The sequence below is a fragment of the Saccopteryx leptura genome, chromosome 7 (genome assembly GCF_036850995.1).
Source record: "Saccopteryx leptura isolate mSacLep1 chromosome 7, mSacLep1_pri_phased_curated, whole genome shotgun sequence".
NCBI classification, from domain to species: Eukaryota; Metazoa; Chordata; class Mammalia; order Chiroptera; family Emballonuridae; genus Saccopteryx; species Saccopteryx leptura.
The window spans coordinates 105,391,591-105,462,882 of NC_089509.1; the positions used below are offsets into that span (position 1 = coordinate 105,391,591).

Here is a 71,292-nt window from a genome sequence, read left to right on the forward strand (position 1 = left end):
CTAAATCCGTATGCAGAACACATGTGTGTGTTTCTTTATGTGTGTGTTGATTTCTTTTCCTTACAAAACTTTAGTTGAAGGCATTGTACTTGATGTTATCTGATATGTTTTCTACATAAAGATCCTGGTGATAAAATATTTTCCCCCTAGTTTCTCCCCACTGAGCTTCCTCTCAGAGGCAATAAAAATTATACAACTCAACATGTTTACCTTTTTTCTTGGCTCCCAGAAATCTTATAACTAAATTTTATTGCCAACAGCAATAACCAATCTATTCGAAGTTTCTGGAAATTGTCCTTTAATTTTAAAAGTTTATTTAATTTCTTTTTGCTAATATAATCCACAGAACATCTCTCTCTCTCTCTTTTTTTTTTTTTTTTGGAATAGGCAGGACATAAATGATAAAACAAACATAAAAAGTTAATAAGCCAGCAGATGACAATTACCCTCAGCACTATGATAAATGACCATTTGGGGCAGAAAATAAGATATTAGTACTTCCAGTATTGAATCAGTAGATTTAATGATACTTCTTTTTTGGTGCAAGGATGATATTAGATGCTTGACTATCAATGGGATATTCTTTTATTCTCTGAGCTCCCATGTACTGAGAATGCAACCAGATGACAAAGATGCCAGCAGATGGACATGAAAGGGGTGGGGTACAAATCAAACTAGATAAAGCTCTGCCTTTAAGAGATGGTCCATTCATTACTTGGGAGACAGACAAGTAAATCGACAAATGGAGCAGTGTGGGAAACACTATGTCAGGAGTACACACAGGATGCAACATTTGTATGTGATTTTTTTTTAGTAGCTAAATAGATATACAACCCCTCTAGCCCAGCTCTCAAAGGCACAGTCTTTTATTTTGTCACACAGTTAATCTTTCTAAAAATTTTGCTTTCCCATTTTGTTTTCTTGATCAAGAAGTATAGTTTCAACTTTGCATTCTATAAGAAGAAATATGAATGGCCAAAAAACATATTAAGATAAAACACATACCAGTGCCTGAGCCCCACCTCTCAAAGGTTACCATTCAATTATCAGAGATGATACCTGGGTTTGGTATATTTTTCAACATCTCCCTTGTATTAATTAGTTTGTTATTATCTGTGGCTATACCACCTCTAAACTCTCAAGTAACCTATTCTACTCTCTGTGTTTCTCCTATATTTTCAACTCAATTTTCTTGGTACCCTCAACACCAGACACACCAGAATCTCAAACCCATTGATACTTAATATCACATTGGGACCTCCACCACCACTACGACACACACACACACCTTCAATTCCCTCCTTGCCTACCTTAGATTCCAGGGCCTGTTATTATAAATGGTCCTTTGTGCTCATGGTTTATTCCCTTGTCCCTGTCTTCCTCCTGCTCTGAGCCTAGAAAAACCCCAATCCTGACCCCACCCAACTCTTTTCCCATTCTGAAACTGCAGTACAATAGCTAAATCTTACTGGAGGAAAGTCCCAGCCACCATGTTGACTGGTGACTGGTCACACTTTGTATTATGATAGCAAATCTCAAGTGGACCCTCAGCTTTGGCAGGCAGACCTATATAGCTGATTCACTCTCCAGTCTCCTGTCTGGCTAGTTAACACTTTTTCCTCACTCCTCAAACCTCAAACTCCCTTCTGCATTATGCACTCTAAGTTGATGACTTAGCTTCTCATTTCACTGAGAAAATAACAATATTCAAAGAGAAGTTCTTCCCTTCTCTCCACCACCTTATACCCAGCTTGTCTCTGTACCCTTGAGCTCTGCCTTTCTTATTCTTTTTGTGTGTGTGTGTGTGTATGACAGAGACAGAGAGACAGAGAGAGGGACCGATAAGAAAAACAGGAAGGGAGAGAGATGAGAAGCATCAGTTCTTCATTGTGGCACCTTAGCTGTTCATTGATTGCTTTCTCATATGTACCTCGACCTGGGGGAACTACAGCAGAGTGAGTGACCCCTTGCTCAAGCCGGTGACCTTGGGCTCAAGCTGGTAAGCCTTGCCCAAACCAGATGAGCCCATGCTCAAGCCGGGGACCTTGGAGTTTCAAACCTGGGTCCTCTGAGTCCCAGCCCAACACTCTATCCACTGCACCACCACCTGATCAAGCTCTGCCTTTCTTCTTGTGGTGAATGAATGGTCTGGGCTCCATTTGAAGTAGAGTATTTGTTCTCTGAATCTCTTCCTACAATCTCACTCAAGAACTTTACTCTTTAACTTTCTCCTTTCTTTACAATTTGCATACAAATATGCTGCAATAATTTTATTTTACTTTTTTAAAAAAAACCTCCTTTAATTCCACATCTCTCTATTGCTTCAGAATCATTTCTCAGCTCTGCTATAAAAAAAAAGAACTTGCAAGTACTGTCTATCTTTCTCCATTGACCTAGCTCCCATTCTCTCTCAGAAGCACTCATATGAAGCTTCATCCCAACATTCTTCCTGATTTTCTCTCCACTGAAACTGTCAGGGTTACAAATGATTCCTGTGTCGGCAGATCTAATTGTCAATTTTCTGCCTGCATCTATTTTTAGCTTCTGAATAGTGTTTAACAAAGCTGACCATTCTTTGTTTGAAACATTTTCTTCTCCTAGCTTCTGGGAAACCAAAATTCCCATTTATTTTTTATATCAATGTCTGCTTTCTGTCTCCTTTGCTGGATCCTCCTGTCTTACAACACCTAAATTTTGGAATGTCCCAGACTTTAGACCTTCTTGTGTGTATGCTCTAGCTACACTTATTTCATGGGTATTTCATCTAATACCACGAAGTTGAATACCATCTACATGCCTCATGACTTCCCCATTTGTTTCTAGGCCACGCCTCTCTCCTGAACTCCGAATCCATCTGTAAGCAGCTTTCTGTGTTGCCTCTTGGCTAGAGAAGAGAAATCTCGAACCTAAACTCTTCAAAGCCAAATTGTGAGGTGTTTTCCCATAAATATGTTCTTCTCTAGTACTTTTCAACTTACTTTATGGCCAGCTCATTAGCCTAGAAGCCCAGGTAAAATCCATGGAGATGTCACTGACTCTCCTGCTCTCCAGCTAAACCATGAGAAAACTCCGCCCATCTAGTTTTGAAATGCATCCTAAATCTCCTACCAGCCAGGTTCATCTTTAAACCCCAGTCTGGTTCAAAACAGCCTTACTCCCCAATTAATGCCTAATCCTGAGCAGTAGAGGAATGAGATTGGAATCCATCCTGGCTTTGCCACTTCTGGGTGTTTGGACTAAGATGAGTTACATCATTCCTGAGTTCAACTCCCAGAATTTGAACATGTATATGTATAAGTATGTGTGTGTGTGTGTGTGTGTGTGTGTGTGTGTGTGTGTGTGTGTGTGTGTGTGTATGATGATAGATAGATAGATGATAGATAGATAGATAGATAGATAATAGATAGATAGATAGATAGATAGATAGATAGATAGATAGATAGATCTCAAATATGACTCTTCTGACCACATTTACCACTGTCACTCCCATTTAATGTACCACTATCTCTTGCCTGGATAATTGACAAAAGCTCTATATTTGTCTACCAGCTTCCTCTGGTCTACCGCTACCCCCATGTTCTGTTCTCCACCAACAGCCTGAATGACCCTTTACAAACATAGGTCATATAATGCCATGCCCCTGCTGATATCCCACGAGCTACCTCCCATCACACCTAGGATAATACCCAAAGATCGCATGATGGTCCACTTAGCTCTCCATGATCTTGGCCCTGCTTATTTTTTTTTTTTTAGGACACACAACCTTATTGAAAATAGCATCTTTCTTGGCTCACTACTTGGTTTTATTTTTCTCTATAACATCTGTCACCATCTAACACTATATTAAAATGTATGTAAATATTTATTGTTTATCTCTCCCCCAAGAATATAAATTCCATGAAGGCAAGGACTCCATCAATTTTGTTCACCATTACAGTGCCAATGCCAAGAGCACTGCACGGTACAGTCAATGCTCAATAACTATTTGATGAGTGAACAAATAAATAAACAAATTGCTAACACAGTTCCTGTGCTTGAAATGTGAATATTTTTAAATTGCACTTATTATTAACCATTTTTGTTCATTTCTTTCCTTTCCCTCAGGATTTACACTCCCAAGATCATGTTGATTTTATTTCCCAAAGATTCATATTTCCTTGCATGTCAATTATTGATAAGAATTCACAAGACCAATCTCATTATCTCTCCAATCTAAAGCTTGTGATCATTGCAACTGCTAATATTATCACATCACTTACTGGGTTTTTTTACCTATCATTTGACAACTGATTTTCATACATCAAATTCAGTCACAAACCACTGTGGCATTATTCTTTCAGTCTACATTCTGATATAATTCTAATTTTTTAAAGCAGAAAAGACAGAGAGAGAGAGACAGAGACATAGAGAGACAGAAAGGAAGAGAGAGAGATGAGAAGCATCAACTCATAGTTGCGGCTCTTTAGTAGTTCATTGACTGCTTTGTCATATTTGCCTTGATGGGGGGGGGGCGCCTCCAGCAGAACCAGTAACCCCTTACTCAAGGCAGAGACCTTGGGCTTCAAGACAGTAACCTTTGGGTTCAAGCCAGAGATCATGTGGTCATGTCTACAATTCCATACTCTAGCCAGTGACCCTATGCTCAAGCTGGTGAGCCTGTGCTCAATTTGTATGAGCCTGTGCTCAAGCCAGTGACTTTGGGGTTTCACACCTGGGTGCTCAGCCAAGTCAGGCTAAATTCTGATATAGTTCTTAACCACAAGCTCATGGCTCATGAAACAAATAAAATAGACCTGTAAAGTAATAGAAGTAAGGAGGGACAGAAAATGGAGACTATTTTGTGAAACTAAAAAGATCTTACCTTTTGCAAAAGCATGGATGGACCTGAAGATTATTATACTAAGTGAAATAAGCCAGTCAGAGAAAGGAAAAGAAAAAACATGTGATTTCACTTGTATGTGGAATCTAATGAACAAAATAAACTATTGGGTTGGGGAATAAGTTCGTAGCGTTTTTACCGAAGACTTTTATTTAAACAAAAAACAATAATTATATCAATAAGTTAATCAATTATATATTCGCCGTTGCTGTTTACAACCTCTTCCTACCTCTCGACCAATTTGTTGATGCCGTTCTGCCAAAAATCGCCTGGTCTGGTGTCAAAGAAGTTGTTGAGCCAGTTTTTAAGGACCTCTTTGTTATCGAAGGTAACACCCTTCATATGGTTTGACAGGGAGCGGAAAAGATGGTAATGGGTCAGTGCAAGGTCCGGAGAATACGGCGGATGCTGAAGGACCTCCCATTCGAGCTCTTGGAGTGCGGCTTTGACGACTTGTGCAACATGGGGCCTGGTGTTGTCGTGAAGGAGTATGGTTTGACCATGTCGATCAGGTCTTTTCAGTCGAATAGCCTCATTCACGCGGTGTAGCTGGGCAATGTAGAGCTCCTTGTTGACCATGGCATTATTTTCGAGCATTTCCCAGTTCTTCATCGAATTCAGAAGGCCTTCCGCTGCGGCACGTGTCATCGACGTCAAAGTCACCATTTTTGAACTTTGAAAACCATTTCCGTGCTGTAGACTCGCCTATGACACCTTCTCCATACATGTCTCAAATGTCCTGGGCTGCTTCGGCAGCTTTTTGACCTCGATAAAAAGCAAAGAAGAGCAGGTGTCGAAAATGTTGATTTTTGCCTCCTGGGTATTCCATTTCTAAGCCTCAAAACTAATAAAAAATTAAATAACTCAAAAATACAATTAACATAGTTTTGTAGAGCAGAAAGAGTTTTATCGAATGAATACTTACCCTTTGCCAAACAGCAAACAAATCATTGTAAAATAAAAGAAAATATAAAAACGCTACGAACTTATTCCCCAACCCAATGATAAAATAGAAACAGACTCGTAGATACAGAGAACAGAGTGACAGCTGTCAGAGGGGGTTGAAGAGCTGAAGGTGAAGGGATTAAACAAGAAAAGAACTATGGACACAGACAGCAGTGTAGGAATGGCAGGAAGGAAAGGGGTGGAGGGAGAAGGAAGAGGAGAGAGGGGAGATAGAGAGTGATGAAGGGAGACTTGACTTGGGGAGGTAAACACACAATACAATAATCAGATAATGTATTATAGAACTGTGCACCTGAAACCTGTCTAATTGCTAATCAATGTCATCCCAATACATTCAACACAATTATTTTTAAAAAAGAAAATATTATCCTACACAACATGCATTCTTGGATTAGATTTATAATGAAACCAGATTTCCCTCACTTATTTTCCAACATAAGACTCCCCTTTTCAACTTTTCCTACCACCTCTCTGCCTCTCGGGGGGGGGGGAGCCCTTTTGTGGGACAGAACCTATGTTTTAATAGCTATTGAGCTGTTTCTGCTAACGGACTTTAATGTGCATGGGGAGGTGAGGCAAGGACGCTGACGGTATTGGGCTGACCCCTCTGTCTCCTCGCTGAGGCATGTAGACAGTCACCATGGAGGGGACCAAGATGTGTTAAGGTTCATCACAGGCCTGTTGGGATCCCTTGTGCTGTGTCAGCGGAGCCCGTAACTGCTGAGCTGTCCTGAAATGGACACCTCCCCATGAGTGACCACACGATCGTTCGCAGTCCAGTCGTGGAAATACGATTTTCGGAGGCTCAATGCAGAGAACGGCTCAAAGAAATACACTATTTTATTCTGTCTTCCTGCTTCGTTCCAAAATGGTGACATGTAAGAAATTGATTGGTTGCATTTGGTGTAATTTTATAAATACAAAGGGCAAGACATTTATTAATTTTATTAATAATAATTTGACAGGAAATGCAGGGGATTAGCTCCTTCAAAACTGAATTGTGAAATGACTAATAAATTGTGCTGTCATTTCTTTCTCTAGCTGGTAATCCCTCATGTCAGGAATGATCTCATGATTAAACAGGTGTTTTAATAATAGACTGAAATTTGCTTTCCAATATATCCCTGAAATGTCTTTTTGAGGGGCTTACAGCTAAGACCCACATTATAACAACATCCTACTGCTGATGTAGAGGCCTGTCCTTGGGCACAAGAAGAGCAGGTGACAGACAACCAGGGGCTGGATCACAGGCATGCTGAGAGAGCTCTTCTTTCTGGTCCCCTCCCCCAGCAGACTTGGTAAAGCCTCAGACTTCTTGAGATTTCAATATTCAGAATTGATCCTTCGGTTTTGTACATTTAAAATACCCCTAACCTGATCATTTCTCTTCCTTGTGTGTGTTTGCGTGACTCTGTCTGTCTTTGTGCCTATGTGCCTGTGTGTGTGTGTATTTTGTGTGTGTATATGTGTGTATCTGCCCCTGTTCTAGAAGGACATTTTGATTGTGGGAAACCAGATGAGGAGGCCCCGAAGGCTTTGAAGTCTGTGCTTGTGTTGTGTAGGTGTGTGTTGTCTGTGTACGTGTGTGCATGCTGATGTGTCTGGGGGGTGCGAGTGTGTCTGTGTGTTTGTGATGTGTGTGTCTGCATATGGATGTGTGTGGTATATGAGTGTGTGTACGTGTATTTATATTTATGTGTATGCATATGTGTCTGTGTGTGTTTGTGTGCTGGCATGCCTGTGTCTATGGTGCATGAGTGTGTTTGTGTGTCTCTGTGGCTGTGAATGTGGGCACCTGTGTGTATGTGCATGTTGGTGTGTCTGTGTGTATATGTCTGTGTATCTGTATACGTGTGTATGTACATGTGTGTCCGTCAGTCCCTTTTCTGGGAGTTTCGGACACCGAATAAGGAGAACCTGAGACCCAAGAACCAAGATGTGGATGGGAAAGAGAGAGAGACTCTAAATAGGGCAAAGTTTCCGAAATAGGGAGTCGAGGGACTGGGTAGGGCTGCGCGCCAAACAGCTGCTCCCACGTTCAGATTTGGCCCATAATAGCCCTGACTGGGTCTTTCAGACTCTTTAAATGATCATTTCCTAAGTTCCTATTTTGACTATGATTGACCTTTGTTCCTAAGACAGTAAACACCAAGTGGAATAAACTAAAACGTGTTGTAAGGAGCGGCTGTGCCTGGATTCAGGAGGGCTCCCTGAAGTGGTTCCTTGGCGCTCACTGGCACTCTCTGAGAGTCCTGGAGGGCTCCCTGACATGGTGACTTGGGGCTCACTGGCACTCTCTGAGAGTCCCGGAGGTCTCCCTGAGTGGTGACTTGGTGCTCACTGGCACTCTCTGAGAGTCCCGGAGGTCTCCCTGAAGCAGTTACTTGGTGCTCACTGGCAGTCTCTGAGAGTCCCAGAGGTCTCCCTGAGCGGTGACTTGGTGCTCACTGGCACTCTTTGAGAGTCCCGGAGGGCTCCCTGACATGGTGACTTGGTGTTCACTGGCACTCTCTGAGAGTCCCGGAGGGCTCCCTGACGTGGTGACTTGGGGCTCACTGGCACTCTCTGAGAGTCCCGGAGGTCTCCCTGAGCGGTGACTTGGGGCTCACTGGCACTCTCTGAGAGTCCCGGAGGGCTCCCTGACGTGGTGACTTGGTGCTCACTGGCACTCTCTGAGAGTCCCAGAGGTCTCCCTGAAGCGGTTACTTGGTGCTCACTGGCACTCTCTGAGAGTCCCGGAGGTCTCCCTGAGCGGTGACTTGGGGCTCACTGGCACTCTCTGAGAGTCCCGGAGGTCTCCCTGAAGCAGTTACTTGGTGCTCAATGGCACTCTCTGAGAGTCCCGGAGGTCTCCCTGAGCGGTGACTTGGTGCTCACTGGCACTCTCTGAGAGTCCCGGAGGTCTCCCTGAAGCGGTGACTTGGTGCTCACTGTCACTCTCTGAGAGTCCCGGAGGTCTCCCTGACGTGGTGACTTGGGGCTCACTGGCACTCTCTGAGAGTCCCGAAGTCTCCCTGAGTGGTGACTTGGTGCTCACTGGCACTCTCTGAGAGTCCCGGAGGGCTCCCTGAGTGGTGACTTGGTGCTCACTGGCACTCTCTGAGAGTCCCGGAGGTCTCCCTGAGCGGTGACTTGGTGCTCACTGGCACTCTCTGAGAGTCCCGGAGGTCTCCCTGAAGCAGTTACTTGGTGCTCACTGGCACTCTCTGAGAGTCCCAGATGTCTCCCTGAGCGGTGACTTGGTGCTCACTGGCACTCTTTGAGAGTCCCGGAGGGCTCCCTGACGTGGTGACTTGGTGCTCACTGGCACTCTCTGAGAGTCCCGGAGGGCTCCCTGACGTGGTGACTTGGGGCTCACTGGCACTCTCTGAGAGTCCCGGAGGGCTCCCTGACGTGGTGACTTGGGGCTCACTGGCACTCTCTGAGAGTCCCGGAGGGCTCCCTGAGCGGTGACTTGGTGCTCACTGGCACTCTTTGAGAGTCCCGGAGGGCTCCCTGACATGGTGACTTGGTGCTCACTGGCACTCTCTGAGAGTCCCGGAGGTCTCCCTGAGTGGTGACTTGGTGCTCACTGGCACTCTCTGAGAGTCCCGGAGGTCTCCCTGAAGCAGTTACTTGGTGCTCACTGGCACTCTCTGAGAGTCCCGGAGGGCTCCCTGACGTGGTGACTTGGCGCTCACTGGCAGTCTCTGAGAGTCCGGAGGGCTCCCTGACGTGGTGACTTGGCGCTCACTGGCAGTCTCTGAGAGTCCCGGAGGGCTCCCTGACGTGGTGACCTGGCGCTCACTGGTGCTCTCTGAGAGTCCCGGAGGTCTCCCTGAAGCAGTTACTTGGTGCTCACTGGCACTCTCTGAGAGTCCCGGAGGTCTCCCTGAGCAGTGACATGGGGCTCACTGGCACTCTCTGAGAGTCCCGGAGGGCTCCCTGACGTGGTGACTTGGCGCTCACTGGCAGTCTCTGAGAGTCCCGGAGGGCTCCCTGACGTGGTGACTTGGTGCTCACTGGCACTGAGAGTCCCAGAGGTCTCCCTGCAGCGGTGGCTTGGTGCTCACTGGCACTCTCTGAGAGTCCCGGAGGGCTCCCTGACGCGGTGACCTGGCGCTCACTGGCACTCTCTGAGAGTCCCGGAGGTCTCCCTGAGCGGTGACTTGGTGCTCACTGGCACTCTCTGAGAGTCCCGGAGGTCTCCCTGAAGCGGTGACTTGGTGCTCACTGTCACTCTCTGAGAGTCCCGGAGGTCTCCCTGACGTGGTGACTTGGGGCTCACTGGCACTCTCTGAGAGTCCCGGAAGTCTCCCTGAGTGGTGACTTGGTGCTCACTGGCACTCTCTGAGAGTCCCGGAGGGCTCCCTGAGTGGTGACTTGGTGCTCACTGGCACTCTCTGAGAGTCCCGGAGGTCTCCCTGAGCGGTGACTTGGTGCTCACTGGCACTCTCTGAGAGTCCCGGAGGTCTCCCTGAAGCAGTTACTTGGTGCTCACTGGCACTCTCTGAGAGTCCCAGATGTCTCCCTGAGCGGTGACTTGGTGCTCACTGGCACTCTTTGAGAGTCCCGGAGGGCTCCCTGACGTGGTGACTTGGTGCTCACTGGCACTCTCTGAGAGTCCCGGAGGGCTCCCTGACGTGGTGACTTGGGGCTCACTGGCACTCTCTGAGAGTCCCGGAGGGCTCCCTGACGTGGTGACTTGGGGCTCACTGGCACTCTCTGAGAGTCCCGGAGGGCTCCCTGAGCGGTGACTTGGTGCTCACTGGCACTCTTTGAGAGTCCCGGAGGGCTCCCTGACATGGTGACTTGGTGCTCACTGGCACTCTCTGAGAGTCCCGGAGGTCTCCCTGAGTGGTGACTTGGTGCTCATTGGCACTCTCTGAGAGTCCCGGAGGTCTCCCTGAAGCAGTTACTTGGTGCTCACTGGCACTCTCTGAGAGTCCCGGAGGGCTCCCTGACGTGGTGACTTGGCGCTCACTGGCAGTCTCTGAGAGTCCCGGAGGGCTCCCTGACGTGGTGACTTGGCGCTCACTGGCAGTCTCTGAGAGTCCCGGAGGGCTCCCTGACGTGGTGACCTGGCGCTCACTGGTGCTCTCTGAGAGTCCCGGAGGTCTCCCTGAAGCAGTTACTTGGTGCTCACTGGCACTCTCTGAGAGTCCCGGAGGTCTCCCTGAGCAGTGACATGGGGCTCACTGGCACTCTCTGAGAGTCCCGGAGGGCTCCCTGACGTGGTGACTTGGCGCTCACTGGCAGTCTCTGAGAGTCCCGGAGGGCTCCCTGACGTGGTGACTTGGTGCTCACTGGCACTGAGAGTCCCAGAGGTCTCCCTGCAGCGGTGGCTTGGTGCTCACTGGCACTCTCTGAGAGTCCCGGAGGGCTCCCTGACGCGGTGACCTGGCGCTCACTGGCACTCTCTGAGAGTCCCGGAGGTCTCCCTGAGCGGTGACTTGGTGCTCACTGGCACTCTCTGAGAGTCCCGGAGGTCTCCCTGAAGCGGTGACTTGGTGCTCACTGTCACTCTCTGAGAGTCCCGGAGGTCTCCCTGACGTGGTGACTTGGGGCTCACTGGCACTCTCTGAGAGTCCCGGAAGTCTCCCTGAGTGGTGACTTGGTGCTCACTGGCACTCTCTGAGAGTCCCGGAGGGCTCCCTGAGTGGTGACTTGGTGCTCACTGGCACTCTCTGAGAGTCCCGGAGGTCTCCCTGAGCGGTGACTTGGTGCTCACTGGCACTCTCTGAGAGTCCCGGAGGTCTCCCTGAAGCAGTTACTTGGTGCTCACTGGCACTCTCTGAGAGTCCCAGATGTCTCCCTGAGCGGTGACTTGGTGCTCACTGGCACTCTTTGAGAGTCCCGGAGGGCTCCCTGACGTGGTGACTTGGTGCTCACTGGCACTCTCTGAGAGTCCCGGAGGGCTCCCTGACGTGGTGACTTGGGGCTCACTGGCACTCTCTGAGAGTCCCGGAGGGCTCCCTGACGTGGTGACTTGGGGCTCACTGGCACTCTCTGAGAGTCCCGGAGGGCTCCCTGAGCGGTGACTTGGTGCTCACTGGCACTCTTTGAGAGTCCCGGAGGGCTCCCTGACATGGTGACTTGGTGCTCAATGGCACTCTCTGAGAGTCCCGGAGGTCTCCCTGAGTGGTGACTTGGTGCTCACTGGCACTCTCTGAGAGTCCCGGAGGTCTCCCTGAAGCAGTTACTTGGTGCTCACTGGCACTCTCTGAGAGTCCCGGAGGGCTCCCTGACGTGGTGACTTGGCGCTCACTGGCAGTCTCTGAGAGTCCCGGAGGGCTCCCTGACGTGGTGACCTGGCGCTCACTGGTGCTCTCTCAGAGTCCCGGAGGTCTCCCTGAAGCAGTTACTTGGTGCTCACTGGCACTCTCTGAGAGTCCCGGAGGTCTCCCTGAGCAGTGACATGGGGCTCACTGGCACTCTCTGAGAGTCCCGGAGGGCTCCCTGACGTGGTGACTTGGCGCTCACTGGCAGTCTCTGAGAGTCCCGGAGGGCTCCCTGACGTGGTGACTTGGTGCTCACTGGCACTGAGAGTCCCAGAGGTCTCCCTGCAGCGGTGGCTTGGTGCTCACTGGCACTCTCTGAGAGTCCCGGAGGGCTCCCTGACGCGGTGACCTGGCGCTCACTGGCACTCTCTGAGAGTCCCGGAGGTCTCCCTGAGCGGTGACTTGGTGCTCACTGGCACTCTCTGAGAGTCCCGGAGGGCTCCCTGACGTGGTGACTTGGGGCTCACTGGCACTCTCTGAGAGTCCCGGAGGTCTCCCTGAGCGGTGACTTGGTGCTCACTGGCAGTCTCTGAGAGTCCCGGAGGGCTCCCTGAAGCAGTTACTTGGTGCTCACTGGCACTCTCTGAGAGTCCCGGAGGTCTCCCTGAGTGGTGACATGGTGCTCACTGGCACTCTCTGAGAGTCCCGGAAGTCTCCCTGAGCGGTGACTTGGTGCTCACTGGCACTCTCTGAGAGTCCCGGAGGTCTCCCTGAGCGGTGACCTGGCGCTCACTGGCACTCTCACTGGCACTGGCGCTCTGTGAGAGTCCCGGAGGGCTCCCTGACATGGTGACTTGGCGCTCACTGGCACTCTCTGAGAGTCCCGGAGGGCTCCCTGATGTGGTGACTTGGCGCTCACTGGCACTCTCTGAGAGTCCCGGAGGGCTCCCTGACGTGGTGACTTGGTGCTCACTGGCACTCTCTGAGAGTCCCGGAGGTCTCCCTGAGTGGTGACTTGGTGCTCACTGGCACTCTCTGAGAGTCCCGGAGGGCTCCCTGAAGCAGTTACTTGGTGCTCACTGGCTCTCTCTGAGAGTCCCGGAGGTCTCCCTGAGTGGTGACTTGGTGCTCACTGGCACTCTCTGAGAGTCCCGGAGGTCTCCCTGACGTGGTGACTTGGGGCTCTCTGGCACTCTCTGAGAGTCCGGGAGGGCTCCCTGACATGGTGACTTGGTGCTCACTGGCACTCTTTGAGAGTCCCGGAGGGCTCCCTGACATGGTGACTTGGTGCTCACTGGCACTCTCTGAGAGTCCCGGAGGGCTCCCTGACGTGGTGACTTGGGGCTCACTGGCACTCTCTGAGAGTCCTGGAGGTCTCCCTGAGTGGTGACTTGGTGCTCACTGGCACTCTCTGAGAGTCCCGGAGGTCTCCCTGAGTGGTGACTTGGTGCTCACTGGCACTCTCTGAGAGTCCCAGAGGTCTCCCTGAAGCAGTTACTTGGTGCTCATTGGCACTCTCTGAGAGTCCCAGAGGTCTCCCTGAGCGGTGACTTGGTGCTCACTGGCACTCTTTGAGAGTCCCGGAGGGCTCCCTGACGTGGTGACTTGGTGCTCACTGGCACTCTCTTAGAGTCCCGGAGGGCTCCCTGACGTGGTGACTTGGGGCTCACTGGCACTCTCTGAGAGTCCCGGAGGTCTCCCTGAGCAGTGACTTGGTGCTCACTGGCACTCTCTGAGAGTCCCGGAGGGCTCCCTGACGTGGTGACTTGGCGCTCACTGGCAGTCTCTGAGAGTCCCGGAGGGCTCCCTGACGTGGTGACCTGGCGCTCACTGGTGCTCTCTGAGAGTCCCGGAGGTCTCCCTGAAGCAGTTACTTGGTGCTCACTGGCACTCTCTGAGAGTCCCGGGGGTCTCCCTGAGCGGTGACTTGGGGCTCACTGGCACTCTCTGAGAGTCCCGGAGGGCTCCCTGACGTGGTGACTTGGCGCTCACTGGCAGTCTCTGAGAGTCCCGGAGGGCTCCCTGACGTGGTGACTTGGTGCTCACTGGCACTGAGAGTCCCAGAGGTCTCCCTGCAGCGGTGGCTTGGTGCTCACTGGCACTCTCTGAGAGTCCCGGAGGGATCCCTGACGCGGTGACCTGGCGCTCACTGGCACTCTCTGAGAGTCCCGGAGGGCTCCCTGATGTGGTGACTTGGGGCTCACTGGCACTCTCTGAGAGTCCCGGAGGTCTCCCTGAGCGGTGACTTGGTGCTCACTGGCACTCTCTGAGAGTCCCGGAGGTCTCCCTGAGTGGTGACTTGGTGCTCACTGGCACTCTCTGAGAGTCCCGGAGGTCTCCCTGAAGCAGTTACTTGGTGCTCACTGGCACTCTCTGAGAGTCGCGGAGGTCTCCCTGAGTGGTGACTTGGTGCTCACTGGCACTCTCTGAGAGTCCCGGAGGTCTCCCTGACGTGGTGACTTGGGGCTCTCTGGCACTCTCTGAGAGTCCGGGAGGGCTCCCTGACATGGTGACTTGGTGCTCACTGGCACTGTTTGAGAGTCCCGGAGGGCTCCCTGACGTGGTGACTTGGTGCTCACTGGCACTCTCTGAGAGTCCCGGAGGGCTCCCTGACGTGGTGACTTGGGGCTCACTGGCACTCTCTGAGAGTCCCGGAGGGCTCCCTGACGTGGTGACTTGGGGCTCACTGGCACTCTCTGAGAGTCCCGGAGGTCTCCCTGAGCGGTGAATTGGTGCTCACTGGCACTCTTTGAGAGTCCCGGAGGGCTCCCTGACATGGTGACTTGGTGCTCACTGGCACTCTCTGAGAGTCCCGGAGGTCTCCCTGAGTGGTGACTTGGTGCTCACTGGCACTCTCTGAGAGTCCCGGAGGTCTCCCTGAAGCAGTTACTTGGTGCTCACTGGCACTCTCTGAGAGTCCCGGAGGGCTCCCTGAGCGGTGACTTGGGGCTCACTGGCACTCTCTGAGAGTCCCGGAGGGCTCCCTGACGTGGTGACTTGGCGCTCACTGGCAGTCTCTGAGAGTCCCGGAGGGCTCCCTGACGTGGTGACCTGGCGCTCACTGGTGCTCTCTGAGAGTCCCGGAGGTCTCCCTGAAGCAGTTACTTGGTGCTCACTGGCACTCTCTGAGAGTCCCGGAGGTCTCCCTGAGCGGTGACTTGGGGCTCACTGGCACTCTCTGAGAGTCCTGGAGGGCTCCCTGACGTGGTGATTTGGCGCTCACTGGCAGTCTCTGAGAGTCCCGGAGGGCTCCCTGACGTGGTGACTTGGTGCTCACTGGCACTGAGAGTCCCAGAGGTCTCCCTGCAGCGGTGGCTTGGTGCTCACTGGCACTCTCTGAGAGTCCCGGAGGGCTCCCTGACGCGGTGACCTGGCGCTCACTGGCACTCTCTGAGAGTCCCGGAGGGCTCCCTGATGTGGTGACCTGGGGCTCACTGGCACTCTCTGAGAGTCCCGGAGGTCTCCCTGAGCGGTGACTTGGTGCTCATTGGCACTCTCTGAGAGTCCCGGAGGGCTCCCTGACGTGGTGACTTGGGGCTCACTGGCACTCTCTGAGAGTCCCGGAGGTCTCCCTGAGCGGTGACTTGGTGCTCACTGGCACTCTCTGAGAGTCCCGGAGGGCTCCCTGAAGCAGTTACTTGGTGCTCACTGGCACTCTCTGAGAGTCCCGGAGGTCTCCCTGAGCGGTGACTTGGTGCTCACTGGCACTCTCTGAGAGTCCCGGAGGGCTCCCTGAAGCAGTTACTTGGTGCTCACTGGCACTCTCTGAGAGTCCAGGAGGTCTCCCTGAGCGGTGACTTGGTGCTCACTGGCACTCTCTGAGAGTCCCGGAGGTCTCCCTGAGCGGTGACCTGGCGCTCACTGGCACTCTCACTGGCACTGGCGCTCTGTGAGAGTCCCGGAGGGCTCCCTGACATGGTGACTTGGCGCTCACTGGCACTCTCTGAGAGTCCCGGAGGGCTCCCTGATGTGGTGACTTGGCGCTCACTGGCAGTCTCTGAGAGTCCCGGAGGGCTCCCTGACGTGGTGACTTGGCGCTCACTGGCACTCTCTGAGAGTCCCGGAGGGCTCCCTGATGTGGTGACTTGGTGCTCACTGGCACTCTCTTAGAGTCCCGGAGGTCTCCCTGAGCAGTGACATGGGGCTCACTGGCACTCTCTGAGAGTCCCGGAGGGCTCCCTGACGTGGTGACTTGGCGCTCACTGGCAGTCTCTGAGAGTCCCGGAGGGCTCCCTGACGTGGTGACTTGGTGCTCACTGGCACTGAGAGTCCCAGAGGTCTCCCTGCAGCGGTGGCTTGGTGCTCACTGGCACTCTCTGAGAGTCCCGGAGGGCTCCCTGACGCGGTGACCTGGCGCTCACTGGCACTCTCTGAGAGTCCCGGAGGTCTCCCTGAGCGGTGACTTGGTGCTCACTGGCACTCTCTGAGAGTCCCGGAGGGCTCCCTGACGTGGTGACTTGGGGCTCACTGGCAGTCTCTGAGAGTCCCGGAGGTCTCCCTGAGCGGTGACTTGGTGCTCACTGGCAGTCTCTGAGAGTCCCGGAGGGCTCCCTGAAGCAGTTACTTGGTGCTCACTGGCACTCTCTGAGAGTCCCGGAGGTCTCCCTGAGTGGTGACATGGTGCTCACTGGCACTCTCTGAGAGTCCCGGAAGTCTCCCTGAGCGGTGACTTGGTGCTCACTGGCACTCTCTGAGAGTCCCGGAGGTCTCCCTGAGCGGTGACCTGGCGCTCACTGGCACTCTCACTGGCACTGGCGCTCTGTGAGAGTCCCGGAGGGCTCCCTGACATGGTGACTTGGCGCTCACTGGCACTCTCTGAGAGTCCCGGAGGGCTCCCTGATGTGGTGACTTGGCGCTCACTGGCACTCTCTGAGAGTCCCGGAGGGCTCCCTGACGTGGTGACTTGGTGCTCACTGGCACTCTCTGAGAGTCCCGGAGGTCTCCCTGAGTGGTGACTTGGTGCTCACTGGCACTCTCTGAGAGTCCCGGAGGGCTCCCTGAAGCAGTTACTTGGTGCTCACTGGCACTCTCTGAGAGTCCCGGAGGTCTCCCTGAGTGGTGACTTGGTGCTCACTGGCACTCTCTGAGAGTCCCGGAGGGCTCCCTGACGTGGTGACTTGGCGCTCACTGGCAGTCTCTGAGAGTCCCGGAGGGCTCCCTGACGTGGTGACCTGGCGCTCACTGGTGCTCTCTGAGAGTCCCGGAGGTCTCCCTGAAGCAGTTACTTGGTGCTCACTGGCACTCTCTGAGAGTCCCGGAGGTCTCCCTGAGCGGTGACTTGGGGCTCACTGGCACTCTCTGAGAGTCCCGGAGGGCTCCCTGACGTGGTGACTTGGCGCTCACTGGCAGTCTCTGAGAGTCCCGGAGGGCTCCCTGACGTGGTGACTTGGTGCTCACTGGCACTGAGAGTCCCAGAGGTCTCCCTGCAGCGGTGGCTTGGTGCTCACTGGCACTCTCTGAGAGTCCCGGAGGGCTCCCTGACGCGGTGACCTGGCGCTCACTGGCACTCTCTGAGAGTCCCGGAGGGCTCCCTGATGTGGTGACTTGGGGCTCACTGGCACTCTCTGAGAGTCCCGGAGGTCTCCCTGAGCGGTGACTTGGTGCTCACTGGCACTCTCTGAGAGTCCCGGAGGTCTCCCTGAGTGTTGACTTGGTGCTCACTGGCACTCTCTGAGAGTCCCGGAGGTCTCCCTGAAGCAGTTACTTGGTGCTCACTGGCACTCTCTGAGAGTCGCGGAGGTCTCCCTGAGTGGTGACTTGGTGCTCACTGGCACTCTCTGAGAGTCCCGGAGGTCTCCCTGACGTGGTGACTTGGGGCTCTCTGGCACTCTCTGAGAGTCCGGGAGGGCTCCCTGACATGGTGACTTGGTGCTCACTGGCACTGTTTGAGAGTCCCGGAGGGCTCCCTGACGTGGTGACTTGGTGCTCACTGGCACTCTCTGAGAGTCCCGGAGGGCTCCCTGACGTGGTGACTTGGGGCTCACTGGCACTCTCTGAGAGTCCCGGAGGGCTCCCTGACGTGGTGACTTGGGGCTCACTGGCACTCTCTGAGAGTCCCGGAGGTCTCCCTGAGCGGTGAATTGGTGCTCACTGGCACTCTTTGAGAGTCCCGGAGGGCTCCCTGACATGGTGACTTGGTGCTCACTGGCACTCTCTGAGAGTCCCGGAGGTCTCCCTGAGTGGTGACTTGGTGCTCACTGGCACTCTCTGAGAGTCCCGGAGGTCTCCCTGAAGCAGTTACTTGGTGCTCACTGGCACTCTCTGAGAGTCCCGGAGGGCTCCCTGAGCGGTGACTTGGGGCTCACTGGCACTCTCTGAGAGTCCCGGAGGGCTCCCTGACGTGGTGACTTGGCGCTCACTGGCAGTCTCTGAGAGTCCCGGAGGGCTCCCTGACGTGGTGACCTGGCGCTCACTGGTGCTCTCTGAGAGTCCCGGAGGTCTCCCTGAAGCAGTTACTTGGTGCTCACTGGCACTCTCTGAGAGTCCCGGAGGTCTCCCTGAGCGGTGACTTGGGGCTCACTGGCACTCTCTGAGAGTCCTGGAGGGCTCCCTGACGTGGTGATTTGGCGCTCACTGGCAGTCTCTGAGAGTCCCGGAGGGCTCCCTGACGTGGTGACTTGGTGCTCACTGGCACTGAGAGTCCCAGAGGTCTCCCTGCAGCGGTGGCTTGGTGCTCACTGGCACTCTCTGAGAGTCCCGGAGGGCTCCCTGACGCGGTGACCTGGCGCTCACTGGCACTCTCTGAGAGTCCCGGAGGGCTCCCTGAGCGGTGACTTGGTGCTCATTGGCACTCTCTGAGAGTCCCGGAGGGCTCCCTGACGTGGTGACTTGGGGCTCACTGGCACTCTCTGAGAGTCCCGGAGGTCTCCCTGAGCGGTGACTTGGTGCTCACTGGCACTCTCTGAGAGTCCCGGAGGGCTCCCTGAAGCAGTTACTTGGTGCTCACTGGCACTCTCTGAGAGTCCCGGAGGTCTCCCTGAGTGGTGACATGGTGCTCACTGGCACTCTCTGAGAGTCCCGGAAGTCTCCCTGAGCGGTGACTTGGTGCTCACTGGCACTCTCTGAGAGTCCCGGAGGTCTCCCTGAGCGGTGACCTGGCGCTCACTGGCACTCTCACTGGCACTGGCGCTCTGTGAGAGTCCCGGAGGGCTCCCTGACATGGTGACTTGGCGCTCACTGGCACTCTCTGAGAGTCCCGGAGGGCTCCCTGATGTGGTGACTTGGCGCTCACTGGCACTCTCTGAGAGTCCCGGAGGGCTCCCTGACGTGGTGACTTGGTGCTCACTGGCACTCTCTGAGAGTCCCGGAGGTCTCCCTGAGTGGTGACTTGGTGCTCACTGGCACTCTCTGAGAGTCCCGGAGGTCTCCCTGAAGCAGTTACTTGGTGCTCACTGCCACTCTCTGAGAGTCCTGGAGGTCTCCCTGAGTGGTGACTTGGTGCTCACTGGCACTCTCTGAGAGTCCCGGAGGTCTCCCTGACGTGGTGACTTGGGGCTCTCTGGCACTCTCTGAGAGTCCGGGAGGGCTCCCTGACATGGTGACTTGGTGCTCACTGGCACTCTTTGAGAGTCCCGGAGGGCTCCCTGACATGGTGACTTGGTGCTCACTGGCACTCTCTGAGAGTCCCGGAGGGCTCCCTGACGTGATGACTTGGGGCTCACTGGCACTCTCTGAGAGTCCTGGAGGTCTCCCTGAGTGGTGACTTGGTGCTCACTGGCACTCTCTGAGAGTCCCGGAGGTCTCCCTGAGTGGTGACTTGGTGCTCACTGGCACTCTCTGAGAGTCCCAGAGGTCTCCCTGAAGCAGTTACTTGGTGCTCATTGGCACTCTCTGAGAGTCCCAGAGGTCTCCCTGAGCGGTGACTTGGTGCTCACTGGCACTCTTTGAGAGTCCCGGAGGGCTCCCTGACGTGGTGACTTGGTGCTCACTGGCACTCTCTTAGAGTCCCGGAGGGCTCCCTGACGTGGTGACTTGGGGCTCACTGGCACTCTCTGAGAGTCCCGGAGGTCTCCCTGAGCAGTGACTTGGTGCTCACTGGCACTCTCTGAGAGTCCCGGAGGGCTCCCTGACGTGGTGACTTGGTGCTCACTGGCACTCTCTGAGAGTCCCGGAGGTCTCCCTGAAGCGGTTACTTGGTGCTCACTGGCACTCTCTGAGAGTCCCGGAGGTCTCCCTGACGTGGTGACTTGGTGCTCACTGGCACTCTCTGAGAGTCCCGGAGGTCTCCCTGAGCGGTGACTTGGTGCTCACTGGCACTCTCTGAGAGTCCCGGAGGGCTCCCTGACGTGGTGATTTGGTGCTCACTGGCACTCTCTGAGAGTCCCGGATGTCTCCCTGAAGCGGTTACTTGGTGCTCACTGGCACTCTCTGAGAGTCCCGGAGGGCTCCCTGAGCGGTGACTTGGTGCTCACTGGCACTCTCTGAGAGTCTTGGAGGGCTCCCTGACGTGGTGACTTGGTGCTCCCTGGCACTCTCTGAGAGTCCCGGAGGTCTCCCTGAGTGGTGACTTGGTGCTCACTAGCACTCTCTGAGAGTCCCGGAGGGCTCCCTGACGTGGTGACTTGGTGCTCACTGGCACTCTCTGAGAGTCCCGGAGGTCTCCCTGAAGCGGTTACTTGGTGCTCACTGGCACTCTCTGAGAGTCCTGGAGGTCTCCCTGACGTGGTGACTTGGTGCTCACTGGCACTCTCTGAGAGTCCCGGAGGTCTCCCTGAAGCGGTTACTTGGTGCTCACTGGCACTCTCTGAGAGTCCCGGAGGTCTCCCTGACGTGGTGACTTGGTGCTCACTGTCACTCTCTGAGAGTCCTGGAGGGCTCCCTGAGTGGTGACATGGTGCTCACTGGCACTCTCTGAGAGTCCCGGAAGTCTCCCTGAGCGGTGACTTGGTGCTCACTGGCACTCTCTGAGAGTCCCGGAGGTCTCCCTGAGCGGTGACCTGGCGCTCACTGGCACTCTCACTGGCACTGGCGCTCTGTGAGAGTCCCGGAGGGCTCCCTGACATGGTGACTTGGCGCTCACTGGCACTCTCTGAGAGTCCCGGAGGGCTCCCTGATGTGGTGACTTGGCGCTCACTGGCACTCTCTGAGAGTCCCGGAGGGCTCCCTGACGTGGTGACTTGGTGCTCACTGGCACTCTCTGAGAGTCCCGGAGGTCTCCCTGAGTGGTGACTTGGTGCTCACTGGCACTCTCTGAGAGTCCCGGAGGGCTCCCTGAAGCAGTTACTTGGTGCTCACTGGCACTCTCTGAGAGTCCCGGAGGTCTCCCTGAGTGGTGACTTGGTGCTCACTGGCACTCTCTGAGAGTCCCGGAGGTCTCCCTGACGTGGTGACTTGGGGCTCTCTGGCACTCTCTGAGAGTCCGGGAGGGCTCCCTGACATGGTGACTTGGTGCTCACTGGCACTCTTTGAGAGTCCCGGAGGGCTCCCTGACATGGTGACTTGGTGCTCACTGGCACTCTCTGAGAGTCCCGGAGGGCTCCCTGACGTGGTGACTTGGGGCTCACTGGCACTCTCTGAGAGTCCTGGAGGTCTCCCTGAGTGTTGACTTGGTGCTCACTGGCACTCTCTGAGAGTCCCGGAGGTCTCCCTGAGTGGTGACTTGGTGCTCACTGGCACTCTCTGAGAGTCCCAGAGGTCTCCCTGAGCGGTGACTTGGTGCTCACTGGCACTCTTTGAGAGTCCCGGAGGGCTCCCTGACGTGGTGACTTGGTGCTCACTGGCACTCTCTTAGAGTCCCGGAGGGCTCCCTGACGTGGTGACTTGGGGCTCACTGGCACTCTCTGAGAGTCCCGGAGGTCTCCCTGAGCAGTGACTTGGTGCTCACTGGCACTCTCTGAGAGTCCCGGAGGGCTCCCTGACGTGGTGACTTGGCGCTCACTGGCAGTCTCTGAGAGTCCCGGAGGGCTCCCTGACGTGGTGACCTGGCGCTCACTGGTGCTCTCTGAGAGTCCCGGAGGTCTCCCTGAAGCAGTTACTTGGTGCTCACTGGCACTCTCTGAGAGTCCCGGAGGTCTCCCTGAGCGGTGACTTGGGGCTCACTGGCACTCTCTGAGAGTCCCGGAGGGCTCCCTGACGTGGTGACTTGGCGCTCACTGGCAGTCTCTGAGAGTCCCGGAGGGCTCCCTGACGTGGTGACTTGGTGCTCACTGGCACTGAGAGTCCCAGAGGTCTCCCTGCAGCGGTGGCTTGGTGCTCACTGGCACTCTCTGAGAGTCCCGGAGGGCTCCCTGACGCGGTGACCTGGCGCTCACTGGCACTCTCTGAGAGTCCCGGAGGGCTCCCTGATGTGGTGACTTGGGGCTCACTGGCACTCTCTGAGAGTCCCGGAGGTCTCCCTGAGCGGTGACTTGGTGCTCACTGGCACTCTCTGAGAGTCCCGGAGGTCTCCCTGAGTGTTGACTTGGTGCTCACTGGCACTCTCTGAGAGTCCCGGAGGTCTCCGTGAAGCAGTTACTTGGTGCTCACTGGCACTCTCTGAGAGTCGCGGAGGTCTCCCTGAGTGGTGACTTGGTGCTCACTGGCACTCTCTGAGAGTCCCGGAGGTCTCCCTGACGTGGTGACTTGGGGCTCTCTGGCACTCTCTGAGAGTCCGGGAGGGCTCCCTGACGTGGTGACTTGGTGCTCACTGGCACTGTTTGAGAGTCCCGGAGGGCTCCCTGACGTGGTGACTTGGTGCTCACTGGCACTCTCTGAGAGTCCCGGAGGGCTCCCTGACGTGGTGACTTGGGGCTCACTGGCACTCTCTGAGAGTCCCGGAGGGCTCCCTGACGTGGTGACTTCGGGCTCACTGGCACTCTCTGAGAGTCCCGGAGGTCTCCCTGAGCGGTGAATTGGTGCTCACTGGCACTCTTTGAGAGTCCCGGAGGGCTCCCTGACATGGTGACTTGGTGCTCACTGGCACTCTCTGAGAGTCCCGGAGGTCTCCCTGAGTGGTGACTTGGTGCTCACTGGCACTCTCTGAGAGTCCCGGAGGTCTCCCTGAAGCAGTTACTTGGTGCTCACTGGCACTCTCTGAGAGTCCCGGAGGGCTCCCTGAGAGGTGACTTGGGGCTCACTGGCACTCTCTGAGAGTCCCGGAGGGCTCCCTGACGTGGTGACTTGGCGCTCACTGGCAGTCTCTGAGAGTCCCGGAGGGCTCCCTGACGTGGTGACCTGGCGCTCACTGGTGCTCTCTGAGAGTCCCGGAGGTCTCCCTGAAGCAGTTACTTGGTGCTCACTGGCACTCTCTGAGAGTCCCGGAGGTCTCCCTGAGCGGTGACTTGGGGCTCACTGGCACTCTCTGAGAGTCCTGGAGGGCTCCCTGAGCGGTGACTTGGTGCTCATTGGCACTCTCTGAGAGTCCCGGAGGGCTCCCTGACGTGGTGACTTGGGGCTCACTGGCACTCTCTGAGAGTCCCGGAGGTCTCCCTGAGCGGTGACTTGGTGCTCACTGGCACTCTCTGAGAGTCCCGGAGGGCTCCCTGAAGCAGTTACTTGGTGCTCACTGGCACTCTCTGAGAGTCCCGGAGGTCTCCCTGAGTGGTGACATGGTGCTCACTGGCACTCTCTGAGAGTCCCGGAAGTCTCCCTGAGCGGTGACTTGGTGCTCACTGGCACTCTCTGAGAGTCCCGGAGGTCTCCCTGAGCGGTGACCTGGCGCTCACTGGCACTCTCACTGGCACTGGCGCTCTGTGAGAGTCCCGGAGGGCTCCCTGACATGGTGACTTGGCGCTCACTGGCACTCTCTGAGAGTCCCGGAGGGCTCCCTGATGTGGTGACTTGGCGCTCACTGGCACTCTCTGAGAGTCCCGGAGGGCTCCCTGACGTGGTGACTTGGTGCTCACTGGCACTCTCTGAGAGTCCCGGAGGTCTCCCTGAGTGGTGACTTGGTGCTCACTGGCACTCTCTGAGAGTCCCGGAGGTCTCCCTGAAGCAGTTACTTGGTGCTCACTGCCACTCTCTGAGAGTCCCGGAGGTCTCCCTGAGTGGTGACTTGGTGCTCACTGGCACTCTCTGAGAGTCCCGGAGGTCTCCCTGACGTGGTGACTTGGGGCTCTCTGGCACTCTCTGAGAGTCCGGGAGGGCTCCCTGACATGGTGACTTGGTGCTCACTGGCACTCTTTGAGAGTCCCGGAGGGCTCCCTGACATGGTGACTTGGTGCTCACTGGCACTCTCTGAGAGTCCCGGAGGGCTCCCTGACGTGATGACTTGGGGCTCACTGGCACTCTCTGAGAGTCCTGGAGGTCTCCCTGAGTGGTGACTTGGTGCTCACTGGCACTCTCTGAGAGTCCCGGAGGTCTCCCTGAGTGGTGACTTGGTGCTCACTGGCACTCTCTGAGAGTCCCAGAGGTCTCCCTGAAGCAGTTACTTGGTGCTCATTGGCACTCTCTGAGAGTCCCAGAGGTCTCCCTGAGCGGTGACTTGGTGCTCACTGGCACTCTTTGAGAGTCCCGGAGGGCTCCCTGACGTGGTGACTTGGTGCTCACTGGCACTCTCTTAGAGTCCCGGAGGGCTCCCTGACGTGGTGACTTGGGGCTCACTGGCACTCTCTGAGAGTCCCGGAGGTCTCCCTGAGCGGTGACTTGGTGCTCACTGGCACTCTCTGAGAGTCCCGGAGGGCTCCCTGACGTGGTGACTTGGTGCTCACTGGCACTCTCTGAGAGTCCCGGAGGTCTCCCTGAAGCGGTTACTTGGTGCTCACTGGCACTCTCTGAGAGTCCCGGAGGTCTCCCTGACGTGGTGACTTGGTGCTCACTGGCACTCTCTGAGAGTCCCGGAGGTCTCCCTGAGCGGTGACTTGGTGCTCACTGGCACTCTCTGAGAGTCCCGGAGGGCTCCCTGACGTGGTGATTTGGTGCTCACTGGCACTCTCTGAGAGTCCCGGATGTCTCCCTGAAGCGGTTACTTGGTGCTCACTGGCACTCTCTGAGAGTCCCGGAGGGCTCCCTGAGCGGTGACTTGGTGCTCACTGGCACTCTCTGAGAGTCTTGGAGGGCTCCCTGACGTGGTGACTTGGTGCTCCCTGGCACTCTCTGAGAGTCCCGGAGGTCTCCCTGAGTGGTGACTTGGTGCTCACTAGCACTCTCTGAGAGTCCCGGAGGGCTCCCTGACGTGGTGACTTGGTGCTCACTGGCACTCTCTGAGAGTCCCGGAGGTCTCCCTGAAGCGGTTACTTGGTGCTCACTGGCACTCTCTGAGAGTCCTGGAGGTCTCCCTGACGTGGTGACTTGGTGCTCACTGGCACTCTCTGAGAGTCCCGGAGGTCTCCCTGAAGCGGTTACTTGGTGCTCACTGGCACTCTCTGAGAGTCCCGGAGGTCTCCCTGACGTGGTGACTTGGTGCTCACTGTCACTCTCTGAGAGTCCTGGAGGGCTCCCTGACGTGGTGACTTGGTGCTCACTGGCACTCTCTGAGAGTCCCGGAGGTCTCCCTGAGCGGTGACTTGGTGCTCACTGGCACTCTCTGAGAGTCCCGGAGGTCTCCCTGAAGCAGTTACTTGGTGCTCACTGGCACTCTCTGAGAGTCCCAGATGTCTCCCTGAGCGGTGACTTGGTGCTCACTGGCACTCTTTGAGAGTCCCGGAGGGCTCCCTGACGTGGTGACTTGGTGCTCACTGGCACTCTCTGAGAGTCCCGGAGGGCTCCCTGACGTGGTGACTTGGGGCTCACTGGCACTCTCTGAGAGTCCCGGAGGGCTCCCTGACGTGGTGACTTGGGGCTCACTGGCACTCTCTGAGAGTCCCGGAGGGCTCCCTGAGCGGTGACTTGGTGCTCACTGGCACTCTTTGAGAGTCCCGGAGGGCTCCCTGACATGGTGACTTGGTGCTCACTGGCACTCTCTGAGAGTCCCGGAGGTCTCCCTGAGTGGTGACTTGGTGCTCACTGGCACTCTCTGAGAGTCCCGGAGGTCTCCCTGAAGCAGTTACTTGGTGCTCACTGGCACTCTCTGAGAGTCCCGGAGGGCTCCCTGACGTGGTGACTTGGCGCTCACTGGCAGTCTCTGAGAGTCCCGGAGGGCTCCCTGACGTGGTGACTTGGCGCTCACTGGCAGTCTCTGAGAGTCCCGGAGGGCTCCCTGACGTGGTGACCTGGCGCTCACTGGTGCTCTCTCAGAGTCCCGGAGGTCTCCCTGAAGCAGTTACTTGGTGCTCACTGGCACTCTCTGAGAGTCCCGGAGGTCTCCCTGAGCAGTGACATGGGGCTCACTGGCACTCTCTGAGAGTCCCGGAGGGCTCCCTGACGTGGTGACTTGGCGCTCACTGGCAGTCTCTGAGAGTCCCGGAGGGCTCCCTGACGTGGTGACTTGGTGCTCACTGGCACTGAGAATCCCAGAGGTCTCCCTGCAGCGGTGGCTTGGTGCTCACTGGCACTCTCTGAGAGTCCCGGAGGGCTCCCTGACGCGGTGACCTGGCGCTCACTGGCACTCTCTGAGAGTCCCGGAGGTCTCCCTGAGCGGTGACTTGGTGCTCACTGGCACTCTCTGAGAGTCCCGGAGGGCTCCCTGACGTGGTGACTTGGGGCTCACTGGCACTCTCTGAGAGTCCCGGAGGTCTCCCTGAGCGGTGACTTGGTGCTCACTGGCAGTCTCTGAGAGTCCCGGAGGGCTCCCTGAAGCAGTTATTTGGTGCTCACTGGCACTCTCTGAGAGTCCCGGAGGTCTCCCTGAGTGGTGACATGGTGCTCACTGGCACTCTCTGAGAGTCCCGGAAGTCTCCCTGAGCGGTGACTTGGTGCTCACTGGCACTCTCTGAGAGTCCCGGAGGTCTCCCTGAGCGGTGACCTGGCGCTCACTGGCACTCTCACTGGCACTGGCGCTCTGTGAGAGTCCCGGAGGGCTCCCTGACATGGTGACTTGGCGCTCACTGGCACTCTCTGAGAGTCCCGGAGGGCTCCCTGATGTGGTGACTTGGCGCTCACTGGCACTCTCTGAGAGTCCCGGAGGGCTCCCTGACGTGGTGACTTGGTGCTCACTGGCACTCTCTGAGAGTCCCGGAGGTCTCCCTGAGTGGTGACTTGGTGCTCACTGGCACTCTCTGAGAGTCCCGGAGGGCTCCCTGAAGCAGTTACTTGGTGCTCACTGGCACTCTCTGAGAGTCCCGGAGGTCTCCCTGAGTGGTGACTTGGTGCTCACTGGCACTCTCTGAGAGTCCCGGAGGTCTCCCTGACGTGGTGACTTGGGGCTCTCTGGCACTCTCTGAGAGTCCGGGAGGGCTCCCTGACATGGTGACTTGGTGCTCACTGGCACTCTTTGAGAGTCCCGGAGGGCTCCCTGACGTGGTGACTTGGGGCTCACTGGCACTCTCTGAGAGTCCTGGAGGTCTCCCTGAGTGGTGACTTGGTGCTCACTGGCGCTCTCTGAGAGTCCCGGAGGTCTCCCTGAGTGGTGACTTGGTGCTCACTGGCACTCTCTGAGAGTCCCAGAGGTCTCCCTGAAGCAGTTACTTGGTGCTCATTGGCACTCTCTGAGAGTCCCAGAGGTCTCCCTGAGCGGTGACTTGGTGCTCACTGGCACTCTTTGAGAGTCCCGGAGGGCTCCCTGACGTGGTGACTTGGTGCTCACTGGCACTCTCTTAGAGTCCCGGAGGGCTCCCTGACGTGGTGACTTGGGGCTCACTGGCACTCTCTGAGAGTCCCGGAGGTCTCCCTGAGCAGTGACTTGGTGCTCACTGGCACTCTCTGAGAGTCCCGGAGGGCTCCCTGACGTGGTGACTTGGCGCTCACTGGCAGTCTCTGAGAGTCCCGGAGGGCTCCCTGACGTGGTGACCTGGCGCTCACTGGTGCTCTCTGAGAGTCCCGGAGGTCTCCCTGAAGCAGTTATTTGGTGCTCACTGGCACTCTCTGAGAGTCCCGGAGGTCTCCCTGAGCGGTGACTTGGGGCTCACTGGCACTCTCTGAGAGTCCCGGAGGGCTCCCTGACGTGGTGACTTGGCGCTCACTGGCAGTCTCTGAGAGTCCCGGAGGGCTCCCTGACGTGGTGACTTGGTGCTCACTGGCACTGAGAGTCCCAGAGGTCTCCCTGCAGCGGTGGCTTGGTGCTCACTGGCACTCTCTGAGAGTCCCGGAGGGCTCCCTGACGCGGTGACCTGGCGCTCACTGGCACTCTCTGAGAGTCCCGGAGGGCTCCCTGATGTGGTGACTTGGGGCTCACTGGCACTCTCTGAGAGTCCCGGAGGTCTCCCTGAGCGGTGACTTGGTGCTCACTGGCACTCTCTGAGAGTCCCGGAGGTCTCCCTGAGTGGTGACTTGGTGCTCACTGGCACTCTCTGAGAGTCCCGGAGGTCTCCCTGAAGCAGTTACTTGGTGCTCACTGGCACTCTCTGAGAGTCGCGGAGGTCTCCCTGAGCGGTGACTTGGGGCTCACTGGCACTCTCTGAGAGTCCTGGAGGGCTCCCTGACGTGGTGATTTGGCGCTCACTGGCAGTCTCTGAGAGTCCCGGAGGGCTCCCTGACGTGGTGACTTGGTGCTCACTGGCACTGAGAGTCCCAGAGGTCTCCCTGCAGCGGTGGCTTGGTGCTCACTGGCACTCTCTGAGAGTCCCGGAGGGCTCCCTGACGCGGTGACCTGGCGCTCACTGGCACTCTCTGAGAGTCCCGGAGGTCTCCCTGAGTGGTGACTTGGTGCTCACTGGTGCTCTCTGAGAGTCCCGGAGGGCTCCCTGACATGGTGACCTGGGGCTCACTGGCACTCTCTGAGAGTCCCGGAGGTCTCCCTGAAGCGGTTACTTGGTGCTCACTGGCACTCTCTGAGAGTCCCGGAGGGCTCCCTGAGCGGTGACTTGGTGCTCACTGGCACTCTCTGAGAGTCTTGGAGGGCTCCCTGACGTGGTGACTTGGTGCTCCCTGGCACTCTCTGAGAGTCCCGGAGGTCTCCCTGAGTGGTGACTTGGTGCTCACTAGCACTCTCTGAGAGTCCCGGAGGGCTCCCTGACGTGGTGACTTGGTGCTCACTGGCACTCTCTGAGAGTCCCGGAGGTCTCCCTGAAGCGGTTACTTGGTGCTCACTGGCACTCTCTGAGAGTCCCGGAGGTCTCCCTGACGTGGTGACTTGGTGCTCACTGTCACTCTCTGAGAGTCCTGGAGGGCTCCCTGACGTGGTGACTTGGTGCTCACTGGCACTCTCTGAGAGTCCCGGAGGTCTCCCTGATTGGTGACTTGGTGCTCACTGGCACTCTCTGAGAGTCCCGGAGGTCTCCCTGAAGCAGTTACTTGGTGCTCACTGGCACTCTCTGAGAGTCCCGAAGGGCTCCCTGATGTGGTGACTTGGTGCTCACTGGCACTGAGAGTCCCAGAGGTCTCCCTGAAGCGGTGACTTGGTGCTCACTGGCACTCTCTGAGAGTCCGGGAGGTCTCCCTGAGCGGTGACTTGGTGCTCACTGGCACTCTCTGAGAGTCCCGGAGGGCTCCCTGACGTGGTGACTTGGTGCTCATTGGCACTCTCTGAGAGTCCCGGAGGTCTCCCTGAAGCGGTGACTTGGTGCTCATTGGCACTCTCTGAGATCCCTTCCTGACCTCCCACCCTCCCGTTCCTTCCTCCTGCTTCACTGCTCAGTTTTCATGATCATCGCTTGGTATCTGGATCTTTGTTTGATTGTTTATGGGCAGCCTCTACTCACCAGAACGTGATCACGGAGAAGTCCAGCTCTAAGAGGAGCCTTGTTGGTAGCTCTGGAGTCACTCAAAATGATTTCAACTACCTTGCTCCTTCTACAGGGTTCCTGCAGGGCTCAGGGCTGGCAGGCCTAACTGAAGAGGGGGAGGTGGTCCTGGCTCCCATAGATTCTCTGACCATGGACCCTTCTGATAACTCCAGGGCACTTAGTTCAAGCATCTGGGAGTCCAAGAAGTTTTACAGGAGCTAGAGGAAGGCAGAGTCTGAGGATCCCCCAGGGCATGCCTGTGTTTTGTAATCTGGAGGAGACAGAGGGACTGAGGCACAGAATAATCTATTTTATTGTAGACTCCGCGGTCTGGCTCTGTGAGATGTAAACCGATGGTGATAGGCTCTATAACTTTGGAGAGAATTCTTAACTTTTCTATTCCTGAATCTTCTAATCTGTAAAATGATAAAAAAAAATCTGTAAAATTAAATTAACACCCTTATTTTCTTGTCCTTTAATTAAGAGAAAATAAACATCCTTATTTTCTTGTTCTTAGATTAAGAGAATGATTCTATCATCCATCTATCATTTATCTATCTATCTATCTATTATCACCTATTTATCTATCAATAGAGAGAGGAGAGAGAGAGAGCAATTAACACAGGGGTTGGAATCCATATCACTCAACAATGTGTTGTGATTGTTATTGGTATTTTCTGTTCAAATTTGAACTCTTTATCCAGCTGCTACTCTGATCATACCTCATAGGCTGCTCAGACCTGGAGAAATTATTTATTAGCTTTATAATTTAATGTAAGAACTGTATTGAGACTCTACTGTGTACAAGGTACAGAGGTAAAATGCCGTGGAAAAATCGACCGTGAAGAAAACATCGACTGACATCTATTTATGATCCAGGAGGGCATGTAAGACATACAGAAATACAGACCAAATCAAAGGGAGGCAACCTCTGATGAATGGAGGGGAGAGTCCCGAACAAGGGGCTTCGGGCCTGTGGAAGGCAGAGCGCCTTCAGGCCCCCGTGTTTACCACGCGGGCCCACGTCGGGGAGGTGAGGGAGAGCAACCAGAGGAAAGAGGTGAGTGAGAAGGGCGTCTCAGAGACAGAGTCTTGGATCTGGTGCCTGGGAAGATAGGGAAGACAGTGAGGCTGGCTTTCACATTTTGAATTTAGAAATCTAGGAGAATGTTAATAATAATAATCATTATAATAACAACAAAAGAAAAAGCATTGAGAGGAAGAAAAATCATGCTTACTCATCCAGATAGGCACTGGACCAAACATTTCTGATCGTACTTTAAGTGGAACTTTTGTCTTGGCTGAGTCCTCCCTGACCAGACCTTGTAAATTGGGGATCATTTGAATTTCTTAACCACTTAAGCTCCCTCGTTCACTCCTCATTTGGCATTGTTTTTTGTTATCTGATAGCACACAGGAACAGCCATCAATGAGCGCATCTCCTCACTGTGAGAGCTGACCACTCTCTATAAATGAAAATAAAAATGCCCTCCCCTCCACCTCCCACCCCCATTTCTTCTTAGCCAAACCCAAAGCCATCCCTATCCCCACTGAACCCAATGGAGCAGACGAGGCATTTTAAAGCCAGTCAAATAATTCTTGTTATAGATGACTCCTGCGATGTGGTAACAGATAAATGTGTGACTGTGACATATTGGGGAGAAATTTGTACTCAGTGACTCATGCTTCCACCTCCTACTGTGTTGTGTGCTATTGTTAGTATATATTTTGTCCCTCCCCCCCCAAAAATAATAATGTTGTAGAAATACCAGCTAGCTCCTGGGTAGATACTCAATTTAATTTTTTTCCAAAGACTGTATTCTTTTGTTTAGTTAATTATTTTTGTGTTCGAAACAAAGCGAAGGGCCCACTGCAGAAAAAAAGTCATACTGATCTTCTGCGGAAGGATCTCGGGCCATGGTTAAGAAACACTGGGGGCCTTGGGAGCACAGAGTTTGCGCACCAGCATTATGGGATGATAGCTCTTCAGGTAAAGCCCAATCCCCACCATGTACCAATGGACAATGGGATAAAATGTTGAAATGACTAGCACAAGCCACTACTATTGCTAAAAGTGAATTAGGGAGAGCACCAAGACTGGTCTAGACTTCTTGCATGCTGGGAATCTTAATACTGACAGCAAGAGAGAAACACACAGAGGAGAGAAAACCACAGAGGGTGTGGAGGGAGAAGGGAGGCAGTTCTACAAAAAAAGTCTGTTGTCAGGTTCTGAGCTTGAGTGTAGCTGAGACAAGCTGGTGACCCCAGACCACTGGGGCCCTCAGGACACAGCAGATGTGCTGGGCAGAAAATCTCACCAGAATCCTCTGATAGGCAGTTGGTTTATCTTTACATGGAACAGGGAGTGGAGGTTAGGAAGTCTGTCTGGACGGCTTTGTGGTGCAGTTTTTCTACCAATTGTCACAGCAATCTGTCTCCTTCCCAAGCATGCTTTTCTGGATGCAGGCTGGCTGACAGCCTCTGTTCACTCTGCAATTTCACTACGGGTTTGAAAATTGAGATAGAAAATTGGAAGTTCTTGGAGTATCTATTAAGGACCTTCACCTCCCCCCCCCAAACTGAATGGGTCTGAGAGAAATCAGGTTGGGGTTCTCATCCATCTCCCTTAGGAGATCGTGCATGGGCACACACCTGCCCGTGCAGTCGGAGGTCAGGCTTTATTCTTCTTCTCCCATCTCACTCTCTCCCCTTCTCTTCCCTTCCCTGACCCCTGTAAATTTGGTCTCCGACATTAGCTTCTAGGGTCTCACCCTTCCCTATGCAGAGACAATTGTTATGAAACCAGGGAAAAGATGGAAAAAAGAAGGCCAGGCAGTCTCAATGTAAAAGTCACCAACATCCCAAATTTTTCCCAGGACCTCCTCATTAACCTTCAGATGATCCTGGACAAATAAGACCTATGTGCAAAGGTGTGTTGACCTTTGGGGCGCCCACAAGAAATTTAGTAGAACACAGCTGTTGTGTATCTGTATCTGTAAAGACCAAAGAGACCTAACTATTTGGGTATTTAGGGTTTGGCTATGACCATGATCTCGTGTTATTGAGGAAGACAGAGGTTGTTGCTTTTTCTTTCAGATTAATGTCTCCTAATTCCCAGCCTACTTCAGTGTAATGCACAGGAGACTTTCAGGGATAAATAATTTCAAAAGACATTAACCTACCTTAACATCTCTTCCTGTGATAAAAATGAAACCACCTATATCTTGACAACGATGGTCTTTTGTTTCAAGCAGAGCCGCCTAATTCACATGGATGTGAGATTTAGTTCTGTTTAACGAAAAAAAAAAAAAAAAACAAACAAAAAAAACAGGCTAACTGCTTAATTCAACATCAAGAAAACAATGTAAGTGGTTTGTTTCCTCTTAGTGGAAGCAGATCTCCTATTTATATCTGTAATTATTCTGGCTGGCCCACTTGATTACTTTCAATGATAAGAGGAGAAGCAAAGGACAGTTTGCAGAATTGGTGAGCCCTCCTAATTAAAGATTAAATCATCCTATTACTCTATTGCAGGTGTAAGGATTTTTATACATTTACTTTTCCTTGCTCAGAGGTTTAAGTCAGAATTCAATATTATTTTTTAGTTCTCTCACACTACCTCCCAGGATTATATATACCTTGTAAATATCAATACTCCCTTACTGCAGATTAATAAAGTTCATAAATTCTGTGCCATTCCCTTGCTAAGAAGTGAAATCCATCCTCCTGTCTTTGCATTCAGGCTGGCCTGCTGATTGGCTTTGGCCCATAGAATGAGTGACTTTTAACATTCGTTCTGATTCATGAGTTCATTATCTACCTTTTCTTTCTTCCATGTTGCCACAGGCAACAGTTCCTATTTACTCTGCGAATACATAACTTGGGTTTTCTTTGCTCCAGTTTGCAGAATGATTGCCTTGCTGTCCTTACTTTCACCAATAGTCTTCTCAAGGCTCTTCCAGCTTCCACTTGCCATTTTTCCCAAAGCCAGTGCTACCTGTTTGTTTATTTTTTGTCATGGTAGTATCATGCTTTCTTTACCAGTTCTGTTTCAATTACCTATTACTACGGAACAGGCCACCCTAGAACTTAGTTGTTTCTCCCTCATAAATCTGTGGATTGACTAGATTCAGCTGGGTGGCTCTTCTGCTCCTTGTGATCTCACAGGGGAGCTGGACTGGACTGGAAAACTCCAAGATGATCCATAGTGTCAAGTGATGTTGGTTTCAGTTAGGAACTCAGCTGGGATTGTCTACTGGGGCATCTCTAGATGACTTGGGGTTCTTACATCCCCCTGGCTGAGTTCCAAGTGGAACTAACCCAATAATGATTGCCCCAGAAGGGAGAAAGTGGAAGATCCCAATGCCCTTAACCTGCTAGACCCAGAACCAACACAGTATCTCCTCTGCCACGCACTATGGGATAACACTTACACAGCCACACTTCAGGGGATAGAAAATAAAACCCATTTATCGGCAGAGACTTGGCGGCCTACTTTAATAAACTCTAACCTTCAAGTATGATTTCCTTGTGGGTGCTTTTCTAGTTTTGCCAATCCCTTCCCTCCTATGCGTGCTCTGCCTGTCTACATGAGAAAGCCAGACATGTTTCCCTCACATCCTTAAATCATCTGGAAACATCTCCCGTCACTAATTTCCTAAATATAAGATGGTAAATAAATAGTAAGACATGGATAAAACAAATCTGATGGTGAGACGACTGTGGCAGCCAGGCGATGGATGCACGGGCGTTCATTGTATTAGTTACTCTGCTACTTTCCATAGTAATAAGGAAGACAAGGGGAGTGATATTAAGTATTGGAAAATACTCCTAAATAATAATCTTGTAGCTGCCCCTGGCTAAGCAGCAATACTCTTAGCTAATTAGTAACTTTTTAAACAAGTTTTCAAACTCCTAAAATGCATGTAATATAGGCAAAGATACAGAGAACATAATTAAATTCCAGGACTTATAATAGTCCCCCCTTTATTCACAGTTATACTTTTCAGTTACTCGTGGTCGACTCCAATGAGAAAATATTAAAGGGAAAATTCCATAAATAAACAGTTTGTAAATTTGACATTGTGTGCCTTTCTGAGTGGCGTGATGCAATCTCTCACCATCCCACTCTGTCCCAGGCAGGCCGTGAATTACCCCTTTGTCCAGCGTCTCCAGGCTGTGTAGACTACACTCTTTCCCCTGTTAGTCACTTCGTAGCCATTTCTGTTATGAGACTGCCTGTCACGGTATCACAGTGCTTGTGCATAAGTAACCTTTATAGTAACCTATTTCTCCATCACTATGCCTGTGTCATCCACTTCACTTCATCTCCTCACACGGTCATTGTATCATCTCCATCATCGCAAGAAGGAGAGTGTAGTATATAATAAGATATTTCGAGAGAGAGAAACCAAAATAAACAGTATATGTTTAATTGTTATAGTTATTATTAATCATTGTTATGAATCTCTAACTGTGACTTATAAATTGCACTTTCTCGTGAGTATACATGTATAGAAGAAAAAACATATATGCAGTGTTAGGTACCGTCCACAGTTTCAGGCATCCACTGATGATTCAGCAACACATCTCATTAGATAAAAGGGAATTATCGTATCTGGTGATGATAGTATAGGAGTAAGGTCATTGTCAAAACCTGAAGAGGCGTAGATGTTACAGACAAAACAGAAATATGTGAAGTAACAGAAGTGATCTTGATTAAGACTTCGTTATGAAAGCTAAACATTTAGCTATTATAATATATACACAGTGACTTTTAATGCCCTTCATAATGTGCATAATATGATATCTGTTATTTATCTAACATGCTTAAGAAATTCTTACTGAGGTACCATAGCAACATGATAGCATTGTCTGTTGTCATTATCAAGGCTGTAAGAATCAATCAGGCTAACACTAGCCAGTGTGACTCAATGTAAGACCCTAACTCTGTTTCAATGCAGTAGTGGAACAACAAAGGACACAGAACAAGGACAAGGACTAAAGAAGTCCCGGCTTCAAACAGGGACATACACGATCTTGGGAGTTCCATTCAAGTCACAGGAACAAAGTCTTGGTAGATGATCCCAGGCTCCATTGCTGTGATGTCTATGTGCCAGTTGTAGTTTGTTTCATTCATAAAGCTTATAAAGTCAAAGGAAAAAATAATTGAAAGGAATCACAACAATATTATAAGCCAATGACTTGCATCTCTAAAGAGCCTGTGTCTTTAGGTCTCTTGTGTCTTACAAAGTCACCATTGCCCTTGAATAGTTTTCTCTTGTGACTTGATCATCCCAGTTGGTCACTTGATGGCAAACTGGAGTCTAGAAAAATCACAGCTATTTTCTTCTTTTATGTATTTGTTTATTGATTCTCTCCCCTATTGGAATACAAGTTCCATGAAGTCAGGACTGATGTCTGTCTCATTCTCCACTGTTCCTTTAGACATAGAACAGTGCCTGATACATTTGCTCAATCATTCTCTGGAGAATGACTTACAGTTTATTAATGTTCTGACTTTAAAAAACCTCTTTGAGAAATAGGTCCCCAAACTAGATGGACAAAATCTGTATTCACCATCTTGGTCACTATCTTGGAAGATCATAGATGTCACCTTATAAAATGCCATCTGGGAGGTCATTTCTGTTTGGATGCACTTCTCCTTACAAATAATCAAGTAGCGTGTCATCAGGCTAATGGTTTTATAATCTATCCTGGCATGAGCTTTACTTAGTTTGCAAGAAAACACAATTATATTTTAAAAGAATTCTACTTATATTATTTAACCTTAAGCTTAGCAGAGATTTGTATCAGTTAATATTCACATTAGTTATTCTTTAGTATATGTCCAAAATTATGTCATTAAATATATATGTAGGTGTATATGGATACATATATATTTTTAGTACTCCTCTACCCTCTCTCTCTATTCTCACAGCTAAATAGGAATTGGTTTTTCAAGTGGTTAAATAGCCAATTTCAGTCTAAAGTGAGATTCAGATATGAATATAGTTTGAAGAACTGTATCAAAAATCCAAAGCACGGCATAGTCTTTTAAAAACATTCTAGCAATAAATTTTTTATAATAGAGTCACTGCCAGTATTTAAATCTGGCCATAGCTATTATTACTAACTACTGGTAATATTTTTATAGTACTTTATACTTTGAAAAGTACTTTCTTACAGTCATTGCCCTTTTGGTCTTCACAATAACACCATGCATTATGTATTGTTTCTGTTTTTATATAACCACATCTAAAGTATTATGGTTTCTATTCTTCAAATTAAAAAATCTGAAGCCTAATTTCCTGATTGACTTGCCCTGAATCATTAAGTTATAAGCATCCTTACATATTTAAATGTGAAAGGTTCCAAAGTGTCTTAATCACATGTAAAGCACATTTTTCAAAGCTTCACTCTGTGCATGTTACTAGAGCCTCTATGTATCAAGAGAGTCAGAGGTGATTCCAAGGTCAATACCACTTGGAAGCAAATGCCACTTGGTCTAAATAGGGTTAAACCTGGCTTACAGCTTAGAATCTACAGAAGAACGAAGACCTCCTATGACTCAGTTTTCTTCTTCTTTCTGAACGAATTTTTAATCATTCCACCCCGCTAGAATTCACATCTGTTCATGATGTAATGCTGTGGGTCAGCCTGGGTTCTGTCAAAATGAAGCCGGTATTACCAAATCCCAAATTACAGTGTGTTTTACTAACCGGTTTTATAGACTAGACATTTCACTCCGGCAGAAAGGAATTCCCACTGCACTTGAGGGGTAGCAGAGTCTCGAAAGCAGGCTACTGGTTCTGCCGGCTCTGTCCCGCCCTCCGCCTGCGGGCGCCCCACCGACAAAGGCGCTGGAGAAATGGGTGAGAGATGAAATTATAAAACCGGCCGTCTTGATTTTAATTTTTTCTTATCTGTGGGAAACAGCTAGTGGGTGCCATGTTCTCTCACTGTGTTGTGGAAAAGAGTTCAAACTTAAAAATAAAACTTTTTAAAAGTGTATTTATTGATGAGGGTGAGAGAGAGAGAGAGAGGAGGGAGAGAGAGAGAAAGAGAGATTTGTTGACCTGCTTATTTATGCACCATTGGTTGATTCTTGGTTGTGTCCTGACCAGGGATTGAGCCCGAAACCTTGGCGTATTAGGATGACGCTCCAACCAACTGAGCTAACTAGCCAGAACTTAAATAAAACTCCTTAAAGGCAGAAAACTGAAGTTCTGACAATAAGAGAGAGAGAATGCACAAACAGAAGTGAGAAAATCATATTTCTGATTTTTCCAGGGTGGTGTGCGTGGGGGGGGGGAGCTGTTAAAGCTGTTGCTTTATAAAATTCAACAGAATTAATAGAAATGTTCTATGAAGTTTAACTGACCCTTTTCCTCTGGCTTTACTTAGCAAAATCACATCAAAATATGCTATTTTACTTTTTAGGTAAGCCCATCTGCTTAGTCACCATTCTGGGTAAATAATTGAAAACCAGTAAGTGAAGCAGAAGGGAATTAAGGGAAGATGCAAGCTATTCACATGATACAAAACACAGGACATAGTCTGAGGTCTTTTATAAACATGTATATTCATGCATTTAAAAAATTGCCAGTTGCATTTTTTTCCTGAGCACGTGTTTGTCTGTGTGTAATAAGGGTCTGAGAATTATGACCTAACATCTGTAGCTGCTGTAATTTTGTTTGCTTGTTCATCTATTTTTTGACACACCCACTAAATAGTTACTGCATGACTGGTATGCCCCAGGCACTATTCTAGGCACAGGGGTGCAACAGAGCGTAAGAGGGAATAATTCTGTCTTCTATTCCTTATACTGTAGTGAGGGAAATGGAAAGTTATTAAATCAACAAACATAAGTGACATACTGTCAGGTAGAATAATTTCAGAATAGAGATTTAGAAAGTGAATAGGGCCTGACTGGTGGTGGTGCAGTGGATAAAGTGTCGACCTAGAATGCCAAGGTCTCTGGTTCAAAACTCTGGGCTGGCCTTGTCGAGGTACATACTACAAGCAACACGTAAGCAATGAACAACTAAAGTGAAGCAACTGTGAGTTGATACTCTTTGCTCTCTTCTCTACTCTCTCTGTATAACCAACAAATAAAATCTTTTTAAAAAAGGAAAAAGAAAGTGAACAGGGTAAGGTGCTATTTGAGGTCAAGTCAGGAAAAGCTATCTGAACAGGTGACATTTGAACAGGGAGTAAAGACTCAGTCTATCTACTAGAGAACACCAAAGAAATTCATGGAAGGGCCAATGAATGGGCACAAGGCACTGATGTTGACAGCCAGTCTCCAGGGACGGATTTCTTAGTCATCAGGACCTCCCTGGGTACCGGCCCTGGGGAAAAAGGTTCATGCTGAGCAGAGCAACCCCCATAGCGCCCAAACTCAGAACACAGGCAGCAGCTGGAAGGTCATTGATTCCAGCATGGTGTACACACATTCGGAGCTTGTCCTCTAGGTCAAGGCCTCATTCATGTCACAGCACTTAGGAGATGTGCCACAGAAAATGCACTGTAATAGCCGTGTCTCTAAAAATTTCTCTTTCACAGTTATGACTTAGTAAAGAAAACAAAGCTTATATAAGAAAAGGATACTTTAGCCTGACCTGTAGTGGTGCAGTAGGATAAAGCTTCAACCAGGAACACTGAGGTTGCCCGTTCGAAACCCTGGGCTTGCCTGGTCAAGGCACATATGGGAGTTGATGCTTCCAGCTCCTCCCCCTTCTCTCTCTCTCTTTCTCTCCCTCCTTTCCTCTCTCTCCCTCTCCCTCCTTAGAAAAAATTGAATAAAGTACTTCATTTTTTTAAAAAAAAAGAAAAGGATACTTTATTTTATTTCATTTTGGTAACTGGAATAACTCTCATTTCACTTCAGAAGCATCAAAGAATATCATCAGAGTAACATGGTTGTGAAAACATGTTTGGTTTCTTTGATAGCCTTTTTCCTTCTCTTTCCACTAATAAGATTGCTCTTTCCTGAAGCAAGCCCATTCTGTGTGGGTTGGATGGAGCAAACCCACTCCTTGTAACAACAGCAATTGTTTGACACAGTCAGGATTCATTTGCCTCAAACAAATTAATCGGTTAAGAATGAGTATGTGATACAATGAGACTTGCTAGAATCCTACAGAATATTTCTATAGAAGCCATTAAAATATCTACTTTTTTTCTGAGATGGATACAGCTGAAAAGAAATAAGTGAGGAGCCACCAACTGCCCTTCATGACTGCCTTTAGGGAGAAAGTGTCAATGAGGGGGGAAGGGAGGTGTCCCAAAGACGGCTGCAAACTGGCTCCAGCTCTACCTAACGGTATACTCACCCATATACATCCACACCCCAGGTAAAAGGAATAATAAATTTATGGGTTTGTGTTAAAATGTTAGGAAAGATCCCACATAATGAGAATAGGGACCCAAGGAAAATGTGAGCAATGACAAGACATACACCAGGGGCATCAGCTTCTGGCAAAAGTTGCCCACATGGACCATTCCTCTGTTTCTTGGGAAACAAAGGAAATGCTATGAGGAGATAGGGAGCTGTGGTTGTCTGCAATCCCATGTCATGAAAATGACAAGAAATTGTGAGTGACATTTCCAATGTCCTGCTAAGAGTCCACCACGAAGAGTTGCTGTGGTTTTATCATCCCTTTGCGATGATCTCTCTCAGATTGGGGAGACCTTGACAACTACAGTGTGTTATTGTTGCTTCAAAACACTTAGGGGAAGCCATAAGGGCTTACTTTCAAGCTTACCAAAATGGTAACCAGTGCACCGCATCCCTTGGCCTTCCCCGCAAACGTGTACAGGTGAAGCCTGAGCACCGAACGGTTGATTTGGAGGGCATATGACGACAGAAACAGGAACTGCTTCCTGAGGAATGCATGGGGAAGCAACGAGGGAAGTTGATTAATAGTGGCTGACCCGTTTATATGTTTTTCATGGGGAATGTTTAGCATGGGCTGGAGGCATCACCAGCTGTTTATTTCTCTTGCTCTCAATGTGGTCTTGCATCACTTCCTAACCATTGGCAACTTGGCCTTCCCAAAGCAGGGAAACAGGGACCCACAGTAGAAAAATCCAGTGAATCCTACTCTCGCCCTCCTACCTGGATGGCATTTTTTTCGTGCTAGAGAGATTGCCCTCTTCCTAAAAAGTCTTATAATAAAAGACTTTTTGCTCCAACAAGAACACACATAATAGCACACACACACGCTTTAATGATGGCACATAGATGCTTCCGCAAGAAGCCGCAACAGTTCTGAGACACTATTTAAACCCTTCTCAAATCCCTTCTTTCCTCATGCTTCCAGATTTGCTACCTGGAGCTACCGATCTGCGTAGAGTGTGTGAGGATTTGAAGTAGAATGTGAACCTCTAAAAGGGTTACAAAGGAAAAGGTAAAGAAAAAGGTGGGCAATGGGATGGGGCAGCCCCTCTGGGGAGCAAAATGATGCAGGCTACTGAGGGACCAGGTACAGAATGGTTCGCGACCCACTGTGGGTTCTTGGCCTCACTCAGGAAAGAATTCAAATGTAATCCAGCATGGAGTTGAAAGTAAAGGAGGACCCTGGCCTGTTGGCTCAGCGGTAGAGCTTCAGTCCGGCCTGTGGAAGTCCTGGGTTCAATTCCCAGATGGGGCACACTGGAGAAGCACCCATCTGCTTCTCCACCCTTCCCCCTCTCCTTCCTCTCTGTCTCTCTCTTCCCCTCCTGCAGCCAAGGCTCCATTGGAGCAAAGTTGGCCTGGGTGCTGAGGATGGCTCCATGGCCTCCACCTCAGGCGCTAGAGTGGCTCTGGTTGCAATGGAGCAATGCCCCAGATGGGCAGAGCATAGCCCCCTAGTGGGCATGCCATGTGGATCCTGATTGAGCACTTGAGGGATTCTGTCTGTCTGTCTCCCCACTTCTCACTTCAGAAAAAAAAAAGTAAAGGAGAGTTTATTTGTGAAGCAGTAAGACAGAGCAAAGGATACTCCACAAACAGTGCAACCCCACCCTAGGAGATTTACTTTTTATTTATTTATTTTTATTGAGGCTCATTTAATCAAGGGCAATGGATAAGGAGAAGAAATATATATTTAGGATTTTTTCAGGAAAGTGGTGGTGTCTTCTCGTTAGAGCAAATCAGCTATTTTGTGTCCTTATATGAGGTTTCCCTTTCTGGTCATGGCAGCTGTGCTGTGCTGGTTAGTATTCTAATATATTACACTGAGTGTATAATGAGACTAAGGGTTACCGCAAGGTGAAATTAATAGCCATGTTGGATGAGCTAGTCTTCCATGGGTTTTAAGCCAAAAGTCCATTGGGGATTGGGCTTACTATCTTTTTACAGTCTCGGTAGCCTTTATTGGTTACAGCTTTCCTCCACATACCTTATCTCAAAACCATGATGATCATGAAGAAATCGTCTGGTGCTGAGAGATTAATTCTGCAAAAGAAAGTAGCACATATGACTCTACAGGATTCCTACAAAATGGGTATGAATCTATCTTCCTCTAGATTTGACTTACCTAACTAAGCCACTCTTTCTCCCCTCTTCTCAAAATCTTGCTCTCTTCCAATAGGTATTTATTGCAACACTCAGGAGAGATCAGTTTGGCCTCTTGTCAGAACCAGGAGTGTAGATCCTGGGATAGCTGGGGCATGTGATTGCCACCACAGAGAGTGGAGAATGATTTCACTCTTCTGCACTCTTACAAAATAGGGAAGAGGGAAAAGGTCTGGATGTCATTGAGTCCTCTCGCAGGAGGACAAAAAGCAGAGATTCTCAGAGTTTCCAACAGGCATGCATGCAGTTCATTTAAACAGATTCAAATTAACTGACTGTGTTGACTGAAGGGTGTATTTCTCTCTGTTTCGGATAAAAACTAATTTCAGTGTGGTGGTACCAGGCTGAGAGCACATTCCTACAATGAAGTAAACAAATGTTATTGCCTTCACTTAGAGAGTCTTGCCCAATTAGGTTGATTATAGTGATCACAGAGATGTATCCTGAATGCACAAGAAGTAGTGATGCTCAGATCTGTTATGTAATATTTATAGACTCTGCAGTAAAGCTTTAGACGAATTAAAATATACAATCTTGTATTTGCACAGATGAGGGGAATGTGATCCACATGTTTGCTGAAAGCAGGACACTGGAGCCAACACATTCCCTGACATTTACATTGATAAGACCTTCTCTGAGAAATTGTAAACTTCTGCTGTAAACTGCTATTTTAAACAACGAAGAAGCAGCTCCTCTCTGTCCCCTGCAAGTTTAACCCCAAATCACAGTTTGGTCTTAGCCTGACTTTAAAAACTGTCTCTACCATTTTTCTCTGTAGTGGCTCAACGTATGAAAGCAATACTCGATGAAAATAACCTATGTTATCTTCTGTCTAATCTGATTATTATCATACCTAAGTCTTATCAGTGAGCTGATTTACTTAGTACTTGGGATTAAATATAGGCTTTATCTTATGTCTGTGACCATTAAATGGTGTGCCAAGGTCACTAAAAAATAAAACACTTTTTAAAAGTTATGTATTATATGCACAAAATATATTTTTATCATAACTGAGACACAAGAAAGCATACAGTATTAACAGAAGAGCAGTTGGTGAGGCATGGTAAAATTTAGGATAAAGAATTTAACCTTGCCTTGAGCAGTTGGCTCAGTGTTAGAACATCAGCCCAGCATGTGGAAGTCCCAGGTTCAATTCTGGGTCAGGGCACACAGGAGAAGCGCCCATCTGCTTCTCCACCCTCGCCCCTCACTTCTCTCTCTTCTTCTCCTGCAGCCATGGCTCCACTGGAGCGAGTTGGCCCCAGGTGCTGAGGATGGCTCCATGGCCTCCACCTCATGTGCTAAGATGAGCTCAGTTGCTGAGCAACCAAGCAACACCCCAGATGGGCAAAGCATCGCCCCCTAGTGGGCTTGCCTGGTGGATCCCGGTCAGGGTGTATGCAAGATTCTGTCTCTCTGCCTCCCCTCTTCTCACTGAATTAAAAAAAAAAGAATTTAACCTCCCTGGGTTACAGTTTCCTTACATGAAATAATAGAGTTGTTGTAGATGACTTGATATGTTTTTCCGGTTTTACCCATCTGTGATCTTTGATTGTTGAGACATTGATGTTGTAGGTGGTAGCCAGGTTAGGGAGACCAAGGATATGAAAGCTAAGCAGTGACAAACACTGGTTTAGTGTGAGAGTCATTTGTAGCTATTTGAAAACAAGAATAGAGTATCCCCAAGAATAGTCTAAGACAAGATTGGGAGCTATAATTGAATATGTATGTATATGTATATATACATACCTATTTTACATATATACAAAATATATATACATATTTCTACACACACACAGTTTGGAAGAAAATACTTGCTTTTAAAATAAATATATACTGCAACTTCTTTCGCATAATGTGTGACTTGGGGGAAACAGCTAATTGTTTAGGGAAAACATCTTAGTGAAGCTCTTTGGAAAAAAAACTAAACCTGATTGCACTTTCATCCCAACAACATGCACATTCCTCAGCATCATCTAAAATCATGAGAAAGGAATCAGATTTAAGAGAGTAGTTTCCCAGCCAGTCTTGCAAACCTGACTTTTAAGTGAACTGGGGCAAGTGTCTTAACCTTTCTAAACCTCAGCTCTTCAAAATGATGACTGTGTTTATTACACACACACACACACACACACACACACACACGTTGTATTAGTCAGTGACAATGCTTTCTTGGTCTTTCCTCTTACTCAGATTTTTCAGCTGGGAAGATTCACCTGTGTGGACTCGGAGGCATTCACACGCTGCAACCACAGATGAAGCCAGACCATGGAATGACGTTTGGTGTCTAAAGAAGGTAAAAACAGAAAAAGAAACAGGTAGGGCATGGGAAGCTACCAGTGCATTAGGCTAAGTCTGGGACTTCCTCTCTTTGGTGGTGTCCCACATGGCTTTACTGTCTGGCATTCTTGCATTCCTAATCGGGAACTGGATCACAAACAGATTGTAGGGTTCTGACACTGTTATCAATGTATTTTGTCTGTTCAATTATTCCTTTATTCATTCAATAATCATCTACAAGCTGCCGGATGCTGGGAATATAACGAAGATTGTGCATTGTGCACTAGAAATGTTCACAATCTAGAATGTACACTGATTCTCAATTTTCAACTGCACACAAATCACTGGAGACCTTGAGAAAATGTACATTCCAGAGACTTTCCTGAGAGATTTGATTGAGTAAGGTGATGGGAACCAGAAAATTAGTATTTTTATCAGGTTATCCAATTAGCTCTGCTGCAAGTGATGAGAAGGTTCCATGTTGAGAAACTCTGGTCTAGGATATGTGCTCTCTGGTCTGTGGCTGAAGTCCACCAGCTTCCCTCAAACCACAGTCCAGTCCTTGCCAGGGCTCACCTGCTCCTCCACCTGCCTTTCCTCTGCCCAGGCTCTTGCCAGCTGTGCTGCTCCTGTGCACATCCCTTGAGCTGCCCGCAGACTGGCCCTGAGCATCACCAAAAAATGACACAAAGAGTAATAACATGTAGGTTTGGCTACTCAAATAAATGAAATGAGTCACAGACCTTTTGGGGAGTGTACGCAGCTAAACCTATGGCACATCGCAGCACAAGCTGATAGATGTGCTCAGCGTAGTGAGCTCATAGAGGTAAGACAGACCTTAGTATGTTTCAGACGACTTCTTAGAATTGAATAAGCCTTTACAGAAATAAAACTACCTCTGCTAGCTCTCATTTTGTATATTTATTATGCATGTGAGGACACAACTAGTGTTTAATTGGGGCCACGAATCGATGATGGTAGTAGAGTAATTGCAGAAAGCCTTCCCGTAACACAGAGAGATCTAGAATCTGTCAGTTGAAAAAATAATCTGACATATCTGATTGTTTCCTGGTACATAAAGAAGTTTATAAAAATATTGAGCTAGTAAATCCAGGAGAAAGATTGTCTGAATAGGTTAATCAGATTGATGCCAGATTTTGAATTGAAATAATCAGTGAATCAATAGATCAATACATCCATAAACTCATACTGAGCGGTTGCCCAGGGATGTCTCTGTGTATCCACCTAAGTCAACTATCCTGTGGGCAGGAAAGCACAGCTGGAAAATAAATTGAAAAAAAAAAGGAATTCTGATCTTTGGGTATTGTGTTTGATTTATTTCTTTCCATAATTGTAAAATGCACAGGGGAGTGAAATTTATGATCCCCATGAAATAGAAAAGCATAATCTTAAGATAGGGAAATGATGGGACCAACTGCTGGTTTCTAAAATGTGGTTAGAATGTGTATTTAAAGAGGACCCTCTCAGGCCTTTATCCTATGAAAGAGCTAGACAAATAAATCTGAGGCATCCGAGGGTAATGGCATCTCGGGAGATAATGGATATTCAATCTGGGAGATGAGAAGAAGATAAAACCTTGGCTAGGGTATGTTTTTATTTTTAAAAAATTCAGACTGCCTATTAAACTGTTGGATAGACTAGTCCCTATAAATTTTCAAAGGAGCGTCCTGGGTTTCATCCAAGGGGCTCTTGCAAACGAGACGCACACTGCGGAAACTCGGCAGTTTCTTCAGAGATTTTCGGGCCATTTCATGTAACATACACCTGGTGCCTGGGGTTAATCACCAGTAGTTCTTGGCAGAACACAATTTTTAATACTCTTAAAGTGAGTTTATGAAAGAGTGGAAAAATCTCCACTAGATGTTCATTCAAAGGTGAGGTAGATTTCTAATCCTGCTCACTCTCAGTTATTTTTCTGCTGTGAAAGACTATGTAGAGGTCATTTTTATTAGTATTTTTGCTTGTTTGCTTCTGGGTAGGTGCTACTTTACCTAGTTAATTTCCTGAGAGCATCCATTGTCAACCCACAGGACCCAAGAGTTTAGTGTCATGCCTTCAATGACTTTTAAAACATTCATAATCAATATCACTACTCTTGGGACAATTTCTCACATTTATAAAAAAAAGGCAATTTTTTAAAATAATTATTCTCCTCCACAAGAAGTATTGTTAGTGGCAAAGAGATAGAAGGAGGAAAACAGTGTGAACATATATTCTTCGTTACAATAGAGTTGGTAGGTAAAGTGCAAGAAGTCTTCCCTCCTCTCTGTGTCCATGCTGTTTGAATCAATGTGACTTGGTTCCTCCTGTCATTATGAAATGGAACCTATTTCCCCATTTCTTGATTCTTGGTTGGCCTTGTGATTTGCTTTGTCTCAAATGAATCTGGTTGGCATGACAGTGACAGTTTGGAGCCTATGCCTCATGAGGCTTTCCCTCTTCTTCTTGGTCTCCTGACCCTGGCCTTAAGGCCTTGAGTTAAGCCATGGCTATTTGGCTAGAGAATAAGAGACCATATCAAGGAGATTCTAACTGTCCCAACTAACCTCCTTCTTATCTATAGGCAGCTGACTTCCAAAGATGTGAGAGAGCCCAGCCAAGATCAAAAGAGGCTCTATCTGACCTGCAACTGATTGCACACCCAGAAGAAACACCTAGTTGACTGGTAGTTTCATGGGCAGTGATAACTGCTTGTTATTTTAAGCCAAAAAGTTAAAAAAAAAATTTTGTTAGGCAACAACTCATTGATACTGTTGGTTACGTAGAAAAATAAGTGAATGGAAAGGATCAGTGATATGATTTTCTTTCCTCAAGAAAAAAAAAAGTCTATGCTATGTTTTCAGAGTACCTATCATATTTGGTGAAATCCAGAGCTTTTGTTCTCTTAGCTTTTCATTGAGAAGGAGTCATGGTGACAATGTCAATGGCACTGAGAAATTACAGGCTAAAAAAGCCCCAAAGAAATGCAGGTGGGGCTTATGGGGAGACGAGAAAATTTTGTGTGCCTAATGATATTTTCTAAAATGACTTTCAAATCTGTAGTATACATTCAAGCCATGCATCTCATTATGCCATACATTTCATTAGGCTATAGGCTTCATTAGACACTTGAATCAAGAATCTCATTACACACTCCAGACACACATCTCATTATGCCATGCATCTCATTAAGCTCCCAGCCAGGAACAGATGTAAAATAGACAAATTTCAGCAAGGCTTTGATTCCAGCCCACATGGTATTCTCATCAGCCGCGGAGCAACAGTGGACCAACAATTGGGTGATTTTTGAATGACAGTTGACAAAGAGGAACCAGCTCGATCAGGCACTATTAAATTACCAAGGAGAAAAAAAAATAGCTTGGTGTCAAATTCCATTTTGCTGTCCATTCTAGGAATGTGTTCCTACTGTCAATCAGAAATCACCTATCAGTGAAGAGCCAGAGATGGGGTGTAAGAGGGCATGTGTCTGTAACACTGCAATCATCTGTCATGAGGCAGACATGAAACAAAGGAAAGCGTCAATGTCACCTTGAGTTTGGCTTCAGCACTTGCATCTGTTCTGTGTCCCAAGTTATAATCAGTTGTTTGGCATCTTCATGGATGAGCCCTCTGGTGATGCTCCTGGTTAAGCAATACTTCTTTGGCCACGAATGATAAAAACCCAACTCACATGAATTTAAGATTAGAATGTATCAAGGAGCCCAGAGGTGTGGCTGATTTGAACTCCAACTATATCCAAAGGCTGAAACAACATCAGTAAAACACTGATGTCTCTCTATCTCCCAGTTCTGTTTTGCTTTGTGTTGGCTTTGTGCTTAACACACTTTCCTTATAAGATGGTTGCAGGTGGCTCTAAACTTTCATCATCCTCACAACTCTCAATTAAAGCAAAAGATAGTGTCTTTTGGAAGAGACAACCAAATCTTAGTAGATGACTCTCGTTGGTCAATTTGGGTCAAATGACTATTGAAAAACTAATCTCGTTGTATCAGAGAGATGAAATAATCTGAGTTGACAACCCTGGGTTATATGCCCTTCATTAAATATAGGCATGGGCTGGAAAAGGGTTGGACATCAAAGGGATGCTAAGTGGACAAAAATAACAAATGTCTACCTCTTTTCTGTCCTGGGAATGCTCGTGGTTCTAACAGAAATTGTGCAATATTGTGCACTCTGAGAACTGAGGTAATCTGTCCTTGGTCACCTGGAAAATATTTGACACTAATATTCAAATAAGTGGCATCTCTTTAACAATTTAGGGGCTGGATAAATACCATAGATGTTTCTTTGGCTTTTATGATGTCACAAAATGTAAATAATTATTATTCTGAGGAATTTAGAGCGCCATGTCTTCTGTTTTGAATGGGTAAAATATTTCTTCTAACTCTGTACTTGCTCGTGCCTCAATGTCTTTGGAAAGTTAAATTAAGGGTCATAAAAAATACAAAAAAAAACCAGAGGAGAGAAAATAGAATTTAATTTCACTGTCAGCTGCAAATGACACATTCAGTGCCTTCTTGAGAATATGTTTTAGAAAAGAAAAGGTAAAAGAGTATCCTCAAAACACCAGATATTTGGTAAAAAATAAAAGGGCAGGGAGGGAGAGTTGTAGTAAAGGACAGGAAACAGTGGGGAGTGGAAAAGGTCAGGCAGTACCGAAAGCAAAATTTGTCAAGTTCATGGATGGCCGAGGGCTGTCCCTGGGTAGCAAGGTGCAGCTCTAAATAAATAAAATGTTAATCTGAAAGGATAATAATTTGGGGAGTTAGCACTATGAAATGAAGACCAACCAGAACAAGTCACTAAAGAATATTTTCCCCGGGCTTTTCTAGATTCTGAGAAGACTGGGTATCGATACATTCTTGATTTTCTGGGTCCTTGCGAAGATCCTTGCATGTGAAAACATTACCGTTTAGGTATTCCCCCACATTCCTTTCGGATGAAGTGCTATATCACCGATTATCCAAAGTAGACAAAGCAGTTTCCTTTTCCAGCTTAGCAGAATTTTTTTTCTAAAGAAACCATTTAGCTGGAAGATGTTAGAGCAAAAGAGAGGTTGGAGTAGCTGTTGTGAGTCAAAGTCTGACTTCATATAGTAACAGACTCCCTTTGGTACCACATTTCACTGAAACCAGAAGAACGAACTATGTCTCGTTTGCAGTTTTTACCATAAGAACACCCTGAAACTACAGGAATTTGATATACACGTGTTAACGAAAGCAGCGAAATTCCCACACAGTTAAAATTTAAAAAAAAACAACAACTCTCAAGTCTTATTTATTACAAAATAGTGAGAACAAGGCTAATGAAGCACAAATCATAAAATCTTTAAATGTTGTAAGGAGATGATTCTTTTTATCCCCCTCTTACCATCTTCTTTACGGCAGGAAAAGGGAGTAAAGAAAAAAATTATGGACAAGGCCATAGAGACTTTGTAAAAGGTCTTGGTGTTTGGTTGTCAATCTCAAGTCTCTCAGGAGAGCTGATTAGCCTAGAATGCAGTCACCTGGTGGTCCATGTGGCTCAAAAAAATAAAATAATAAAATAAAATGGGAGCCTTTAAGAGAAAAATATATATTGTCAAAGTCTTAGGGGGATGGTTAACCAATGAAATGTCTTCTCTCAACAATCCCTGTGGGGAACACTTTCCGGTTTCCATTTTGTTGTGAAACTCTTGGCACTGGATTTTATTTTACATAAACTATAAATAATATTTAGATATGCAAAGCTAAAAAAAGCTTTGCTCACTTGGCTAAGGTAGTAGCAGATGTAGACTTAAGAGAAAGAAGGCATCTGACCTTTGGGTGAACAGTAGAACTTAAAATGCTATTGTTACAATGGCATGGGGAAAGCATGATTTAAATGTAAATCTGTTATCTCAAAACCATAAACGTCTATGCCTTGGAGGTATAAGAAAATGGAAGCTGTAATGTGAAGCATATAAAAAAAAAATAAAACATTTAGTACAGCACCAAATATGCTTTTCTGAACTTCATTTTGCTCATAAAACACTTAGAGTCTATAGTATTTTCTATTTAAAATGAGCTGTTTTTTTAACCATTTTGTGTCTGGCTCCTTGGCTTTTGGTTTGAAAACTCAAGACAATGGCACGCCCTGAGCACCCCGCCTTTCTCCTTCTCCTCACCTCCAAGGTCCCGGCACAGTGCACCTGCCACCCTGCCAAGACACTGTCCTTGGGGACATATCTGCCCCCTGGAAACTCTTCAGCCTGGTTCTTCCTGGGTGAGCTACTCAGAGAGCCAGGAAGGACAGTGTCGATATTGAAGGTCGTATCTCCATTTTCTCTTACCTTGACCTGCTCCATGGATTTAAGAAAGAAGAAATAAGATTCTGTCCTTTGGATCAAGCCATGGGCAGGACTGGGTTTATGACAGGTTTGTATATGGGCCACAGATTGAACACAGTTGGAACTGAGGATCCTGCCCAGATTCTGTTCACGGTTCTCCATATGGCTTTGTTGGTGCCGATTGTACCTTTCCAAGCACAAGTGCATTCCCTTTTTTAGGCATACGCTGATGTTCCTTGGTGTATTTACTGCCTGCTGCTTTCTCTGATCCTGGCACCAGTTCCCTAGACTTCTTTCTCTGATACCATATGAGGACCAGGCAGAAGTCTTCTCTTTTTGACACCAAAAGAAATGAACGTCTTGTGCAGCCCTACATGGGGTAGTTGTTTCATTTGGGGCCAAGTTCTCAGGGAGAAATTTAAATTAGAAACCATATCTTTTGCATTTTCAGAACTGGTGCATTATAGATACTTGATAAGCTTATTCAATGAATGAATATAAGTCACATACTTTCAAATTTTCTATTTATTTCTTTCACCCTTTACATAACCAGAAGTGCACATAGCATACTTCAAAGCATTTCTTGTTTCTTCTGCCTAGAATCCTGTGGAGCCTACATTTTCTTCCAACTTTCCCACATCCCAGATTAGAAGTGGTCCCATCTCATAATCTTCTACTTCCCACAATGTTTTCTTTCTTAGTCCTAGTGCACTAATTAAATGATGGTGTATGTAATTAAACTACTCCTTAGCCCAAATATTTATGTCTCATAGTTCGGGAGCACAAGTCAGTGACACATTTCTGCAAAACTCAACTTTTACATTCCAAAATCACTCTGCACTAGGAAAGACACTGGCCTTCTTCATCTCCTCATTTTTTTTATAGGAAGACAATTTTTGTAGAAGTCTGTATGTGTCTCCTTTCTTGGTTTAGCCACAAAAAATTATAGAAAACTACAACCTCCAGGGATACAGTGAATGATCCAACAATATGAAACTGGGACGTTGGGCTACAAGACCACAAATCTGAAGCTTTTTCAAAGCCCTGAGAGTGATGGCTGTTATTTTTGTCAACACTATTATCCTTCTTGACTGATGGGAAAATGAGGGTGAAATGCAGTACAGGCAGCCAGGGCCTATGGTGCCAGGTCTGACCCAATAATACCAGTCAGGCTTCTAGGGAAACCTATTAACATAACCCTCATTCAAGTCTATGCTCCAACTACAGAGGCTGAAGAAGATGAAACTGAAAGTTTTTATAGCAAGTGTCCAAGGAGAGATTGATCACACATTAGAACAAAACATGCTGATCATTAAGGTGAGTGAGATGTAAAAGTAAAGCAGAATCAAATGCCATTGAAAAACTTGGGGTCAGAAATGAAGCAGAGAAGGTCAGCCTGGATTTCTACAAAAGCCAACAACTTGTCCATCGCCAACACATGGTTCCGAAAACCAAACAGATGATGCTGTACATGGACCTCACCAGATGGCCCATAGAGAAATCAAATAGACTGTGTAATTAGAAGCAGATACAGAGAAGCTATTCTCTCTGCCAAAACAAGACCAAGAACACATTGTGGTACTGACCACAAACTGTGAATATCAAATTTAGAGTAAAGCTGAAGAAGAGTGCTAGAAGAATCATGGTGCCCAAATAGAACATAAACAATTTCAAGTTCATATAAATAGACAGGCTTTCACTGTTAAACTTAATTGACTGAGAATGAGAAGAACTATGGCCTGAAGCTAGAGGTATTTTTAGGAAAGAGTGGGAAAAGACAATGTTAGAAGTAAATAGGAAAAAAAATACATCAAGATGGATGATGGAAGAAACACTGAAACTTGTTCAAGACTAGTGAGAGCCAAATGTAAAAGGTGACAGAAACAAGATTAGAATTCTGAATGTAGTTTTTCAACAACTGTCACATAGAGATAAAGAGAATTATTATAGTAGTCAATAGAAGAAGAAAAGACAACAACAAAAAAAGAAAGAAAAACAAGAAATCTCTGCCAGTACAGTCAAATAATAAAAGAAAATGTCAAACCTGGACTAGGAATACTGAATTGCCAACAAAGAAGTACATTATCTGACGAGGAGAAAATAAAGGGAAGGTAGAAATAGTGTCCTGAGAATCTATAAAGAAGAGACAAAAGGGTGACACATCCTTTTGAAAAAGATACCTCTGAAAAAGAACCTGTAATTCTAGAAGGTGAAGAGAAAGCTGCCTTGAAAGTACTGGAAATGTATGTATTAATCACCAGAGATAGACTGGATTCAGATAGAATTACTTCAAGCCACAGAGACTGAATCTGTCAAAATTCTAACAAAAACATGTCAGCAAATATGGAAAACAAAACAATGATCTATAGATGTGGAAAGTTTACTATCCATCTCAGTCTTCAATAAAGGAGATGCCAATGACTGCAGTAACTATAGGGCTATCTCTCTTACTTCCCAGGCAAGTAAAATGATGCTCATGATAATGTAACAAAGGCTTATACCTTACACGGGACAAGAAGAGTCAGATGTTCAAGCTGAGTTAAGAAGAAGAAGAAGAAGAAGAAGAAGAAGAAGAAGAAGAAGAAGAAGAACTTGAAATCTAATTGCGAGCCTTTGTTGGATACTGGAGCACTCCAAAAATTTCAGAAGGTATGCCCATGTTTTATAGAGTGCTGTACAAACTTTGACTGAAGAGACCTCAATAGCTATGGGTTCTTCTGAGAAAAAAAAAGCATGCTTCAGCACTGGATTTTGCTGATAAATAACCTGAATTGTGGACTGGAAGTCACTATCAGGAGAATATGGAGACAGAATGGTTTCCTATATGCCAAGATTTCAGACAAGGGGGCATTGCATCTCTCTGTTTTGTTTAACCTGTACACAGAACATGTCGTATGAAAAATGGGCCCTGGCCAGTTGACTCAGCAGTAGAGCATTGGCCCAGCATGTAGAAGTCCCGGGTTCAATTCCTGATCAGGGTACACAGGAAAAGTAATCATTTTCTTCTTTATCCCTTCTCTCTCTCTCTCTCTCTGTCTCTCTCTCTCTCTCTCTCTCTTCTTCCCATAGCCCTGGGTGTTAAGGATGGCTCCATGACCTTGCCTCAGATGTTAAAGTAGCTCAGTTGCTGAGCAACAAAGCAGCGGCCAGAGATGAGCAAAGCATCAGCCACAGATGAGGTTGCTGGGTGGATCCCAGCTGAAGCACATGTGTGAGTCTGTCTTCTGCCTCCCTGCCTCCCTGCCTCTCACTTAATAAAAAAAGAATAACAAAAAGTGAAAGAAAAGCTGGGCTAGACTCAGAGAGAAAGGAGGAGTAAAAATTAGTGAAAGAAATATCAATAACTTAAGATATGCAGATGACACCTTTTGACTGGCAGAAAGTAGCAATGGTTTACAATGACCTCTGATCAAAGTGAATGATGAAAGTGCCAGAAAGGAATAAATTTGCACATCAAAGAGACAAACATCATGACTACAGAAGAGATATGATACAGACAATGAAGACATTGACATTGCCAAAGATTCTGCTTACCTTGGTTGAGTCATCAATTCAAATGGAGAACTGAAGGCAAGAAATCAGGAGAAGGCTGAAACTCAGAAGAACAGCCATGGAACAACTAGCAAAGATCATCTAGAGCAAAGATGTGTATTTAGAGACCAAGGCCAAGATTGTTCATGCCCTTGTACTCCTATTTACTGCTTATGGATGCAAAGGATGGACAATGAAGAAGGCTGATGGGGGGAAAAGAAGACCTCCTTGAAATATGATGTTGAAATATAATGTATGAATACTCAGGACTGCCAGAAAGAGGAGCAGTGAGTCCTAGAACAATTTAAGTCTGAAACATCACTGAAGGAGAAAATTGCAAAACTGAAGTTGTTCTTCTTTGGACACATCGTGAGAAGATAGGGTGCTTATAAAAGACAATAATTCTGGGAGACACAGAAGGCAGCAGGGAAAGAAGAAGACCAAATATGAGATGGATTTATTCCAGAGAAGAAGCCATAAGCAGGAGTCTACAAGAGCTGAGGAGGGTTGCTGAGGACAGGACATTGTGGACATCACTCATTCACGAGGTTGCCAGGACTCAGAGCCAACTCAGTGTCTTGTAACACACATAATGGAATGTTCGTTGTTTTCCAGCTATACTGTAAGCCCATGAGAGCAAAAGACCATATTTATCTTATTTCGCACAGCAATTACAACACCAGAACAATGCTTGCCATGTAGAAAGCATAGGAGTATATTTGTTAAATGAAAGACAAAGGATCAACGATTTTTAAGTGTGTGTTGTGTGTGTGTATTTATCTGTTTCGGTGATTTATCTAAAATATCTTTAGTTATTCCTTTGATACCTCCTTGAAATTTCCCCCTCAATCCCCACCACTAGTTCTGCATGTCTTTCTCTGCTCAGTGCTCTTCGTGTCTCTACTTAAAATCCTTCATTGGGATGTCATGCCATAGCATTCACACATATAGATTCAGAACAATCTCAGTACATTTGCCATCTACATTCTTGCCCATCCATAAAACTTTCCCCTGCATTCTATGACGAGTAAACATAACCCAGAAGTTGTTCCTTACCCCTAGCATATGCAATAATATACATCACAATAATTCCATCGCTTTGCACGGAGAGACCATATGCTCAGTGACGTGACGGAGCACCGCCATCCATTCTGCAGTGAAGAAGGCTCGGGTTCCCTGATCCACAGCTGAGCAGTCACTGATTCACTGTACCATATTCAGAGGCCTCTTGGGTCCATCATCAGGATTTCTTCCTACAATACTTTTTTTTTTCCTGTTCAAGTAATCACAGTCTTGAACCAGATCCTGATTATTTCTCATACTAAGTAACACTTTTTTTCTTGAAAGTTTTCTTTTAGATCAGTGTTTTCTAACTTTTTCTATCATTGTATCTAAATAATATTCATCCTTAGAGCTTTAAAAAGCCCTTGTTTTTAAAAAGAAAATTTTAAATTCTTTTAAGAGGGATTTTAAAGAGGAAAACCCCTGAAGGCAAACAGCTCAGCAAAAGTGTTTTTTTTAAATAATTAATAGGTAATAATATCCTTAGTATATAAAACGTATATAGAGTAGATATGAAGAATTTTAAGTTTATAATTTAAAAAAAGAGACTACAAATATTTGATGGAAAGAGACATTAGTAAGTAGGCCAGTAAACACGAAGAAAAACATTCTACTCACTAGCAAGCAGATACATTAAAATAAGAGAATAGTAATCTTTTCTAGTGATCCTAGTTAATGTTTGCAATGTCACATATATCCTTTTTTGGTCATATGGCCACCACTTTCAGCAACTTATATCAATAACAATAAAAATACTTGTGTCTGATAATCTCATAATTCATAATCCTCCTTTTAGAAACCTAGTTTACAGAGATTATCATAAACTCATATAAAGTGTCACATATACAAATGTTATTCGCTAGATGAGTTTCTGACTAAAAAAAATTAAAAGTGAACTATGAATTAAATTATGGTATTATATCAATGTTAAATTTTCAAATTTCACAATTGTTCTGTGCCTATAAAGAAAATGTTTTCTTTTCAGGAAATTCAGACTGAAGTGTTTAGGAATAAAAGGACAGTTTACTCTCAAATAGTTTAGAAAAATATATACATGTGGTGTTGTGTGTGTGTGTGTGTGTGTGTGTGTGTGTGTGTGTGTGTGTCGGAGAGAGAGGAAGAGGAAGGAGAGAGACAGAGAGGGAGGCAGGTTGAGAATGGGACGCTGAGTAAGCTCTAGGAGAGTTCCTTGGGATGGAACTTTTTCTGAAGTTTTGAAATTATAGCAAAATAAAAAGTAACAAAACATGTCTTTACTGTATTAATTACAAAAGTGAAAAAAATGTAAACAATGTTTAGGTAAAAATAGAAGAAAGGCAAATTATACTGAGATACAGTCACATGATAAAAAAAAATAAAGAAGCCATTAAAATTGTACATAAAAATTTATGTTAGGAAAATAGAAAAATGCTTGCAGTATAAAGGAACAGGAAAACATTTAAATAAGAAATTCCAAATCCAACATATTAGCTACATAAAAACAATTATAAATTATTGATTATCAATGAGATTACTGGGTTTTTTTTTGTTATACTGTTCCTTATTCACTATTTTAATAAGTGTGTATTAATTTTATTTTTTTAAAAATGAAATATTTTAATTTCTAGCTCTCATTTTCTTATTTTATTATTTACTTGCTGGGAAAGAAGAAATCACTCGCTTTGTCTCCTGAAACCCTTTTGCTAGAATGGCAAGACCAGGGTCCAGTGATGTAATAAACCTTGTGTCTGGATGTTATCAGTCTGCCATTCGGAAGCTTAGCCACATTCCCACATGCATTACGGTCTCCTACTAGCTCAGAGTCCCATGCAGTAAGCTGCTCCTTGATGACTGGGTGGTTCTCCACCCTGGACCCTTGGTGAGTACAATACTGGAACACTGGCTTGGAGGTCAGGAAAACATCAGTTTGAAACTTGACTCCTAACTAACTGTATGACCTTGAGGAAACATCTCAATATCCCTGAGCTTTAGTTTTCTCACCCATAAACTTGGAATGGTAGTGCTTACCTGATAAAGTAGCTGTAAAGATTCAGTGGGTTAATGCATATTGAGAGGGGTTGCCTACTGAACTCCCAACGCAGGAGGCATCGGTGTCATTGGTGATGTTATTTCTTGGTTTTCCACATCCTGAAAGGTTAGCATGGAGTGCTCCTCTCCTTTCCTCCAACAGACGATGAAGACCTGTGTGCGTATCTTATCTCTGGACTCTGAGTGTTACAGTCATTCAAGAAAATGCAAATGAGGGTAAATTAAAATATCATCCTATTGATACCCTTGAGGTTTCAACAAGTCTTGTTCTTTCTTGAAATTCAAACCATATGCCCAACTCTAAAAAAAAGTACTCCATGCCTTTCTTAATGATCATGCAATAAAGACATTTCACACTACCAATCAAAATACCTCCTTTTTTTGTTCCCTGTAATATTACTCAGAGAGAATGTCACTTACTGAAAATTTCCAGCTTGTAGACTTTCAAGTTTTCAGGGCACAAAATTGTTCCCTCCAGAGTGTCATATCTGAGTTCACCAAGTTTTCCTGCCAAGTAGCGCAGTCTCGCTGCCGAATTAGCCATGACGTGCTGGCCAGAGGCCACGGGAGAGCCAGCAGTGGCTAAGGCACCTGCATACCCAGCAGCACGAAGCTGTTCCTCTTGCAGAAGTTGCCTAGAGGAGACAGAGAGGACATGGAAAGGATAAGAATTTAAGGATCAAAAATATAAAAATTATAACCCCTTTGACTTGTATTAATTTCCCTCTGCAAAATAATAAAACCAGTTAATAATGTTTCTTAAACAAGTAGTATAACCTTTCAGCCCACAAGGAAGCATACAAAACATTGAGTCCACTTAAGAGAGAGAAGATTCCCCTAAGTTCTTTATCATTGCCATCTCCTGAAAAGAAAATCTCCTTTGTAAACCGGGAGTAAGTAGATCATCTTGTGCAGACCCATCCAAATTCAGGTCCGGACATGGAACTGTTCTGCGACAGACACAGAGCAGCTGACCAGCTTTAGTGGTCAGGGCAGAGATGAGAGTGCGATTCTTAAGTACAGACCAGGTGCCCAGCCTCTAGGGCCCTCCAGCCTAACCACACTCTAACCCAGGGGTCCCCAAACTTTTTACACAGGGGGCCAGTTCACTGTCCCTCAGACCATTGGAGGGCCAGACTATAAAAAAAACTATGAACAAATCCCTATGCACACTGCACATATCTTATTTTAAAGTAAAAAAACAAAATGGAAACAAATACAATATTTAAAATAAAGAACAAGTAAATTTAAATCAACAAACTGACCAGTATTTCAATGGGAACTATGCTCCTCTCACTGACCACCAATGAAAGAGGTGTCCCTTCTGGAAGTGCGGGGGGAGCTGGATAAATGGCCTCAGGGGGCCGCATGCGGCCTGCGGGCCGTAGTTTGGGGACCCCTGCTCTAACCTCTGTCCTGGCACCCTGGGCCTACCCCGCACGTCCCCCTGCCAAGCTCAGCTGACAGTCTGTAAATCCCCTGTAAGTATTAGCTCACTGCAAAGATGTGCTCTCCTCTCCCAAAAGGCATTTGCATAGAAGAATAAATAAGCTTTGCTGTCCCCTGGAAATGAAAGAACAATGGAGTAATTAACACGGAGTTTGAAATTTAAAATTAGTGTTGGTTTATTCCTGGAATTTTATTCTAAGAGCATATGCAGGCTCCGCATCTCAAAGAACATCGAGATTCTTTTTCTCTAGTGATAAAAAGCTTCCAGCCTAGTCAGAAGGTATTTAATCTAGTGGTAAAATGCCCTATAACCTGTGGTCAGTGAAGGTCGGCAGCGGTTGCATGGAATAGAGAGGGAGGACACCTGAGACAGGGAGTCCGGAGTGCCTGAGTTAGGAGAGAGTGCTGTCACTGTCGGCCATGTTCACATCTCCTCTGAGCATCAGCGCAAGCCTGAGGTTAAATGTTATGTCTATTCACAGGTGAGTACGCTGAAGTGCAGAGAAGTCCGTTGGCCAGACAGGGCAAAACAGCCAGTAACGGTGGAGCCAGGACCGACACAAACCCAGACCACTCCCTACTTAGTGAGAGCTCTTTCACCTTCTCACTGGTCCTACTGTGTGCTCAGACCACCTCCTTCCACACTTGGATAAGTGTTTATATTCTAATGATAGGATTCAGTCTTCGCAGCAGCAGGATCAATCAACTTGGCTCGAGTGACACAAAGCTTTCAGGGCAAATCTAAACAAAATCACCATAAAGTGAAATATATACTAAGCTTTCACCTTCCTCACCTCCAGGAAAAGAATGGAAGTGAGATGGGGAACGGATATTTCTTTAAACTTGTCTGGAATTCCAAAAGAACCCTGGGTGGCTTAACCTCCCAACCCAATCCTCCTTTGAGAGAAACCAACGACTGACTTCTCATAAAAGCAGTGATACGAAGTGATGCTTAAAATGTAAGTCAATGTGAAAATAAAATAAGGCTTTTTCCTTATCTCTAACTTAAAGGAAATTTATTTTACAAAAAACAGGTGAAGAGCAGTCTGATTTTATCAAAAATTCATAGAGCAAGCTCTTGGTGATGTCATCCTTCCTTATAGCCTGTAAGAACCTATTCATTCATTCATTCATTCATTCATTCATTTATTCATTTATTCATTCATTTAACAAATACTTGAAGCCTGTGATGATCAGGCACTGTGGTAGAACAAGTGCAGTACACAGGTTAACACTGGAAGGGTCTTGCTTTCAAATACTTCAAATCTTGATGGCAGACACAGCTAGGAAAAGAGAACCTCAGGTTCAAAGCAAATAAGTTCCATCAGGGCACATGATGAGTCCCTTCATCCAGTCCTGGGAGCATGGAGCAAAGCCGACTGCCCAGGCAAGAGGTGCGGTGACCCGGAGGCTGACACAGACATAACAGCTAGCCAGGTGCAGAGAGAAGCAAGAACTTTCTGGGCACAGGGATCAGCAGCAGAAAAGGCAGGAACGGAAGGGCTTTGGTGGAATTGCAAGAGGTTGTGGAGGTGTGGGGAGAGGCGGGGCAGGAAGCAGAAACTGAGGCCAGGAAAACAAGCCAATTGTGAACTTTCTCTTCAGCCAGTGGGGAGCCAGTGGAAAGTTTAGAGCAGATATGTGGCACATCAAACTCTATTAGACAGATTCCGCTGCAGGGTCAGGGAGGATAATTAACAATGACGCATCTGAAAAATTCACACAACCGTTTTTTAGGGGAGAACACGTTAAGACGAAAGGAGGTTGAATTTCACCAAATAGGATAAGACCTCATTAATTTATACCCTGCTGTTAAGAAAATTGGTCTGATTCAACCTAGGATGAACTAAAATTTACCTTTGCATGTCAAAAATTAAATAAAAAAAAAAGTATTTCAAGCAAGATAATACCATGCAGACAAGATTACGGTGAGATTGTTATTAAAGAGCAAACTCTTTTCCTGGTTTTGTTGAACAAATAGAGTATCCATTTACTTAGAAAGAAAAGATCCTTGGATAATTACAAATGAGTATTATTTATGCATTAAAGCAGACCTGGCAGCTCAGTGATCTTAATATTATAAAACTGCACTTTTTTCCTTAAAAAAACCCTAACATTTTAGTAATTTAGACTGGCCTCTCTCCAAGATGAGGCTTTAGTCTACCAGCTTTAACTGATTTGCTCACGACATTAGCAAGCAATTTTGGAATTGTGTAATCAGAATCTAAATGGATCTTAATAGCCCTAAAGAATTAATATGTCTGTTACAATGTGAGCAATTTATTCCCTTCACACCAGTAGAGTATGGTTCAGTGATTATTAAATTCTGGATTATTTGTAGGAAAAACATTATATGAACAAAGTCGTCTTTTAGATTTTTCATTTTTTGTTTGATTTTGTTTATTTTCATTGGGTCGCTTCCATCGATAGTAGGTCATTCATTTCTCCAATATTGAGCACAGCTATGTGCCAGACACTGTGCTATTCACTGCAGGGTCCTAGATGACAAGGACTCGGCTTCTGCCTTCGCAGGGAGCACCATCTGGTGAGGGATATTAGGATATAAACAAACCCCTATTAAATGATGCAATAAATCCCATAATGGGAGTTTACTTTGTGGGTTATGAGAATACAGAGGAGCAAGAACCCAGTTGTCCAGAGGGTGAGTTCCAGAAAGGTTTCCCAGAAAAGGTGATTTTGACCAGCGTGATATAAAGCTAGCAGACCAAAGGCATTTCAGGCAGAAGAAATGAGGGCTCAAAACACCAGTGAGTGTTTTTTTAGAAAAAGTGTGATTAGTTAAGACAGAACTGTTTTATGTGGAAAGATATGGGGGAGGGAAGGAGAAGGCTGAAGGTGTCTTGTAGACGTTTGTTAAAGCATCTATACCTGAGTTTCATGCTGACCACCTGTGTCTCTAGACGTGGAATGCTGTTTGCTTCTCTGCCATCACTCCCGGAAGGTGTTGGCATCCTCATCAAGTGACAGGAATGTGGTAGGTTCCGGGCTGTCCACGAGTGAAGTGTGATGTCTGCCCCGGGGCTCGGCATCTCTGCTTTCATTATTTTTGTCATTCCCTACATGTGGACTCGGGTAAGCTTGAGGAAAGATGAGTGAAATTAAACACCCATAATTTAAATTAGCAAAAATAATGGATAATCACAATGTGAAAAATGAAAAAAAGAGGGTGGAAAAGCTATTCAAAAGTATAGGTATGTTTGCATGTGTGTGCAGGTGTGTGGACTTCTTTTTGCCCCCCAAGTATTTGAACAGATAATAGGGTTTTCACAATGTGTACCCATGGAGTAAAGTAACAGCCACAAGCATGAGAGGACAAGCAGTTTCAAAAACTTTATTTGAATATCAAGAAAACACTGGAAACTCAGAGCAAGGTATTTGCATTGTAAATCTAAAAGGGAGGAGGAGGAAAACAGGATAATGTAGGAGTGGGTTTCGGCCACCCCATGAGAGGATTTGACTCTTCTCTGGAAAGAGAAAAGGGTGGAGAGAAGACAGAAAAGAGCCTTGTTTGGGATTCCTGGCCCTGACTCTGTGTCCCAGGCTGTGGAATCAAGGAAGCTCCAGGATGTACCTGGGAGATTGCAGAATAGCATTTAGCCAAAGAGAAACATTTTTTCAAAATAAGCATGCCATTCCTAGACAAGTCAAGCTCTTTCCAGGACAGACCTAACTGAATGAGGACCTGAGCAAGCCCCCCAATTTCCCCATGGCCACAGAGAACGAGAGTAAAGCAGGAGAAAGCTTTCTATGCCTCCAAGAGACATCCAGAAGATTCTGGGAGGCCTGAGATTAGTAGAGGCTTGTGACCGGGAAGGAAAGGTGACAGTGCTTGAATCCTACACAAGTGGCCCTGGCAAGAGGGCCCATGACAGGTGAAGCAAAACAAGTAAATGGTGAGGACACAGGATCCACAGGATTGGTCAGCACTCAGAGGGAGGGCAGATCAGAAGATGCACGTGGACCAATACAAGCCTGTCCTGGACCCAGGAGCAGAGGGCTGGTGAAGGAATGATGAAATGACTGAGCAGCTACCCACCTGTGAGTGACTTTTAAACCACAAGTGATTGAGTAACTTAATTTGGCACAACTATGTCATCTGAGGCAGCAGAAATAGGATCTCTTGAACCGAGTAGATTTCTGGTATTTAGAAATAAACTTCATTTTGTACACCAGAATGTATCACTGCACCATTTACATCCAAGTCACACGTGTTTCATCATAAAGGAAGGAAGTGGAATGCCAGAAAAGGTGTCCTAGTGAAGCATCAGGGATCTTAGCTGATGGGAACAAAATCAGTGCAGATAGCTTTGCGCTGGCTGTTTAATCACGAGACGAGGAGAAATGAAGCAGTCTATGTTGGAATCAGACCAATAAGCCTGAGCTTATTGGTGCTTTCTTATAACTCTCTCCAAACTGGATTAGTGCCCCAGGGTGGAAACATCAAGTAGGGGTCTTAAGCCTCTTGGGGAAAGCTGATTCATCTCCAATTCTGTCCCCCTAGTGGGGTGGAGAAACTTGGGGGAGCTCGAATAAACAGCCCCTTGGTTCTACGTGTCGCCATTGGGTGGGCCAGTATCTGCTCCGCTATCTGAGGGGTCCTCTCTAGGTAGGACGTCCTAATGGCCACATCCACGGAGTCTGTCATTACAAAACCTCACTGAGGTGCTTGTGAAGAGTACAGGGGAGCCCAGTTCTGTCTTCAAGGACTGAAAAGACAAGCAAAATGTGCAGTGATTCAGAGGGCCTTTCAATCACACTTCCAGAATAGGCCCAGATACCAACAGTATCTTGGGGGACAAGATCTAGGTATTTGGGGTGGGATGAAACCAAGCTGCTAATGCCAGGTGCGCTACACAGAAACACGTGGCTGGACATTCTAAGCATCCAAGGGGTGAACCCACTGCCGGGGAAGAGCAAGGTGTCAAAAACCCTCCCATTACCCCCAAGCGGTATGAGAAAATGATCAAGTCAACGGGTTGGCTCTGCAAAGGTGGGTGTTTGTCAACGTAGCCATTATGATTCATTGGAGAAAACAAAACTGATCTCGACAAGTCAGGACCTAGCAAGTGTGCAATGATGAATTATATATTTCAGGGTTTATTCTGCCTTAGATACACATGCCCAGCTCCCACCAAAATTAATCTGAGTCGCATTCAAGTGTGGAGGGGAGAATGGGCTCCCTGGCTCTAACTGCAAAAGTAATGAAATTCCCTTAAAAGTCCATGTTGCCTCATAATACTACTACAATATTGAAGTTCAAGTTTGTTAAGTAGCAAAGGCTCAATACAACTATTCACAGCGAAGCTTTCCCAGGAAAAGACCCCAGTGTATATTGAATATTTTAGTATTTTCTTAGAAATGATTACTTATTTAATTACTTTAAGTGGGGGGGAGACCCTTTCATAATTATTCAGGTGAGGGGTAAGTTAAAACCCCGTTGGAGTTGGAGGTAGAATTAGAAGTTGGGTAGAAACAGGATTTTACTCAATCTTTAATTTTGCCCTTTATTTTTCAAGCACATGAAGCAAATATTTCTTAATGAATGAAATAATAAAATGACATACAGCAAAGTGTATGAGGTGCTATTATTTATAGTGGAGAGTTGGGGGCCATAAACAATATAAAGTAAAAGAATCGTGCCGTCCTTTTTTAAAAAAAAGAAACTTAAATTGCTACTCTCTGTACTTAAGCATATTTTTCAGTTAATTATTTTTTTGCTTGTAGATTAATACTCACTGGAGAGAAATGAGAAAATATAAGGAAAAAATAAAACTCCTTATTAAACTCTACCACCCAGATTCTATCAAAGTGAACATTTTCTATTTTCGACTATTTTTCATTGATACCGTTTTCTTCTTACTAAGTGCAGATTTAGAATCTATACAGTCCTGTATTGAACTTTTTGACATTTATTAAACATTATTTTAATCAATTTGATCATTAGGAGCATTATTTTCATTTCACTCCCCTTTTATATAGATAATGGACTGAAATCTATATTCTTATTTTTAACTCAAATATATATCTGAGTATATTCCTAAAAGTGATATTCCTCCATTTTTTTTTAGATTTTCCTTTCCTTTTCTTCTGTTTAGAAAAATTCACGCAAGGGCACACAGAGACAGTCAGTAGAAAACAGGAATCCAGTGATGAATCCGTCTCCTTCCCATCTTTGACCCCAGCTGTGTTTTCCAGAGACAACTGGAAATGCGTTTTTTTCAGAAAGATTGTGGCACGAAGCTTTATTTAGAGACTTCTGGTGCGTGTTTACAGATGTTTTCCAATGCATTCTCTGCCATCAGCAGCACCAGGAATGAGGGACTGATGGGTGCAAATTTGAATGGCAGTGGATGACACTGGACATTGTTTGCATTTACTTGGCTTGCGATCTTTCTTTTTCTCCTTGCTTCTTGGGACAAACAACAAAGGGTTAAAGACCAAAGCTGGGCCAGCCATAGTATGCCACACTGCCATCAGTGAGACCGCCTCAAAGGTTGGCACATGACCCCCGTGAGCAATGAGGGACCTTCACGGCATCCATCTATTGTAGCTGGGAAGATCCATCGGCCCCATGTTGGCACTGCCCACCTGCAGGGCAGCCTTCCTGGTGCAGGCTGTGGAGAGAAGGAAGCCAGTTCACAGGCTGTGGAGAGAAGGAAGCCAGTTCACAGGCTGTGGAGAGAATGAAGCCAGTTCACAGGCTGTGGAGAGAAGGAAGCCAGTTCACAGGCTGTGGAGAGAAGGAAGCCAGTTCACAGGCTGTGGAGAGAATGAAGCCAGTTCACAGGCTGTGGAGAGAAGGAAGCCAGTTCACAGGCTGTGGAGAGAATGAAGCCAGTTCACAGGCTGTGGAGAGAAGGAAGCCAGTTCACAGGAAGCAGAACTAAGGGATGGCAGACAGCACCCTGTGGCATCCTTGATCAGCCAGACCAGGTGTGATGTCAAGTCACTAAAGCTGACAAATCCACTTGACTTCTTTAAAATGAGTTTGAGGCATGGTTTTGTCACCTGTAACTGAAACAAACTTGACTTCTACAGTAAAAGATGACCTTTTCATGTGCAACAAACTCCTGCCAGCAGTGATAGGGAAGACCTAGACATCACTCTGAAGCCAGGGAAAAATAGGGCTAGAGAGAAATTCCCGGGATGATTGCCTCTGTGAAGCAGTGTGCAGGTGCTGAACAATGGCTTGGGAACTAGACAAAATACACCACAAACGCTATTCTGTCCACCTTGCGAGCAGGCGTCTGGGCACACTGGGAATCAGGACGGCTCTAGCAAGCACCAAGGAAAACTAGCCAGCCTCTGTTCCTTCCAATGAGCTCTGTCTGGCTGGTTATTTTCATATCTGTTTTTTTTTTGTTGTTGTTTTCTTTCCTCTTTAGTTTACTTGAATTTAGAGCAAGAATATAGAACAACTACTCATTAATATTGAGCTCAGAAACAGAGGTTTAAGTATAATTCAAACAAGACCTGCTTTACTAGGAGAATAGCATCCATCTCTGGTATCTAAACTGGTCCTCTTTGAAATTTGCACTTGGAAGGCCCATGACTGTCACGATTGTCATTCATCTATGGTGAGGCGAACAGTGCCGGCCTTTAGACTGGCCTAAGACAGGCTGAGTGGGGAAAATCAACCTAGCTTAATAAAGATTTAACACATCTGCACGGACAATTGTGCCCACACACTCACGTACACAACTGTGCACACACATCCTCGTATGCACATACACACAAATACTCACATTTATAAATATGCCAGCCTGGATATATCTGTGGGCCCCCATCATAATAATAGCATTCATTGTGGGAGAGGAAAAAAGGCCTGCAACCCACCCTAGGCTTGCAGCATTTCCCTTGAACTTGAGTTTACATATCAAAGCAGGAAAATGAAAAATGTGCTGGCATTTTGTCATTTCCTGACAATTATTATTTGTAACAAATCCCCAGGTAATTTAGACTCATTAATACTCAGATGACCATAATCTCTTTGCTCTATTTAGCCGAGCTATTGAGTGTTCGAAGATTTAAAAATGCCCCTACCCTCTCGCATCTCTGCTTTCTGTCTTTCTGATATGAATTGTAGGAGCAAAGTAAACAGAGGGCTCTGTTAGAATTTCCCTTTTTTACAAATGAGCCATAAAATTGTCCATTAATCAGCCCTGGCTCCCAGGGGCCAGTTTGCATTGTAGAGGTTTTCCTTTTCCTTTTCTGATCCCCATTTTGTCAAAGAGATTACTTAGAAGAAAAGAGGGGAAAAAAGTCACAGAGCAATAAGTCCCAAAGAATAGGCTTAAGAAAGCCAGCTTTTCTTTCTTTCTTTCTTTCTTTTTGGTAAACAGCTTTTGGCCTGAGCCAGATTCTCATCATTCAACACCATTCAAACCTTGAAAATTTACTCTGTTCGTTTCAGACTGCCTTTCACCTATACACTAGCCTTCTCCATCCCCTGAAGGTACGATACTCGACACGTACTACTTGTACGGTTTGAGCTCCGTTAAAATAGAAACATGCAAATAGAAATACGTAAATATAAGTATGGAATATGTAAAGTAGAATATAGATAAAATTTTTCTATTTAAAATACAAAATATTCTTTTCTTCTCAAAGAGTATGGTACTTGAATAGGTACTACATGTAGCTCTAATTTAAAAAAAAAAAAAGATAAAAACATAAAATAAACTTTAAGATCTCTGGGGGCCAAGAATCTGTAAGCACAGAAATAATAAAATACTGGAAGAATTCACTCTGAATTTGACATCTTGGGGACAATCGCTACACTAGGTGTCAGTGCTGACAGTTAATGCATTCATCCTGGGGGCATTTCCTCTATAGGACAGAGGGCGGAAACATATATCAAACTTGGAGCTGTCTGAGAGGAGAGCTGCTCCACCCCCTGGCTGCAGCCTTCTCATTGGCCAGATGCTTGCCATGACCAGCCTCCTCATTGGCCAGCTGCTTGCCATGACCAGCCTCCTGCCCACTGACGTTTTCCCCATGAACAGATTTCTTACCTTCTGTAAGACTTCCCACATAAATGCAGGCATCATTTATAGATGGGAAATGTGTGTGTGTGTGTGTATGTGTGTGTGTGTGTGTGTGTGTGTGTGTGTGTGTATTTGTCATCAGGTTTAATTGTGATAATAAAAGAAGAAGATTGTGCAAAAATTGGCTCACATGGAACTGTAACAAAAAATGTTCTTTGTTTAGAGTTCCTGCTTTGGCTAGATTCTGAAGTCCCCTGGCCTTCCCTCTATCTCTCCAATTGTATTTTGTCCATTATTTACACTGAGCATAAGACTTATAAGGTGTCTTAAGGAATTTCTTTATTTTTCTTTACCCTTTTTAAAGCTAAACTGTTTGTCTAACCGGGTTGGAGGAGAGGGTCGCAAGAGGGAACGGAAAAGCCAGCAAAGGTTTGCATTTCGAAAGGAGAGTCACCCTGAGGTTAAGTTGGAAGCCAAGAGTTTTAAAAGTTTATCTCACAAGAGTCCAAGCTTGATGCTGTCGTGCGGAATTCGCTGTGTAAAATACAGCTGTTTCTCCGAGAGGGACCCCATTGTTAATCTGTGAGAGGGCAGCTAAACTCCTTAAATAAGTCACATGCGACCAACCAGGAATCCTTCTTCTTCGGGCACCAGTGTTGTTTAGGTATCGCCTTTGGAAATTAAATATATTGGTCTGAGGTGATTCATTGCTCCATAAACTGGCTTCTGAGAAAGTAGATGGGCCTCATCATCATTCCTCCACTTTGTGGGAGCTCCTCCAACAACGTGGCATTCAGGCACATAAAGTTCCCGAACGTCTGGACTCGTATTTGAAGTGACTCACTCACACCTAGTGAACCATTTCTCTCCTTCAGAGACGACAGAAGTGTGAGTTCCTCGAGTCGCTGATTCCGTGAGCACAACCATGTTGGATTTTGCTAACCTACCTTAAGACTTTATTAGCCTACCTTATTTTATATGTCCTCCAGGCTTTGGCAGTTTTGCACGTTTAATTGAAACACACTGGCTTCAATAAAAAAGAACTTGCTTGAATCAAAAAGGAATGTTTCATAATCTCTCTGATATTAACACTCGGATGCTTAACAGTACGGGCTGCATCCCAGGGCGTTGCACTGATGCAGTGAGGGTCTGATTTTCCGTCTGTCTCAGGCAAGCTGCGTGAAATTTCTTTGTGGGGAGGAGGGTCAGGCAGGTGGGGGTGGGATGCTGTGTCCAGAATCGAGGCCAAGAGAGACCCTAATTATGCATATTTTCATTGGCCCCTGTGTCACCCAGACAAACCCTCCTCGTAAGTGAGGAAATGAAAGACCAGCTCCTGTGACAGGGAGAGGACCTGCCAAGTTGTTCCATTCGTGTGCCCAGGCCTCACTGACTTACGTGGGGTCCTAAGTAACTTAACCCTGACTTAGCTCTGGGCTGGCCAACTGCTGAGATCCTCTGCGAGGTAAATCCCATTACCATTCTTTGAAACAAACAATGAATTTTAAGACTAACATATGGAGCCCTGGCCTCATTCTCTGGCATGACATGGGGAACCAGAAGTAATTCCTGCTAGGATAAGGTAGCCTACTAAGAGTAGGTGAAAATCTTGAGTAATCCACATTCCCCATGTTGCCATTCTACTAATTCTCTCCTGTTGACCTTCACAGGAGCAGTATGGCCCTCCTCGGAGAGCGAAGCAGGATTGCAGACCCACTGGCACTTTACAGATGAGCAAAGAGAGTGAATGCCTTCATTTTGTAACCCACCTTGTCATTCTTTTAACACGATTTCTGTAGACGATGAATGTTAACTATTATGTGACTGCAGATAAACAGCCTGTTTGCCTAAGGATTCTAGGAAGCAGACTCCTACTTTCAGACATTCCAGATTTGGGATATTTATTGACATTCAACCAGTTCTCTGAGCAGACTGTGTTGGCATGCACATAGACCCCTCACTGAAGAACTCTCAACCCCTTCCTTTTGATTCTTTTGTTCTGCTTTTTTTTTTCTTCCTTCTCCCTGTTTTCAAAACCCCCTCCCTGTGTCCAATTATTAAGATGGTCTTTGGTGAGTCCCCCCACCTTCCTAAGCTGCCAGCCCTTGAATAAACCTACTTTCCTTCCGCCAGCCCTTGTCGTTAGATTATTGACATTTGAGCAGCAGGCAACCTAACCTGGGTTCAGTATCAATTTCTCAGTAGGTGCACTAACTTTCACAAACCCATCCACACGCTTGTGGAGCAGTCAGAAAGAACACCCTGTATGTGGTTGGTGCAAGTCAGTGATTTAAACTGTTTCCTAGGTACTAGGTAAAAATGTTTAGTTTATCAAGTTTTTTTTTTCATTCCCCAATGGCTCTTCTGAGAGATAGGGCCTAGGAGATAACTAAGGGACTTATGTCTAGTCTTCTCCTTGGGACAAGGCTCTGAAGAACAGCTACCACCTTGCCTCAGATGACTGGATCTTATTTCTGTCCAACTACTGTCATAGCTCCCACTTCTCTCCACCACAGCCCCCTCCCTTCCTCATCTGACAAGCTCAGCTGTCAGCACCCAGAGCACACAGGACCTTTCAGATGCCTTCTTTACTTCACTAAAGCCACAGAAGACTTTGAGAGCCCAACTCAGTCCCTGTGTTTGTCTAACCTTGTGGATTTTGAAGAAACTGTCAGGGCAAGATGGCGGTGGGGGCAGAACCAGATGTTGAAGCAAAGACAACGGAAAGGCTTTCTTTAAGAAAAAAGAAAAGGTGGGGTGGGGAATGGAGTATTATGAATACAAAATTAAATATAAATGTTAATATTAATTTAAGTAAAATATAATTTAAGATAAATTGTAAAAGTTTTAAGTTGAGAATTGCCATTTCAAGATATTTCAAACTGTCTTCTTCAATGACTAATCTTTTATACTTTTTAATTGGTAACACTGAAACATCAGTTTGTTGTTCATTTCATGGAGTGGTGATGTATCTGAACTTTAACTTATTATTATGGATATGAGTGTTTTATATGACATTAGCCAGATATCTAAGTTTTTTCCAATATGTTTATATAATTCATTTCTCTTCTTTAATTGAATTATCAAACAATCTTAGAGTTTATTTATTATTTCAATAAGAACTCATTGTTTCAATAATAACTGTTTATGTCAAACAATCTAAGAGTTTATTTATAATTTATACCATCAAGAATTTGCTTCTTGATGGTAAAATAATTTCTATTGAATTAAAAATATATATAAAAATAATTTTATTGTATAACTCATTTATAATAATATATACTGCATTATTAAGCAGATTCTTGGCTGAACAGAATATTTTATTTTTAAGTAGGTGTCAAATAAAATTGAATCCTGCATTAGAATTTCACATAAATGATG

The 71,292-nt window shown here is 47.0% G+C and overlaps 1 protein-coding gene across 1 annotated transcript; it reads right to left on the minus strand.

Moving 5' to 3' along the window:
- Nucleotides 1-8,236: 8,236 nt before the first annotated feature.
- LOC136379041 (pneumococcal serine-rich repeat protein-like) lies at nt 8,237-29,505 on the minus strand. Its single transcript, XM_066346512.1, has 31 exons — nt 29,433-29,505; nt 28,420-28,626; nt 27,941-28,180; nt 27,691-27,828; nt 26,762-27,003; nt 26,230-26,448; nt 25,961-26,129; nt 23,688-23,876; nt 23,100-23,291; nt 22,119-22,358; nt 21,869-22,006; nt 20,887-21,181; nt 19,098-19,335; nt 18,601-18,784; nt 18,351-18,542; nt 17,335-17,609; nt 17,120-17,257; nt 16,727-16,968; nt 15,855-16,328; nt 15,250-15,521; nt 15,000-15,191; nt 14,019-14,258; nt 13,769-13,906; nt 12,786-13,027; nt 12,254-12,472; nt 12,039-12,153; nt 11,059-11,265; nt 10,755-11,000; nt 9,775-9,981; nt 9,472-9,716; nt 8,237-8,410 (listed from the first exon to the last, which is right to left on the minus strand). The coding sequence occupies exons 1-31, from the start codon at nt 29,503-29,505 to the stop codon at nt 8,237-8,239; spliced, it is 6,582 nt and encodes a 2,193-aa protein (XP_066202609.1).
- Between the last annotated feature and the right edge of the window lie 41,787 nt (nt 29,506-71,292).

What these genes read in the sequence shown, in the direction of transcription:
- LOC136379041 (XM_066346512.1), bottom strand. Translation starts at nt 29,505, where the DNA reads ATGAGCACCAAGTCACCGCTTCAGGGAGACCTCCGGGACTCTCAGAGA. An exon ending in AGTGAGCGCCAAGTCACCAC is followed by an intron (nt 22,007 to 22,118) that starts GTCAGGGAGCCC and finishes TAACTGCTTCAG; the next exon opens with GGAGACCTCCGGGACTCTCA. An exon ending in GGGACTCTCAGAGAGTGCCA is followed by an intron (nt 12,154 to 12,253) that starts GTGAGCCCCATG and finishes GGACTCTGAGAG; the next exon opens with AGCACCAGTGAGCGCCAGGT.